Source organism: Schistocerca americana, chromosome 1 (assembly GCF_021461395.2).
Source record: "Schistocerca americana isolate TAMUIC-IGC-003095 chromosome 1, iqSchAmer2.1, whole genome shotgun sequence".
NCBI classification, from domain to species: Eukaryota; Metazoa; Arthropoda; class Insecta; order Orthoptera; family Acrididae; genus Schistocerca; species Schistocerca americana.
In genome coordinates this window covers 217552208-217624296 of record NC_060119.1, presented here as the reverse complement: position 1 = coordinate 217624296, position 72089 = coordinate 217552208, and positions in this window count along the sequence as shown.

Sequence of the window (72089 nt, the reverse complement as noted above, 5' to 3'; positions counted from 1 at the left end):
CTCCCAACGATGAACGGTGTGGAACTATCTGAAGTGATACGCAGTAAAAACTTCCGCCACCTCCTATCCTTCCTGCATTTCCCGCAGCACTCCTTCTTGGCATCCTCGCCTTCTGTAACCTCGTCAGGATATTTCGGTAGTATGCCCACCACACATGGCATTCCGAAAATACACTCAACACTGCCTTTTATCTGCTGTTGCCCCGATCTGGAAGGGAAAAAGGAAAGAACAAGTTTAACGTCTCGTCGACATCTAGGGCATTAGAGACGGAGAGCCTTTTGAGTGGCGATAGTACAAGCATTCTTTGCAGGTCTAATGATGAATTTGCAAAAAATATTACCTGCAAAAAAAGAGCGAAACTTGATCCCGGGTTGCGGAAAAAAATTAACAAATTAAAGAAAAATGCCCATATAAGGCCATTATTATACTATGTTCGGAGAATAAAGACTCTGCTGTGTTTCACTGTAATGTTTATTACTATAGGCCTATTTCGGCTTGATTGCCAGGTTACCTGTGGAAAAATGTACAGTTTGGTGCAATATTTCAAATCTTTAAGCAGATAAAACTTTTATCCATTATGGATGAGGAACACTGCGAATATGATGAGTAATGGTTTCTTGACATTACTGAAACAACTCGCCTTTTGTTTTGTTCTTCATTTTTTTTTTAATTTATTCCATTAACTGTTTCAAGCCGCCTAGCGATTCATCATCAGATTGTACAAATTTATTAAATGTCTGCAGCAGTGTGGGAGACATGTAGCTGTGGCAAGATGTATAAACAAAACATGTAAGCACTGAGTGTGGCGAGAATTATTCACATTATGAGATAGATTTTGTTGCCTTAGTTACAGCGATTAGTATTCGATGGTTGGATTTTGGTGTGCACAGTATCCTGGAAAACATAATGAGTATTTTCCAGTGACGTTAACTGTACTACAAATGTACATTTATTACATTATGCAGAATAATGTGTGCACCAACGTCCAACCAACTGATGCTAATCATTGTAAGTAAAGCAACAAAATTATCTCACAATGTGCATAATTTTCGCCACACTCAGTGCTTACATGTTTCATTTATGCATCTTGCCAAAGCTGCACGACTTCCACACTGTTGCAGACAATTAATAAATATGTCCAATCTGGTGATGGTAGGCGGCTCGAAACCGGTAGTGAAGTATATAAAGAGACTGAAGAACGAAGCAAAAGCGACTGGTTGCAGTAATTTCAAGAAACGATGAAGAAGATAATTCAACTTGTTATGTCACAGCCAAATGGTCCTTCCTTCTGAAGTCACACGTTGCCGACCCCACCCTGGTCTTCAGAATGCAGTTTCAGTCTCTATAAACTTTCGGCACATTAAGCCATCAGGCCACATTGGTTTCCGACTGCTCTACTTCCTTTCTTCCTATGGCCCTCCACAGCAGAGTCTGGTAGGCATGTTTCCTCTGCCATACTGCACTGTCTGTGACACAGTTTACACAGCGATTGTGGATCTGGGGCTACCCGGCAAACACTACCTCTTTCCATAGCTACCCTGACGTCATCGTTGGCATGGTTGTCCGTTGGCCGCAATGCCATCTTTCGTGCAGAAAACGATCTTACGGACAACTGGTTGACAATTTATATGATTATACCGTGAATTAGAAAAAAATTTTAAATGTGTGTAAATTCCTAAGGGACCAAGCTGCAGAGGTCATTGGTCCCCAGACTTACATACTACTTAAACTAACTTACGCTAAGAACAACACACACACCCATGACCGAGGGAGGACTCGAAACTCTGGCGCGTGAATTAGACACAGGAGGAGCCGAGCGACCGCTACGGTCGCAGGTTCGAATCCTGCCTCGGGCATGGATGTGTGTCATGTCCTTAGGTTAGTTAGGTTTAATCAGTTCTAAGTTCTAGGCGAATGATGACCTCAGAAGTTGAGTCGCATAGTGCTCAGAGCCATTTGAACCATTAGACACAGGAAGGGGAAATAGCGGTTTGTTGCTTTAATTTTGGACACCAATGTATGTTTTGTTAATGCTATATGTGGAGGTGTATTACATAACCAAGTCCGAGAAAGATACGTTATAGATAAGTTTACATAGTGCATACATGTAAGAGGGTACCCAAATATTTTCTTCGCTTTGCTTTGCAAATTAGTTTGCTGCATTTGTTCCGGTTGTTAATTTTCGTCAGTAAATGTCTCGCTCCTTTGCCTATCGAGACTACGTAACGCGAATGAAATCCAGGTAAGCCACCGTTCTTTGCATCCTGTGCGGAACGTTGAAAGAAAAGAAAACAGTCTCCACGACAGCGTAATAAATATTCTATGCTAATTAGTCATGCCCCCTGAACTTTAAAGCGTCGCTTCTAAATAAACACAGGTTAATTGTCCTTTACAAACGTGCTGACGAGATGTCCTCTACATGGCAGCTTTATTATGCTGTTTGTATTGCGTTACACATCAGACACATATACTAATGACACATGTAGCAAATTACAGTTCTCCTCATGTGACACTTATTAACGAGTAAGACGTAACTGCTAAAAAGATGCGCAGGATTAAAGAATTCTCAATTCAACATAAAGAAGAAAGCGAGAAACGATCAAAATAGTTAATAGGGACGCAAAACATCAAAGGAAACTGAGAAATCAATTAGAATGCAAAACATTTAGTTTTTGACGATGATGAGGAAACAGCAGTGGAGGAATCTGTGCAAGGCATCTCAATGGTCTGGAATACATACATATTTTTGTTCATACTATTGAGTTTACATTTGTGATAATGTAGGTTATAAACAGTTCTGGCAGTTCGATTTTCTGCTATGTGCTAATAATTTAAAGTTCTACTTACAGGTTTCGTGGGTGCTGTTCTACATGTTGCGTTATTGTTCCATTTTTAGCGCTGTTCTTTTTGTTATAATCGCCATTTGGACTTTAATTGTTATTTGGAACCTTATTTTTCAGACTTCGCAGGAAGGGAGGAGTGTAGGAATTTCTAAGGGAGCAAACTGCTGAGGTCATCGGTCCCTAGTCTTACACACTACTTAAACTAACTTACGCTAAGAACAACACACACACACACACCCATGCCCGAGGGAGGACTCGAAGCTCCTGTGGGAGGGGCCGCACAGTCCGTGACATGGCGCCTAAGACCGCTCGGCCACTCCGCGCGGCCAGGAAGGGAGGAATATACATAATTATCTCTAAAGCTTGGCAAATTAGGATGCAACGTTTTGGTGTGTGTGACTGACAGCGTAGTGGCAAAGCTGTTAAGTATTTATGATAATGATGGAAGCAGAAGAAATGAATTAAATTTTGTGCTACAGCCGGGAGCTGAACCTCAGTCTCCTTGCTTACTAGGTAGATGTGCTAGGAAATACACCATCGTAGCAGTATAGGTAACACAGCTGTACGATCCACACTTCTCCAATGCGCTCCCAAGCACAATCTTCAATTCATGTCTTCAGCTTATTTTTCCCTTCTTAAATCGTCACTACTGCTGAGGCCCTCCGGTAATGCAGAAACACCCCAACTTTGAACGTAATGGGGAAATCCTGCCTGTACCTCAGGCACATGTGATCTATAGATCCGATATAATTAACTTTTTCTTGACACACATGAGTCTCAGATTTATTGTTATTCGTATTGGTGACCTGTATCAGCCTCGATTTACAAAAATTCAAATAGACTGTTCTCCCAGCTCCACTCGATACAGCCAACAACGTCGGTACTAGGGAAAAAAATGAGCCATCTAAGTGCTAGAGTTACCAGTCCAGGGCCTTTAAAACCAGTAGGTTTTCCGCCCTGTTGATGTTTAATGCCGGCCGGGGTGGCCGAGCGGTTCTCGGCGCTACAGTCTGGAACTGCGCGACCACTACGGTCGCAGGTTCGAATCCTGCCTCGGGGCATGGATGTGTGTGATGTTCTTAGGTTAGTTAGGTTTAGGTAGTTCTAAGTTCTAGGGGACTGATGGCCTCAGAAGTTAAGTCCCATAGTGCTCAGAGCCATTTTTTTGATGTTTGGTTCCATTCAAGAACTGCACAGTGAGACAACAAGGAGTATACTGAAAACTGTAACAAGCGGCAAATATTGCATCCAAGGCCACGCGAGTGATTGCTGGAGTTTGACAGATTAGAGTTTTCACAGAACATCGCGAGAAGCAGTAGTTCGTCACTGCCTTTTCCGCCCTGTTGATGTTTAATGCCGGCCGGGGTGGCCGAGCGGTTCTCGGCGCTACAGTCTGGAACTGCGCGACCACTACGGTCGCAGGTTCGAATCCTGCCTCGGGGCATGGATCGAGATGGCCGTGGTACAGGAAAAGTGGTGCGCAAAACAAGAAACGTGAAACTCTCGCCCAAAACATATTGCGTGTGCCCTACAAAATCGATATACAGTATCCAACTACGACAGAAAGAACAAAACGCCCAAATTGAAATTGCGAACTGATTCGCTTCAAATGTACTCTATATTTAGTAGAACTTTTCTTGACTGCACTTTCCGGCAAGTCTGTTTATCTACTGTCCCACTCTCGAATAGCACGTCGCGAAAACTAACCCCTGAATCTTTTCGTGACAGCTCTTAAATTTATCACGATGAAATTTCGCTTCACTTTTGCTCCACATGGTCTTTATTGTAGAAACTCGGGCAAAGGCTTTCATTTGTTATGCACACTCTGAAAATGTATCTAAAAATCAGTACTGGATCGTACATTCTTTATGTTTTTATGAACACTATCGAAATTTGCTGCGAATTGTAGATATAGGTATTTATGAAACTCAGAAACCGATAAAATATTTTAAAACAGTTCTGATAAATGTACTGGAACTGTTTGGGTCATAATACAACTCTAATGGCAGGTTATCGAAAAAGTATTTGTACTGCGTTGCACTAGATAAAACTAAATGGTTAATTTCATTACAAATCAACGAAAAATGCAGATAAAATTGTAAACTAAATTCGAAATTAGCGTAGACTGTGATGGAACCTACCGTACATAACACCCAAATTTATGACGTGAGTGTACGGGTGTTAGGTGTGGGAAGGAGGGATACATTTGTGTACGTAGCCGTTACTGTGATAAGACGTGCCGAGGGTGAAAGTTTAGTCTACTTAAAACGTGGCAATATAAAATGCTCGTAATAGATTTAACTGCATTAAAAGTGAAGTAGCGAAACGCAAGTATTTTTTATTGTTTACATACTGCCGAATTATGACATCGTATTGGTTTTCCAAACTGAACTATTTACTTTTAGTGGCACTGTAAGGAGTCCTCGACGAAGACTTCAGTTACATAGCATGTGTGGAACCTGATATAATAAGAACAAAATAACAGCGCCGCAAACCACCGTCCAGTCGTCAGGAGAATAGGTACCACAATTGTCTGTCATACCAAAAGTACGCAAACATGTGGCTTCAGTTTAGTAATTCAGCAAATATAAACGGCAAAACACTTCCATACCCTAGAAAAATGGCCACACTCGCTGTTATAACAGTGTGAAAACCGCACCAGTACTTACCTACTCGTTATGAAAATAGTTTCTAATGCATAAGGTAACTGCCTCATTCTGTATAATGGCCGGTGACAACTGCAGACGGTAAGGACGTAGTCGTACGTAGACTAAAATAAGGGATTGATTGCTAAAACACTTCTTGAGATATCAAAGAATCGTCTATTTGGCAAAACGCTTAGCGCGGGATTAGCCGAGCGGTCTGGCGCTGCAGTCACGGACTGTGCGGCTGGTCCCGGCGGAGGTTCGAGTCCTCCCTCGGGCATGGGTGTGTGTGTTTGTCCTTAGGATAATTTAGGTTAAGTAGTGTGTAAGCTTAGGGACTGATGACCATAGCAGTGATTTAACACACATCAGAAGATTTTTTTTTTTTTTTTTTTTTTTTTTTTGGCAAAACGCTTGCAGAGGTTTGACTAGCGAGTTGAGATGTAACAAATCAATCGTCGTCCTGAAAACGTCATCACCAACAACAATAAAGTAGCTTTCCAAGTCTCAAACTTCTATACTGCGAATATTCAGACTAAAGCAACGAATGAAAATTTGTACCAAGGTCGGGTTTAGAACCTGGTCTCCTGCCCATTAGGCAGATGCACTAACCACTACACCACCCTGGAACAGTGGTTTTGTACAAGTGCACACACTACGCTAGCTCGACTCCTTCCTCCAAGCAAATTTTCATTCACGTCTCAGGCCACTCTGTATTCTACCCAAAACTCTAACAGCATTGCAGAGGCTCTCCAACTGTTCTGGAGAAATACCTCAGTTTCCAACGGAACGGGGGATACTGACCGAAACCCAGACACAAGTACTTTAATAAAATGAAACTACACGTTTCCGCTGGCCTAGGTGGCCGAGCGGCTCTAGGTGCTACAGTCTGGAACCGCGCGACCGCTACGGTCGCAGGTTCGAATCCTGCCTCGGGCACGGATGTTTGTAACGTCCTTAGGTTAGTTAGGTTTAAGTAGTTCTAAGTTCTAGGGGACTGATGACTTCCGCAGTTAAGTCCCATAGTGCTCAGAGCCATTTGAACCATTTTTGTAAGTCTTCGGGAAGCTTTCCAGGTCTCGAACATCTATAATGTAAACATGCAGACTGGAGCAACGAATGAAAAACTGTAACAAGGCCGGTATTCGACCCCGGATTCGAGCAACAACGAAGGTGTGTGAGAAAGCGTATGCTGCAGCCACTTACGAAATATCATTTACTTTGGTAATAATACGTCAAGCTTCGGATACGTATCCACTTTTCTCGTAAAAGTACTTATTTCTCGTATGGGTTCTATATTCCTTGAAGTTTCCGATACTGCACTGTACTGTAAGCGCCAAATAATCAGTGACGTGATTTATAAACTTCACTCCAAAGTGTGACATGGGCCATAAAATTATTTCACCATCAACCTGAACAGAATAAGCTAAAACAGACGCTTTGGCGTTATCTACCACTCGCCTATGCCCGATAGCAGCTCTGATGAACTGAACGAAAAGCGAAAGCGGTGCAGTGAGCACAACACAGCACAACTTGTTTGATTAGCGGACAGCTTGTTTCTGGGCCGTAGGCAGAGAATCCATTACGCGCGGGTACTTCCGCCGTAATGTGCGGATTTACGTAACATCCTCTGCTGCCGCAACACGCACTGCGCGAGTAGCGCTTTGTTTAATCCGCAACAGGCCACGCACCACTCTCAATAGGAGACAATTTTATTTTTCACTTATCCACACGCAAGGATCCAATTGCACGCGTGAAGAGGTAAATCCGTGTAAAAACTATGGCGCACGAAACTCTACTTAACGATTTCGTCATCCACTCGGACAGTGAGTTTACGTTAAACGGGTTCGATCCACAGCGAAAATTGCAGGCTTTGCACAGATGCCTCTATGCAGAGAACATGCGGGAGTTGCGAATTGTGGTTGACACACTTGGAAACGCGCTTTTGCATTCAACTGGTTGTTTTATTCTGCCAATCACACAGTAAGTAATTTAATGCCATGAGTTTAACGGTGCTGCTGATGGGTACAGCCGAAAGGCAATCAAATGCGAGCAAGAGCTCGCGGCTTGACACATTCATAATCTCTACTGAACGTTTTGCTTTATATGTCTTACGTAAAACAATTCAAACAGCTAAATCGGAGAATACTAGAAATAATTTTGTTGCAGTCTCGTATAAAGATGAAGTTGTCCTCAACTCATTGATTGGTTAGGACACCACAGAGCTTTGCTAGGCATCGTCCTACTGGGGTAACACTCGCTTGCATCCCTTTTGAACTGCCACTACTAAAGGAGACCGGTAGTTTAATGTGGAATCAGAATCACGGTATAGCTTTTGCATTACAAATCGTCTCCATGATACCTTTTTTGAAGGACATCATCTTTCGCCAGTGACTGTTACAAGTTTTTATTACACTATTGCAAGTGCGGCCTTAGGCCATTATCAAGTGCCTAAGGCCGAAATTGCAATAGTGTAATAAAAACTTATAACAGTCACTGGCGAAAGATGATGTCCTTCAAAAATTTTTTTATGAGCGTGAATCCCAGCTACAACAAGTTTATCCATGATACCTGCTGTTGTCCTGTCATTTGAACCTCATAATTTACCTTATTTGCTGGGACTCCCCACAGAAATGTTTCAAAAATGCACTTAATAAATACCCTGTTGAGAGCACCAGTAAAACGTGTTGGGTGAACTTACGGACATATCACACAGTCTTCTACGATTCCAGCCCATTTATTCATCTCCTGTTGGTTTCTATCCTGTGTTGTTTCTTGTCTATCAAATGGTTCAAATGGCTCTGAGCACAATGAGACTTAACACCTGAGATCATCAGTCCCCTAGAACTTAGAACTAATTAAACTTAACTAACCTAAGGACATCACACACATCCATGCCCGAGGCAAAAGTCGAACCTGCGACCGTAGCGGTTGAAGCCCCTAGAACGGCTCGGCCACACAAACCGGCTTCTTGTCTATTATTTCCAGATATTGCTTAATCTATAAATAGACTGAATGTTCAATCCATCGGATGGCATTTTGTGCAACAAAACACATTCAAAAGTTCTACCGTAGACAGTGATCGGTAGGCTGGAGTTCCTGCATTCGTTAGATCGGCTGCTTAAACTGACCTAAAGTCAGCAATCGATCCAGCGCAAATATGTGGGCCATAATTCTGACACTATGGAATTAACATAAACGCGTGCGTAGCAGTTGTTACTCAGTCCTCCGTTCTGTAGCCTCTTAATGTCCTAGAGAGAAGTACTCTACAGTGGAGTGAGAGAGATATTTGTGAAATACTTTTTGAAACCCGTAACATATTTTGTTTATTGTGTGAAAGAACAACGTTTCTGATCTGTAACTAGGTGTCGCAGATCTCCCTTCTTTGAGCATTTTTATGTTGTGAGTCAAAAATGCAGTGTAAATGAATGAAACAGTAGCGTAGTGTTGCGTAATTATTAACATGGCTGTTGTTTGTTAGTTTCTTTGGATTCTACAGCTGGCACTGTTAAAGCGAAGTACATCTGAAAGAGATGCGATATTCTTTAACGTGAAAGGCATACTTCGGTTTAATCATTTTGAGGTATATGTGCAGACTGAAGCAACGAATGAAAATTTATACCAGGGGTGGGATTAGAGCGCACGTTTTCTGCTTACTATGGCTCTGAGCACTATGGGACTCAACTGCTGAGGTCATTAGTCCCCTAGAACTTAGAACTAGTTGAACCTAACTAACCTAAGGACATCACAAACATCCATGCCCGAGGCAGGAGGCGAACCTGCGACCGTAGCGGTCTTGCGGTTCCAGACTGCAGCGCCTTTAACCGCACGGCCACTTCGGCCGGCTTCTGCTTACTAGGCAGATGGTTCAAATGGCTCTGAGCACTATGGGACTCAACTGCTGAGGTCATTAGTCCCCTAGAACTTAGAACTAGTTGAACCTAACTAACCTAAGGACATCACAAACATCCATGCCCGAGGAAGGATTCGAACCTGCGATCGTAGCGGTCTTGCGGTTCCAGACTGCAGCGCCTTTAACCGCACGGCCACTTCGGCCGGCTTCTGCTTACTAGGCAGATGGTTCAAATGGCTCTGAGCACTATGGGACTCAACTGCTGAGGTCATTAGTCCCCTAGAACTTAGAACTAGTTGAACCTAACTAACCTAAGGACATCACAAACATCCATGCCCGAGGCAGGATTCGAACCTGTGACCGTAGCGGTCTTGCGGTTCCAGACTGCAGCGCCAGAACCGCGCGGCCACTTCGGCCGCTAGGCAGATGCCCTAACCACTACGCCACCCTGGCACGCTGGCTTTGCACAACGGCACGAATACTCTAGGACATCTCCCTCCTCAATACAAATTCCCATTTACTCCTTAGCCGACTTGGTCTTGCCCCTAAACTGGAACAATATTGCAGAGGCTCTTCAACTGTATTGGAATAGCATCTCAATACCGGACGAAATGGGAGACCCTGTTTGAATCTCAGGCATAGGTGCCTAAATCTACATAAATAAATGTCAGATGTAAATATTGATCTATGTCACACATCGCAAACGAGAATACAAGTGCATAAGTGATTGATTGATTGATTCGGTGGGGGGGGGGGGGGGCGGGAGGGGGAGGACCAAATTGCGAGGTTATCGGTCCCATCGGATTATGGAAGAATTGGGAAGCAGTCAGCTGTGCCCTTTCAAAGGAACAATCCCAGCATTTGCCTGAAGCGATTAGGGAGATCACGGGAAACCTAAATCAGGATGGCCCGAAGCAGGTCTAAGTCGTCGTCCTCCCGAATCCGTGTCCAGTGAGCTAACCACTGCACCATCACGCTCAGTAAGTGTATTATAGCAGACGACGTATATCGATACCAAACAAAGTAAAGGTTAATCTCTCTCTCTCTCTATCTCTGTCTCTCTATTACGCACAGTTCTCTCTCTCTCTCTCTCTCCCTCTCTCTCACTCTCTCTCTCTTTCATTACTGTGTGCTCCAAAAGATAGGAAACACACCCACACATAGGAGGGCGCCCAGCTACCAAGTGCTCAGGTGCAATAGAGTTAAGGCTGGCTTTCAACACTGAGAGCACAAAGGAAGACCTAGTTCTGTTTCCACATTACGTCAGACAAATAATTCCTAAATGGATATCCATACATACATACGCAGATACAAGCCGAAACACGGCTCCACTCAGGTAGTTAGTATTCCATGGTATCAGTGAAGCATCATCAGTACTTCAAGATAGCATTAAGGCCACGTCTAGAGTCGTTACCATAAAGAGCCGAGTTGGACAGTACTCGCCGTGAGACATTTCCACTGAGTCAATACCGCGACTAGTCGGACCACACAACACAGGGCCCCGTTTCTATGTCGTTTGGCGTACTGGAGAAGTACCGCTGTGGTCAATGGTCTTTCGCAAGGTACCCGATTCCAGTTCAGTTATTTACTTACTGCTTATTTAGCCTGACCGGATTAGGGCCTTAAGGCTCTCTCTCACATCTGACGAGGAACAACACGTACAAAAGTCATTACAAAACTTCCCTACAACAATAATAAAAGTAATGGTAATTATGATAGTAAAGGGCATTTAGAATGATATAGATCAGCCTAGCACACGTCAAGCCATGTTGACTCTTATCAGAAGCGGAATGGATAAAGGAAGAGGAGAAGACTGAAATGACATTGACAGTGACTGTTAGCAAAGTCAGGATATAAATAGAGAACTCTGCCGACAAGGGGTAGGGGCAAGTTCTGCGGGAAGGGGACTGACGAGAATGAGCTGCACTGAATGTGAGAGAGATGGCTATTATGATACAAGGTGAACCATAAGCTGTCTTTTGAAATTTGGAACGAAATTAATTTTTCTAATATTTTCAGGAAAATTGTTCCATAGTCGGGTTTCTGATACAGAAGAATGATGTAGAGAACATGGCGCTGGTATGTGACAATAGAGGGTGAATTTTACTTGGTTGTGAACAAGTATTTCTGCTGTGCTGTTCAGTTGAAAAATACGAGGGAGTGCAACAACTGAGACGAAGAGAGAGCAGGCTCAGGGTATGGTAGGATCTACGCTTATTGGCACGTAGCCATGTTAATTGTTCGTAGTCTGGTGTAATATGATAGAAACAGTGCTCGTAACCCATCTATCGTGCACAAGCAATCATCGCCAGTTCCAGCCCGCGTGAGCTTTCGTACGAAAGCCCTTGGTGAATGGCATCATCATACTCAAGTGAGGGAAGTATTAGTGTCTCTACGAGCTTCTTTTTAAGCTCGATATAAAATGATTTCTTTATATTTCTCGGTCGGCGGGAGTGGCCGAGAGGTTCTAAGCGCTTCAGTCTGGAACCACACAAGACCGCTACGGTCGCAGGTTCTAATCCTGGCTCGGGCATGGACGTTTGTGATGTCCTTAGGTTAGTTAGGTTTAAGTAGTTCTAGGGGACTTATGACCTCAGCTATTAAGTCCCATAGTGCTCAGAGCCATTCATATTTCTCAAGTGACAGACGCGTCGGTGACACATTCTTACAGACTGCACCTGTGTGTCTAGTCCAGTCTAAATTATGGTCCAGAATTATCCTCAAGTTCTTTTCAGAAGAAGAAAAAGTTATGTATGTGACGCATAAGATACCGGCTAAGACCGTTTGCATTTTAGATGGGTTCACTACTACTACTTGCATCAGCGGTAGATGACCACAAGATGATTACAAAGCTGCTGTAAAGCACCCACAGTGCTCCAAGGCTCTCTTAATGGTGTGACGGGTGTTTTGCCCCATGAGCACGGCGTTTGGCTCTAAAAATTCTTATTGAGACAACGCCCTGAAACACAACAGTTGCACAATCATCCATGGATACCTTAACAGTCCTTTCGATCAACGTAAGCAATTGGGCATGACACAAATTGATTCAAAGAAACCAAGGAGTAAATAAACCACAATTACCAGACATTTTTCTTCCACAACAGGCGTTCATTATATAAGGGTGAGGGTGATTTAGTTGCCCCAACCGCTGCGTTTTATGCAACCTTCAAATAACACGCACGAGACTTTGATATTCTCTTGCTCGCTACACCCAAACTGTGAGACCTAAGCAAAATATAAACAGTTTTTGTAGGAAATTTAATGTAGTTAAATTTTGTACTGGGATACGTTTTCGCCAGAGGCCATAGTTTCCGAATTATTCAGAAAAACGTACAAAAGTGACCTTCAAATTCGTTTTTCTTAGATGACTCGAAAACAGTGGTCTCCAGCGCAAACAGACTCCAGTACAAAATTTAACTACATTAAATTTCCCCGCGCGGAGCGGCCGCGTAGTTAGAGGCGCCATGTCACGAATTGCGCGGCCCCTCCCGCCGGGGGTTCGAGTCCTCCCTCGGGCATGGGTATGTGTGTTGTCCTTAGCATAAGTTAGTTTCAGTAGTTTGTAAGTCTAGGGACCGATGACCTCAGCAGTTTGGTCCATTAAGAATCCACACATATTTTTTTGAACATTAAATTTCCAACCAAAGGTCCCGTTCTTTTTTTCTTTGTAGTACGAATAATCTGCATGTGGTGGGTGAGAGGATACGAAAATCTCGTATGTGGATTTAGAGGCGATTGCGGGTTGCATGAATTAGATCGGTAGGGGCAACTGAATCACCACGTATAATATTAGTCCATAGACACCATCGGTGTCCTCAGTGACATAAACAACTGACATAAACAACTGTGGTACTCGTACATAAAGCTCTTCAGCGAACAAGTATTGTATCGCATTGCGATTACCATTCTGCACTACTGCGGTACACGGATTAGTAATTACATTCTCGGACATTGCAAATCTCAGTAATATCCATAAAATGTCGAATGCAGAGACCGTTAAATGCTCCTGAATTGTATCACTGATGTGTGTAGCTGGGAAAACGTGATTAACTGTCCACTTTAACGCACGGGGAAATCAGAACCGGGTAAAAAGATTTAACGGGCAGCCTGCGCTTTACGTAACGCTCACAAATGAATCGGATAACGTTTACTACAGAACTCATGAGAAACGTAATGTTACCAGCAGTTTTCTTTTATAGCAGCACGAAGTGGACCGACTACTTTCACTGCCATTCACCAACTCATTTTTGATACTCAAATTGCTTCATTATTTTGTACTGATCGAAGTTGAAAATCTTAAATTAAATCGTACAATCATCATACACAAAAAATGAAAGGGTATGTCTGAAAAAGAGGGGACATTAATAGCAAAAAACTGTATTATGTTCACATGTAACCATGATTGGCACTAAAAATACGAAAAATTTCTTAAGTGCACTTTTTTCATTACATTGTGTTAAGAAGTCTGGGGCTCTTCGTCACGAACCGTGCATACTTTATGTAATTTATACCTCACAGTAAAGTTCACGCCTCAGTCACTCATACGGCAGGACCTCTGCAAACATCAGTTGTATAAAAGTTTTAGGACTATTTTTATAACTATAAAACATTAGTTATAAATTTCCAGTCGTACAGCAACAAACTCGGATTTCAGTACATCGGCACCATTATTGATGTTCTTCGTTAGTAATGCACATAATTATTTGACATTTTCTGTAGACAAGGTTCCACTGACGGCCTTGGGAGAGCCAGTCCTGACAATACCATCTGGTGAGCAAGATGTGTGAGACAGGCGAAATACCCTCAGACTTCAAGAAGAATATAATAATTCCAATCACAACGATAGCAGGTGAAAATTACCGAACTATCAGTTCAATAAGCCACGGCTGCAAAATATTAACACGAATTCCTTACAGACGAATGGAAAATCTGGTAGAAGCCGACTCGGGGAAGATCAGTTTGGATTCCGTAGAAAGGATAGAACACGGGAGGCAATATTGACCCTACGACTTATCTTACAAAATAGATTAAGGAAAGGCAAACCTAGCATTTGTAGACTTAGAGAAAGCTTTTGACAATGTTGACTGGAATACTCTCTTCCAAATTCTAAAGGTGGCAGGGGTAAAATACAGGGAGCGAAAGGCTATTTACAATTTGTAAGGAACCAGATGGCAGCTATACGAGTCGAGGGGCATGAAAGGGAAGCAGCGGTTGGGAAGGGAGTGAGACAGGGTTGTAGCCTCTCCCCGATGTTATTCAATCTGTATATTGAGCAAGCAATAAAGGAAACAAAAGGAAAATTCGGAGTATGTATTAAAATCCACGGAGAAGAAATAAAAACTTTGAGGTTCGCCGATGACATTGTAATTCTGTCAGAGACAGCAAAGGACCTGGACGAGCAGCTGAACGGAATGGACAGTGTCTTGAAAGGAGGATATAAGATGAACATCAACAAAAGCAAAACGAAGCTAATGAAATGTAGTCGAATTAAGTCGGGTTATGCTGAGGTGTCATACGTGGAGTGGCTACTCGTAGCTATCAAAATGACATCTGTAACGGAGGTGCGTTCGAAGGAAAGATCTGTCATCGTGTTTCTTTTGGTGGAAAATCAGAGCATCGCATGTATTCATAGGCGCTTGCAGAAAGTCTACGGAGAGTCGGCAGTGAACAAAAGCACGGTGAGTGGTTGAGCGAGGCACCTATCATAATCGCTACAAGGTCGCGCAAACCCGTCCAGTCTACTGCATACCGGCCGGCCACACGCAGCTGTGACTCCTGCAATGCGTTTCTCACCGCAGAAATGCAAAGGAACTTCTCCTTCCCGATGACAAAGCAAGGCCTCACGGAAGTCTGCTCACCGGAGAGAAGCTGACAACACTTTTTAGGACTGTTTTTTCTCATTCGCCCTACGGTTCGGATCTCGCACCTTCCAAATTCCACCGGCGTGGGTCAATGAAGGATGCACTCCACGGGAGTCAGTATGTGGATGAGTAATACCCGTAGAGAACTACCAATCGGGCATACAGAACCTGCCAGTAAGGGGGCGTAAGGCCGGCGCATTGAACGATGATTATGTTTAAATTAGGGGTTTGTTGCGAAAAGAGTGGGGAATAATATGGTGTATCGGAATCCTGAATAAATGCAAACTGCTTCCAGAGAAAAAAGTGTTGTGTTACTTATTGAATGACCCTTGGATTTTCGTCGTAGCGTCACCAATCAAACGGCATTTTAATCTGTGACAAGGCCACTGTTAGGCTCTCAAAATAATTAAATTTTTTGTTCTGAAGAAGATTCCATTACTGGAATCGAGACCTAGGTAAACGAGTAAAAATTACCTTGCAACTGAAGGCTGAAAAAATTGTTTATTTTCTATACATATACGGTTGCTGACACGCTGCATTATGTTAAAGATTTGTTCCTCAAACTACTTGCGAACAATTACAGCTCGGTGACGTGGCGCATTGTCATCCATAAAAATTCCTTCGTTGTTTGAGAACATGAAGTTCATGACGGCTGTAAAAGGTTTCCAAATGCCGATCATCATCATTTACAGTCAATGATCGGTTCAGAATGAGATTTTCACTCTGCAGCGGAGTGTGCGCTGCAGAGTGAAAATCTCATTCTGGAAACATACCCGAGGCTGTGGCTAAGCCATGTCTTCGCAATATACTTTCTTCCAGGAGTGCTGCCCGCATCTCGTGGTCGTGCGGTAGCGTTCTCGCTTCCCACGCCCGGGTTCCCGGGTTCGATTCCCGGCGGGGTCAGGGATTTTCTCTGCCTCGTGATGGCTGGGTGTTGTGTGCTGTCCTTAGGTTAGTTGGGTTTAAGTAGTTCTAAGTTCTAGGGGACTTATGACCACAGCAGTTGAGTCCCATAGTGCTCAGAGCCATTTTTGAACCAGGAGTGCTAGTTCTGCAAGGTTCGCAGAAGAGCTTCTGTGAAGTTTGGAAGGTAGGAGGCGAGCTACTGGTAGAATTGAGGCTGTGAGGACGGATGGTGAGTCGTGCTTGGGTAGCTCAGTTGGTAGAGCACTTGCCCGCGGAAGGCAAAGGCCCCGTGTTCGAGTCTCGGTCCGACACACAGTTTTAACCTGCCAGGAAGTTTCAATGATCGGTTCAGTTGGACCAGACGACCCAGTCCATTCCATGTACACATCCCACACAGTGGAGCCAGCTTCAACAGTGCCTTGTTGATAACTTGGGTCCACGCCATCGTGGCGTCTGCGCTACACATGAAACCTACCATCGGCTCTTACCAGCTGAAATCAGGACTCATCTGACCAGGCCACGGTTTCCCAGTCGTCTACGGTCCAACCGAAATGGTCACGAGGCCAGAAGAGGCGCTGCAGACGATGTCGTGCTGTTAGCAAAGGCATTCGCGTCGATGCTACCTGAAATACTCGTAGCCCAATACGGTCTAACTTCGCCACACTGTCAAATGGTTCAAATGGCCCTAAGCACTATGGGAATTAACATCTGAAGTCATCAGTCCCCTAGACTTAGAACTACTTAAACCTAACCAACCTAAGGACATCACACACACCCATGCCCGAGGCAGGATTCGAACCTGCGACCGTAGCAGCAGCGCTGTTCCGGACTGAAGCGCCTAGAACCGCTCGGTCACAGCGGCTGACGCCACTCTGTGCTACCGCATTCGTTCGCCGTACGTCCCACATTGGTTTCTGCGGTTCTTTCACGCAATGTTGCTTGTCTGTTTTGACTGACAGATTCTACACAAATGCCGCTGTTCTCGGTCGTTAAGTGAAGGCCGTCGACCACTTCATTGTCTCTTGTGAGACGTAATGCATGAGATTTGGTATTATGGGCACACCCTTGTCATTCTGGGTCTCGGTATATTGAATTCCGTAACTATTTCCGGAATGGAATGTCCTATGCGTCTAGCTCCAACTCCCATTCCACGTTCAGTGCCTGTTAATTCTAGTCGTGCGGTCACAATCACGTTGAAACCCTTTCAAATGAATCACTTGAATACAAAAGAAAACTTTGCCAATGCACTGCCCCTTTATACCTTGCGCAAGCGAAATTAGCGCCATCTCTATACGTGCATGCTGCTATCCCATGACTTTTCTGACTTCAGTGTATGTCATCCTCACGACCTATACATTCAGTATTATTTAAGAAGACCCTAGTATCGATATTCTGTAGCTATATATATGACCCAAACGCAAAATGATTTTCGATTTACAATATAGTCATGTCAATAACGTTGAAGAATAACATAATGTCTGCAAATCTATGTCACTTTAACGTTTTTAGTGCTATTAATAATGAAACAGCGCTGTCCTCCTTCTTTAGTGAGACACTGATTCGCTTCATTCACTGACGCTGCATTTGTGATTCGAAATACAAAAATGTTCAAGGCAAAGAGATCTCGGGCACAAGCTACACGTCTGACATAGTGAACAAGGCATGTTCCAGTGTTAAAGCAGTATTTCACAAACCTGTTACTCTGCTGTACTACTCGCTCGGGCTTTAAGCGACTGTAGTGGGCAATTGACAAAGACGCGATGCACACGAAATTTAAATTACCGCAACATGAGAATAATATCCAGGGAAATCAGGCTCAAAAGGGCAAGTTTTGCTGGACATGTAGTTAGGATGAGTATGGACAGAATGACGAAGAGAGTGTGGGAAACAACAGGAAGGACAAGGGGGAAGACAGGAACCAAGTGGGTTGTTGAACTTCGGAAGGACTGGTTGGAATTGGGGATCAAGGTCGAAGGAAAGGAAAATTGGAGGAACAAATAGACAAATGTGCCGGAGATCAATGACAGAGAAGAATGCAGGAAAAGATTAGAGTGTCACCAGTGGAGCCGACAGGAGAAACGGAAACTGAAGATCTCGGAGGAAGAGCGGGAGAGAAGAAGAGAAAGAATGAAGATGTTCTGGGAGAAGAAGAGGAAAATGCAGTCCACGAAGGGGCTACCCGTGGTCCTACAGAGGCCTAAACGCAAGAAGAAGAAGAAGAAGTAGATGGTCATAACTGCGTACTATCGGAATTATGGTCCACTTTTCGCGCGAGATGGCTCACTGGAACCAGTGTCTTGCACCTGTACTTTTCCCTACTTGCAATATAAGGTTAAGTTCGTAATGTTTTCTTGTTAGCAGTTTTGATAAGAAACCCATGTTTTGAAATGTATCTGTTGCATAGAAAGTAAGTGTCCGCCCCGGTAGCTGATTGGTCAGCGCGACAGACTGTCAATCCTAAGGGCCCGGGTTCGATTCCCGGCTAGGTCTGAGATTTTCTCCGCTCAGGGACTGGGTATTGTGTTGTCCTAATCATCATCAATTCATCCCCATCGACTCGCAAGTCGTCGAAATGGCGTAAAATCGAAAGACTTGCACCCAGGCGAACGAGCTACCCGACGGGAGGTCCTAGTCACAAGACATTAGAGAAAGTAAGGAAAATTTCATCTTCTCGATCATATAAAATAAATTTGTAGATCGGGTCACTTTCTGATCTTCCGCTTAATGGTACACACGTAGAATGAAAAGAGAATGGTCTTGGTTCTCACTGTTGTAATTAAGGCATTACATACCACTTTTGTGTGACTCAAGAACGGTTGCGAGAAACTGCTGCATTCGCAAATATGAGGGTTGACTGTGGTGCTTTATGGATGCACCTCCCTCGACTTTGAAGACGGCGTCCTTTGTTACGTGGAAGAGAACCTGACGGAGGATAAACATCGCCCATTCCATGGGACCCAACACAGCACGTACGACAGAGCTCATTGTCTCCGCCGTGCGCGTACTGTGAAAGTGATCCGATGTTCAGTCTTGTTATACGTCACAACAGTAGATTTCCGGTCATGCTTTTCATATGAAAACTTTGTTTATTAAGTCCGCTCTACAATCGCTGAAAGCCTGTAATAGGAATTGTTAAACACCATTACTCCACAAGCTACCTAATATTTGTAGAGCACTGTTCGCAAAGAGTGAGGTTAGAAGGGTGTTTGCCGAGCCGGGCGGGAAGTTTTGGTAAGCTTTCCGCTGACGGCGGCCACGCAGAGGGCGTATCCCGATACACGGAGCCCGAGAACGGCAAACTTTCGCAGTGGCCATCTCGTCCCCCGCTGCGGCCCGTTATGAGCAGGGATAATCGATAACGCGCGTAATAAAGATGGAGGGGCTGACAGAGTAAATCAGATTTCGCCCGTTCCGTTTCGTGGCTTTTATTTCCCTTCCTGGTGCGCCCAGCCTGGCTCCCTCGCCCTCTACACCTTCTGCAATCCTCAAAGCTCCCAGCAAGTTCACTTCATCTGCGGCAGAAATTGCTCCCGCGGCTTAATATTTGCGTGCGCGAAATTATCGGCCACGCCGGCCGGCAAAAGAAACCTCTCCAGCTGCGCTTCCCTCCTTCTTCCGGCGGCGTCTGCCGACCCAATTAACGTGAGGCGGATTCATTCTCGCAAGGCTGGCGCGCCCGTAGCGAGCAGGACTTCAAAAGCACAGAGCAGTCTGCGCGTCACGATTTAACGATCTACGAACACCAGGTAGAGGTAGCCAACGCGCCAAGACAGCCTTAAAGCAGATAGTCTGCTCCATGTCATGTTTCTGAGTTCTACGCAGAAACGAATGCAACTGCCACTTTTTTTGTGATCCATTGTTCTACTACGCCACCAACTACCGTAGGCTACGTGAGACCATCCTAAATACGCCTACAGCTACTGTAGTTTTTCTCGTAGCTTTCGGACAGTTAAGGTCATACTCGCCTTAGGTGTGTTGCATATCCGGCGTTACCTCAGAACTGTTGCTTGCTTTACGTACGTGATTAATGTCTTACTACACTGAAGGGCCAAGGAAACTGGCACACCTGCCTAATTTCGTGTAGGGCCCCCGCGAGCACGGAGAGGTTCCAATGGCTCTGAGCACTATGGGACTTAACTGCTGAGGTCATCAGTCCCCTAGAACTTAGAACTACTAAAACCTAACTAACCAAAGGACATCACACATATCCATGCCCGAGGCAGGATTCGAAACTGCGACCGAAGCGGTCGCGCGGCTTCAGACTGTAGCGCCTAGAACCGCTAGGCCACTCCGGCCGGCGCACGAACAGGCGCCGCAACACAATGTGACATGACTAATGTCTGAAGTACTGCTGGAGGAAACTGACACCACGAATCCTGCAGGGCTGTCCATAAATCCGTAAGAGTACGAGGGAGTGGAGATATCTTCTGAACAGCACGTTGCATGGAATCCCAGATATGCCCAATAAAGTTCATGTCTGGGGAGTTTGGTGGCCAGCGGGAGTGTTTAAACTGAGAGAAGTATTCCTAGAGCCACTCTGTACGAATTCTGGACGTGTGGGGTGTCGCACTGTCCCACTGGAGCTCCCCAAGTCGGTCGAAATGCACAGTGGACATGGACATGAACTGATGCAGGTGGTGAAACAGGATGCTTACGTACGTGTCACCTGTCAGAGTAGTATCCAACTGCACACGTCCCAAACTATTACAGAGCCTCCATCAGCTTGAACAGTCCCCTGCTGACATGCAGGGTCCACGGATTCATGAAGTTGTCTCCAAACCCGTACACGTCCATCCGCTCGATATATTTTGAAACATGTTTTCAGTCACCAACGGTGCAATGTTGGTGCTGACGGGCGCATGCGAGGCGTAATGCTCTCTGTCGTGCAGTTCAAATGGTTCCAATGGCTCTGAGCACTATGGCACTTAACTTCTGAGGTCATCAGTCCCCTCGAACTTAGAACTACTTAAACCTAACTAACGTAAGGACATCACACACATCCATGCCCGAGGCAGGATTCGAACCAGCGACCGTAGCGGTCGCGCGGTTCCAGATTGTAGCGCCTAGAACCGCTCGGCCACTCCCGCCGGCTGTCGTGCAGTCAACAAGGCTACACGAGTGGGCCATCGGCTCCGAAAGTCGATACGATGATGTTTCGTTGAATGGTTCGCACGCCGACGTCGATGGCCCAGCATTGAACTCTGAAGCAATTTCCGGAAGGGTTGCTCTTCTGTCTCGTTGAACGGTTCTCTTCTTGCAGGATCTTTTTCCGGCCGCAGCGATGTCGGAGGTTTGAAGTTTTGCCGGATTCCTGATATTCACGGTACAATCGTGAAACGGTCGTACGGGAAAATCTCTACGCCATCGCTACCTCGGAGATCCTGTGTCCCATCGCTCTGGCGCCGATTATAGCGCCACGTTGAAACTCTCTTAAATCTTGATAACGTGTCATAGTAGTAGCAATAACCGATCTAACAACTGCGCCAGACACTTATTGTCTTACACAGGCGTTGCCGACGGCAGCGCCATATTATGGCTGTTTACAAATTTTTGTATTTGAATACCCATGCCTACATAAGTTTCTATGGCGGTTCAATGTAGATTTCCTTATAAATCGGAAGCAGTAAACCGTCTAGAAACTGAATAAGGATGTACAAGGAAGTGACAAAAGTACTAGGATAGCTCCTAATATCGTTTCGAACCTCCATTTGCTCGTCGATTGAGTAACTCGACATGGCATCGACCGATGAAGTCCCCTGCAGAAATATTGAGCCATGCTGCCTCTATAGCCGTCCATATTTGCGAAAAAGTAGCCGGTGCACGATTTTGTGCACGAAATGACCTGTCTATGATGTCCCATAAATGTTCGATGATGTACATGTCGGCCCATCTGTGTGGCCAAATCATTCACTCGAATTGTCCGGAATGATCGTCAAACCAATCGTAACTGTCGTCCAGTGAAAGGAGCATTGATATCCATAAAAATTCTGTATTTGTTTTGGAACACGAAATTGGTGAATTTCTGCAAATGGTCTCCAAGTAGCCGAACATAAACATTTCCAGTCAGTGATCGGCTCAGTTGGACCAGAGGACCCTGCTCATTCAATGTAAACACAGCTCACACCATCATGGAGCCACTACCAGGCTGCACAGTACCGTATTGACAACTTGGGTCGATGGCTTTGTGGGGTCTGCGCCGCACTCGAAACCTACCGGAAGCGCTTACCGACTAAAATCGGGACTCAAATGATCAGGCCACGGCCTTCCAGTCGATCAACCAATATGGTCACGACTCCAGGAGGTTCTTACGTCCCACACTGATTTCTGTCTGTTAGTACTGACAACTCTACGCAAAGGCCGCTGCTCTCTGTCGTTAATTGAAGGCTGCCGTCCTGAATTGTCCATGGTGGGGGTGAAATGTGGTATTCCAGTCACACTCTTGACATTTTGGATTGCGGAATAGTGGATTCTCTGACGATTTCCGAAATGGAATGACCCATGTGTCTACCTTCAACTAGCATTCCGCGTTCAAAATCTGTTAAGTCCCTTCACGCTACCACAATCACGTCGGAAACTGTTTCACATGAATCAGCAGAATACAACAGAATGCTCCGCACAATGGCGGGCACTTCTATGCCCAGTCTACGCAATACTACCGCCATATGCATATGTGCATATCCCTACTCTATGAGTGTAGAGGGTGGCGTACCCAATGCAACATTTTTGTTCTACATAGTCGTCCTCTTGTCTTTTACTGAAACATTATTTACACCACAGCTGAACCTGTGAATGTTTAATTAAGGTTTTAATCGAAAACTGTTGATTTGTGACGTAAATCAGTTAATGTTTTACGAAAATTAAAGGAAACAATACGGATTTATCATATAGACCGGGAAATCGCAGTTTCCTCAACTAAAAGGTACAATAAAAGATGCACAATACGAAAATACGCTACTGGCCAATAAAACTGCTACACCAAGAAGAAATGCAGATGATAAATGGGTATTCATTGGACAAATGTACACTCCTGGAAACTGAAATAAGAACACCGTGAATTCATTGTCCCAGGAAGGGGAAACTTTATTGACACATTCCTGGGGTCAGATACATCACATGATCACACTGACAGAACCACAGGCACATAGACACAGGCAACAGAGCATGCACAATGTCGGCACTAGTACAGTGTATATCCACCTTTCGCAGCAATGCAGGCTGCTATTCTCCCATGGAGACGATCGTAGAGATGCTGGATGTAGTCCTGTGGAACGGCTTGCCATGCCATTTCCACCTGGCGCCTCAGTTGGACCAGCGTTCGTGCTGGACGTGCAGACCGCGTGAGACGACGCTTCATCCAGTCCCAAACATGCTCAATGGGGGACAAATCCGGAGATCTTGCTGGCCAGGGTAGTTGACTTACACCTTCTAGAGCACGTTGGGTGGCACGGGATACATGCGGACGTGCATTGTCCTGTTTGAACAGCACGTTCCCTTGCCGGTCTAGGAATGGTAGAACGATGGGTTCGATGACGGTTTGGATGTACCGTGCACTATTCAGTGTCCCCTCGACGATCACCAGTGGTGTACGGCCAGTGTAGGAGATCGCTCCCCACACCATGATGCCGGGTGTTGGCCCTGTGTGCCTCGGTCGTATGCAGTCCTGATTGTGGCGCTCACCTGCACGGCGCCAAACACGCATACGACCATCATTGGCACCAAGGCAGAAGCGACTCTCATCGCTGAAGACGACACGTCTCCATTCGTCCCTCCATTCACGCCTGTCGCGACACCACTGGAGGCGGGCTGCACGATGTTGGGGCGTGAGCGGAAGACGGCCTAACGGTGTGCGGGACCGTAGCCCAGCTTCATGGAGACGGTTGCGAATGGTCCTCGCCGATACCCCAGGAGCAACAGTGTCCCTAATTTGCTGGGAAGTGGCGGTGCGGTCCCCTACGGCACTGCGTAGGATCCTACGGTCTTGGTGTGCATCCGTGCGTCGCTGCGGTCCGGTCCCAGGTCGACGGGCACGTGCACCTTCCGCCGACCACTGGCGACAACATCGATGTACTGTGGAGACCTCACGCCCCACGTGTTGAGCAATTCGGCGGTACGTCCACCCGGCCTCCCGCATGCCCAATATACGCCCTCGCTCAAAGTCCGTCAACTGCACATACGGTTCACGTCCACGCTGTCGCGGCATGCTACCAGTGTTAAAGACTGCGATGGAGCTCCGTATGCCACGGCAAACTGGCTGACACTGACGGCGGCGGTGCACAAATGCTGCGCAGCTAGCGCCATTCGACGGCCAACACCGCGGTTCCTGGTGTGTCCGCTGTGCCGTGCGTGTGATCATTGCTTGTACAGCCCTCTCGCAGTGTCCGGAGCAAGTATGGTGGGTCTGACACACCGGTGTCAATGTGTTCTTTTTTCCATTTCCAGGAGTGTATTATACTAGAACTGATATGTGATTACATTTTCACGCAATTTGGGTGCCTAGATCCTGAGAAATCAGTACCCAGAACAACCACCTCTGGCCGTAATAACAGCCTTGATACGCCTGGGAATTGAGTCAAACAGAGCTTGGATGGCGTGTACAGGTACAGCTGCCCATGCAGCGTCAACACGATACCACAGTTCATCAAGAGTAGTGACTGGCGTATTGTGACGAGCCAGTTGCTCGGCCAACATTGACCAGACGTTTTCAGTTGTTGAGAGATCTGGAGAATGTGCTGGTCAGGGCAGCAGTCGAACATTTTCTGCATCCAGAAAGGCTCGTACAGTACCTGCAACATGCGGTCGTGCATTATCCTGCTGAAGTGTAGGGTTTCGCAGGGATCGAATGAAGGGTAGAGCCACGGGTCGTAACACATCTGAAATGTAACGTCACTGTTCAAAGTGCCGTCAATGCGAACAAGAGGTGACCCGGAGTGTAACCAATGGCACCCCATACCATCACGCCGGGCAACGCCTGTCAACTGCTGTTTGAGTATGAAAAATCAGTTGGAAACTTTCCTCATGTCAGCAAGTTGCAATTGTCGCAACCAGCGCCAGCCTTGTGTGAATGCTCTGAAAAGCTAATCATTTGCATATCACAGCATCTTCTTCCTGTCGGTTAAATTTCGCGTCTGTAGCACGTCATCTTCGTGGTGTAGTAATTTTAATGGGCAGTAGTGTATATCAAACATCGCTTCGATACTTCTTCGAACTTATATAAAACACATTTCTTTTATTCACAAGCAACTTTCGCATTTGTTAATAATAACTGTAAACTCTTGCCTTTCATTATGGTGAAGAACGTTTATTGAATACAAAATGTATTTGCATCAACAGTAATTGCTTCGGTGACATAAAGGAGCAAAAGCTATACGTTCAGTTAAATCTTATTAATTATAAAATGCAATTTTTGTTCTGTACGGATATAAAATACACAATGGACTAATACTGAATGAGGTGTGTCCATAGCTCGTGGTCACGGGGTTCGGGTTTGATTCCCGGTCGGATTTAGGGTTTTCTCTGCCCGGGGTCTGGGTATTTGTATTGTCCTCATCATTTCATCATCATTCGTGACAGTAACTAAATCGGACTGTGTAAAAATTGGGACTTTCTACAGGCGCTGATGACCGCAGAGTTGAGTGCCTCACACACCAAACATCATCGCTGAATAACATGCGGCTCTAATTATGTGCAAAACGAAGAAACAAAAACACAGAGAAATCATCAGCTCCCAGTTTCTCTCTTACAAATTCATTTAAGTTTCTTTTCCTACCAATGCCGCCAATAGTACTGGTAATCCTACCATTTACGACGACATTTATGTAGCGTACCAAAACTACCGAAACACGGTTGTGGTAGACCGTACGTCTGGTGAAGTATCATCGGAAGTCAAGATCTTCTCAATTTCTTTTGAAAGAGACTTTGGCTGTGATTGGTGATGTTGCCAGATTCCTTACTGACTGCTTGGGTGATGGCAGGTATGATAGCTTGAGAGTTGGGCTGCAACCCCTAAAAGATAACATAAATAATGAAAGATAAGCGAACTGCTATGTGCTCCAGGAGGGTACCACTCAGGTGCAACAGACTCTATGTGATCAAAAACATCCGGCAACCTCAAAACATACGTTTTTCATATTAGGTGCACTGTACCGCCACCTACTGCCAGGTACTCCATATCAGCGATCTCAGTAATTATCGTGAAAGAGAAGAATAGGACGTTGCGCGGAACTCAGGGACTTCGAACGTGGTCAGGTGATTGGTTGTCACTTGTGTCATACGTCCACAAGGTCTGCTTTTTCCGATGTGATAGTGAAGTGGAAACGTGGAGGGACACGTACAGCGCAAAAGCTTACAGGCCGACGTCGCCCGTTGACTGACAGAGACCGTCGACAGTTGAGGAGGATCGTAATGTGTAATACGCAGACATCTATCCAGATAATCGCATAGGAATTGCAAACTGCATCAGTATCCATTGCAAGTACTTTGACAGTTAGGCGGGGGTTGAGAAAACTTAGATTTCATGGTTGAGCGGCTGCTCATAAGCCACAAATCACGTCGGTAAATGTCAAACGACGCCTCGCTTGGTGTAAGGAGCGTAAACATTAGGAATGGTACTGTGGAAAAACGTTATGGGGAGTTACACCGGTAATATGGTCTACCTGTAACAATTACATGCTATCTACAACGTTTGTGTGCGTTTTACTCTTGTTTCTCAAACACCCTTTTCCGATTCCAGTTTTATCAACTGATTGTAATCGCAAATCCACGTTTCTTGTTCGGCCATATAATGAATACAAAAATTTCATAACGGTGTAGAGTTCTATTCTAGAAAAGGAAACGTCTAATAACATCCCAAACAAGCCTTGAGATCAGAGGAACGTTCATGAAAAACTGTCTCTTCCAGTTCGATACATGGACACTAATGAAGATATAAATGAAACGATATTAAGGACTTGAAATGCCATTTTACAGGGGTTCTTGAAGATCAACGTAATTTATCAAGTAAGGAAAGAACACATCGTGTAATAACTCAACAGAAAGCCAAGTGTTTATTAAAGAATTGATGGCTCGAGGAAACATGCAAAGTCATAAGACTGTTGTTGGTAACTGTAGCTGACGTTCGAAAAAAAGGATAATAGGCCAGGTTTAATTATCGGTATACAAAATATATCTTTGACGTTGAGGATCATGGTGTTAGGCTGCATCAAGTCTGTTAGATGCCTGAAAAAAATTTAAAAACTGGACAAAACTGATTTCTAGTTTAGAGATGTTTCTCTACACTAAGCCTTCAGCTACAACTTACTTAAACTGTCAAGACTATAAAATACGAAATGTGTCCTACCGTACACAGCTTCTCCATAGCCGTAGGTTCTTACCTGAAAAAAATTACAAAATGTTACGTTAGTTGTGGTGGAGTAATAAATAATAAAAATATTTATTTATATTGCATTCGAAAATATTAGATACTTACAATTATAAATTTACTCTTCCAAAAAATCCTATTAACCGATCATTAGCTCTGTTCTCTCACATTTCCGCACTGTGTACGTATTCTAGGCACCATAAATGTGTGGTATAAGACACATAAAATTCGGTGGCTGTCATTGAAACACAAGTTAAAAATGACATTAGCACTAACTGAAAGCCCGCCAACAGACAGAAGTTATTAGCTGCGGTTTTACGTACAAATACGAAGCAGTAAATGAAAGGCAGCACGTTATTTGGTATACCCGGAACACAATAGGTTATTATGCACTAACACGTAATAAATACAAAAAACTTATGAAAAGAGCCATGTCATGGAAATTTACGGTTCTGATGATCTTTCTTTTAAGTTTTTCCTGCAAGTCAAGAACTACATTCTACATTGACAAAGATGGAGCTATTGTAACGACATTACTCGGCAGAAACAAGAAAAACTAAATAAATAAACAAACGCTGTGGAAATATGTTCTTGAAAATTCGGGAAGTAATTCTAGGTTTTACGGATTATCCCAGGTTTCGGAGGAACCGCTGTCACAAACTGCCTAATGATGCATACAGAATAAGTGTACCGTTAAAAAAATTCGAGGTTTTCTCCTAGAAATAAATTCGAAACAGAGCGAATCCGAAAGTTGGTACTCGAGCTAGAATTTTTGAAGTGAGAAAATGATGATATCCTTATAGAATATCTGGGTGCCGTTTCTTTAGAGCGATTGTCACAGACCAAGGGCTCCCTGCATTTCAATTTCGAACTGTAGTATAGGAGCGTAACAGTTTCTACAAGCCAGTCCTGTGGATTACGTGTTGCATACGCAGGAACTGAGCGAGTAAGTAGGTTTTCGATATACGATGTACATTTCTGATGCTCGGGAGATAACATGAAGCTTGACAAATGTATATGTGATGGCGATATACTGAGATGACGGAGGAAGATGTTGACCGCTATTATCTGACATAAAATCACCACAGTAACGCTGAAAGAGGAAGACAGAGATAGATAGATGGATAGATAGATAGATAGAGAGAGAGAGAGAGAGAGAGAGAGAGAGAGAGAATGACGTCGGTCAGTCACTGAACTCTTCAAAAATGAGGCGACCAAAAGAATCTGTGAAGTGCAGCTTTCAAGAATTTCTTTTTGAACTTTCTGACTGTCAGTAATTCGAGGAAATCACAGCAAAATTTCTTTCCTTGTAATAGTATTTCTTTCCCATCATAATAAATCAAAATTAACATGAAACTTTTCTGGATATAGTACCGTGTCATAACGTAAAAAATAAAGTTCCGACTACCGTTACAATGGCCGTCTTCTGGGTCTACTCGTCAATCGTTGAGTAACTGTTGGGTTCATCAGTTTTCGTGGTAACCGATTGTGGCGGGGTAAGCCTACACATTTATTTGTAAACCAAATTAGTTATTTCGACGAAATGTAAAGACAAACTTTCTTCAGCAATACTACTTGCACTGAAGTTTATTCCATTTCGCTTCACCAATTTTACCAGACAGTATTTATTACTCAGAGCCGTTATAGTCAGGACACAGGATTTTACTAGCTGCACAATATATTTTTACAAAAATTACAGTGTTATTTTTTTATGCATGATTAACAATGCAGTGCGTATGAATGCGTATCTGAATGCTTTTCTGTTGATATGTAAATTAGATCTCTTGTTACGTAAATGCAGTGATGGAGAATAGTAAATCGCTGAACATACCTGTGCCAAGCTTGAAGTTATTGCATGAACAAAATAATTTTTTTTGCTAATTTGAATTTCAAAATTCTGCACACTAAGTACAGTTTTACCACTGAGACTTATCGCGTGGCGCGCGGATGTGCGAATTATGAAAGATGCTCACGTCTTACAGAGGGCACCTTTCGGTTCGTATGGCATACAGTTGAGAAGTGAAGTAATGGGAAAAGTGTTGTCCAAAAATACTGAAACACCGACCGACATTTATTTGCTAGGGAAAATATCTACGTCACTGCGGAACATGTTTTTTCTTTCTAAGAGCCAACTGTATTTTCCTCGTTCAACAGCGTCTAATTGACGTTCTTATTTATGCAGGGTGAAAGGGGTTCTTTGACTCGTTATTCTTAATCGTAACCGATTCCTACGTTGAAGATATTTTGCCTCTTTGTTGGAAGAACTCACACAGGAAAATTATCATGGACCTTTCGAAGAGTGGTCCTGAAACAAAGCGTACAATAAACTAAAGATTAAGAAGACACTGGATCAGCGTGGCAAAAGTGGGTTAACTTCTACTGTTATCATACGACGTCTGTCTTTCTCTACCAGTATCAACGTAAAAACTTCCTAACCGAGAATCCTTGACTGACCTACGGTGCAGCTCCATTATCGGCCTGTCTGGATACTGCCACTGAAATGCGTTATGGAATGTTTTAGCGATTCGGTCCATCCCGTGACGTAGCAGTAGTAGTAGTAGTAGTGGTGGTAGTGGCAGTACAGGGGTTGAAAGAATATATGGAAACACCTCACGAAATGCATGCGTGAACATACATGCAGATGACACCCAAGCCTGCAGGTTGAGGTATTGTCGCTATGTCAGAAGGTGGACGAAAGCGTACGTTGAGTGTTCGTGACGTACGGTCACTGAAGAGGACTGTAACGAAAAATAAGAGGACAACAACTGCAACAAAATGGTTCAAATGGGTCTGAGCACTATAGGACTTAACAGCTGAGGTCATCAGTCCCCTAGAACTTAGAACTACTTAAACCTAACTAACCTAAGGACACCACACACATCCATGCCCGAGGCAGGATTCGAACCTGCGACCGTAGCGGTCGCGCGGTTCCAGACTGTAGCGCCTCGAACCGCTCGGCCACACTGGCCGGCACAACTGCAACAGTCACTGCAGAATTTTATTTATTTATCGTATGGCAACAACACCAAACATTGACAAGTACATAAAGTTTAATTTTACATGTATATCTAGTTAAGTATTTACATATAGTTCAGTTTTACTTTATGGCACAATTTCGTAAACATTTCCAAATTTTGAAAATTATTACCTTAATATTAATGACGACTTTAAGTGATATAATAGCAAGTAAAAGAAAAGACAGATACCTTTAACTATAGTACAAAACGTAATGATTGAAGCCAACAAACAGCAGAGGGAGTAGTATTAATAAAGTCACTGTATGGTCCAGGATACTTCCTCTGAGGACAGTCTCTAACAATATGTTGAACAGTTTGGGCCCGACAATCACAGGCTGGAGAATCTCGGAGTCCCCACTTGTACACCATAGCGTTGCACCTGGCGTGTTCGGTTCTTATTCTGTTCAGCCTTGTCCACTTATTTCTCTGCAGATGAAATCCTGGTAGGCTGGCAGTTGGGTCTTTGACGTCTTGATGTGCTGTTGTTGCAGCATTCCACCTCTTGCGCCATTCTTCTTTAATGTTGAACTCCTTATCATTCCTTCCATTATGCCACAGTGAATTGCGAGATTTTAAGCGGTCTGGGGGAGGATTGTTTAAGACTGTATGAATTGGGAGGTCTTGTGGGTAGTCGGTGTGGTGTAGTTTCCTCCATTCTCGATTGATTGCTTCTTGGCGTCGTAATTCAGGTGCTGGGGTGTTGCTTATGGTGTGCAGCCAGGGGATCGGGGTGGATTTTAATGTGCCCGTAATAATCGTCATTGACTCGTTCAGGTGTACGTCCAGCTTCCTCGTGTGGGCACTATGTTGCCACACTGGAGCTCAGTAGTCGGCAACTGGGTACACCAGCGTTAAGTACTGTAGTACGCAGAGTCGATGCGTCGGCACCCCATGTCGTACCAGCTAGTTTCTTTACGATGTTGTTTCGGGTCTTTAATTTTTGGCTTGTTTTCTCCAAGTGTTTCTTATACGCCAGAGACCGATCTAGTGTGAAACCAAGGTATTTAGGCTGGAAATTATGTCTAACATTTTGTTGGCAGAAGCTCACATTCAACTCCTGATTTGCAAAAAAATCGCTCTGAGCACTATGGGACTTAACTTCTAAGGTCATCAGCCCCCTAGAACTTAGAACTACTTAAACCTAACTAAACTAAGGACATCACACACATCCATGTCGAGGCAGGATTCGAACCTGCGACCGTAGCAGTCGCGCGGTTCCAGACTGTAGCACCTAGAACCGCTCGGCCACCCCGGCCGGCGCTGATTCGCAATTCTGTTGTTTAGACAGAATGCGCAGACTTCTGTCTTTGCCCGTGATGAGAGTTTTTAAGTCTCTAGATAACATAGCTTCTCTTTCCTCAAGTGTGCTGGTTTGTACGGCTGTGGCAAGGTCGTCGGCATTGCAAAACTGTTCGCTAGCAGTGTTTGGCATTTCACTGGTATACAGGTTGAAAAGTAGGGGTGCTAGGGCGTACCCTTGGGGGAGCCCATTTTTCACGGTAAATGACTTGCCTGTTTTTGTCCAGCGCTAACCTTGAAGTAACGGTTGGCTAACATATTTACCACATGTGTCGTCAGTTTCTTACTTGAGACTTGCTTTTTTAACTTAAGCAGTTCATCTATCCACGCAGTGTCATATGACGCTGGCAGATCATCAAAGGCCACTGATGTCTTTAGTTTCTTTTGGAATCCAGCCTCAACGTAGGATGTCAAGGCTAGGACCTGCTCACAGGAGTTCCGCTTGCTTCTGAAGCCAGCCTGATATGTTGGGGCTATGTTGTTTATTATTCCTTGTATTCTGTTATGGATGAGTCGTTCCAGTAGTTTGAAGCACACACTCAGCAGTGCAATTGGCCGGTAACTTGAGGGGTCATGTACTGGCTTTCCAGATCTGAGGATTGCTAATGTGTGTGCGATCTTGAACTGTTGAGGCACCCTTCCGGTCTTGAGTATCATTGTAGAACTGCTTCAGCCGAGATCTTCCCTGTACCCATTCGTGTTTTATAAATTCAGGGAATATGCCATACAGTCCTGCGGCGTTTCTCATTTTCAATGTTTGATGGCCTCATTTATATATTTTTCAGGAAAGGGGTCTGACAGTGTGGTGTTATCATGGAGGTGCCTATTGACTTCATTCAGTTCGTTCATTGCTTTTTCTTTCATGGTTGTGTCTATAGGGACCTTCTCAGCTCTTGATTTTGTGTGTAGTGCCAGTCCTGATGGCATTATCTTCGGTTGCTGATTGCCAACGTTGTTTGCAGTGCCAAGTTTTCTTGATAATCCCCAAGTCTTCCTTGCTTCATTAAGCTGCTCTAGTATTATTTTACCAGTATTACGGTTTTCAGTTTTCTATTGTGTCGTTCCAGCAAGGGATGTATTGTTTCCTGAGCCCTCTGGGTACATTACAGTTGGCTGCACCAATTATGACTCCCACGAATCTTTTCTAGTTTACAGTTGTCACAAGATGGCACTCGTGTCTAAGACTAACATCGCTGTTCATACAACGACTCATATGTCAACTCTCCGTTAGTCTTTCGTGCACTTGTGTGAACTGTTGACAATTGAAGTAGAACTGCGGTTTGTTTGCAAGGAAAGGGAAGGTAAAACATAAAGGACAAAGAAAAGTGAAGATAATGCTCAACCTGAGAAACCAACAAGGCTGTCTGTGTTCGAACTTCTGAAAGATTTAGACGTCTCACTACGCACACAACAGCAAGAAACAGATTTTTACGACTGTAAGTTAGATTCTGAAGAATGTATCAACTTCACCAGTTTGCATATTTCAAAAGCGTAGTGGGTCAGACTGCTGAACAGCTAGGGCTAGTGCAAGTTCGGTTAACTCTCAATGCGGTTGAAGAGTTCAATGAACATTAAACCGTGAAGAGAAACATGGACCTATCTGATCTTCGACTGGTGCAACTAGAGGCACTATACGGTGAACCAAGGTTCTCTGAAAAGAAAGAGAAAGGACTTAACTAAAATGATCCCACTTGTAAAAGAGGAGAAAAGTGGTTTTACAAGACCTTGTGAAATGAGTGAAGATGGGTATGATGGCACTTGTATCATTCATGTTAAAACCATGGTATACAGAACGTTTTATTTTCTCCAAATTTTGTATCATTTGTTCTGAAACCTACTAACTTTTAACGAAGACACATCCACTATGTGATCAAATGTATCCGGACATCTGGCTGAAAATGACTTACACGTTCGTGGCGCCCTCCATCGGTAATGCTCGAATATGGTGCTAGCCCACCCTTAGCCTAGATGACAGCTTCCACTCTCGCACGCATAAGTTCAGTCAGGTGCTGGAAGGTTGCTTGGGGAATGGCAGCCCATTCTTCACGGAGTGCTGCACTGAGGAGAGGTGTCGATGTCGGTCAGAGAGGCCTGGCACGAAGCTGGCGTTCCAAAACATCCCAAAGGTGTTCTATAGAATTCAGGTCAGCACTTTGTGCAGGCCAGTCCATTAAAGGGATGTTGCTGCCATGTAACCACTCCGCCACAGGCCGTGCATAATGAACAGGTGCTCGATTCTGGTGAAAGATGCAATCGCCATCCCCGAATTGCTCTTCAACAGTGGAAACAGGAAGGTGCTTAAAACATTAATGTACACCTGTACTGTAACAGTGCCACGCAAAATAACAAGGGGTGCAAACCCCATCCATAAAAAACACGACCACATCATAATAGTACAGCTCCGAATTTTACTGTTGACACTACACACGCTGGCAAATGACGTTCACCAGGCATTAGCCATACGCACTCCCTGCCATCGGATCGTCACATTGTGTACTGTGACTCGTCACTCCATGCAATGGTTTTCCACTGTTCAACGGTTCAATGATTACGCTCTTTACACGAAGCGATGCGTCGTTTGGCATTTACCGGCGTGATGTGTGGCTTATGAGCAGCCGCTCGACCACGATATCCAAGTATTCTCACCTCCCACTTAACTGACATATTACTTGCAGGGGTCCTGATGCAGTTTGGAATTCCTCTGAGATGGTCTGGATAGATGCTTGCCTATTACAGATTACTACCCTCTTCAATTGTCGGCGGTCTCTGTCAGTCAACAGACGAAATCGGCCTGTACGTTTTTGTGCTGTATGTGTCCCTTCACGTTTCCACTTCACTATCACTTCGGAAAACATTGGACCTAGGGATTTTTAGGCGTGTGGTAATCTCGCGTACATACGTACGACACAAGTGACACACAATCACCTGACTACGTTCGAAGTCCGTGAGTTCCGCGGAGCGCCCCATTCTGCTCTCTCACAATGTCGAATGACTAATGAGGTCGCTGGTATGGAATACCTGTCAGAAGGTGGCAGCACAATTCACCTAATATGAAAAACGTATATTTTTGGGGGTGTCCCGATACTTTTGATCACATAGTACATATGACAAGAAACCTATATAATTTTCCTATTTGTGTCGTGATCCCCAACTTCTATACTGCTTTTATGTAAGTGCTATACATATTTCATTGTTATTATTTATTATTATTATTATTATTTATTTTATGGCCTTCATTGGACCACTCTAGTCAAAAATACAAAGTTGTAAACAAGTTACACAGGAATACAATTCGGCTCAACAATAGCTCAATATGGTATTTAGGTAATATAATTATTAGAGTCTATTCTTATATGAAAGGTGTTTTGCTCTTCTGTCTGCCCAATATTTCGTCATTCTTTCAGATATTTTCTTTCTTTCTTCATCTGAGACCACTCTTTCCTGCACTCCTTTTATTGATTTTCATTTGTAGTCTGGTTTGCGGGTCTTGCAGTATTCTGGTTTTCTCTGTCTTGTTTTTTAGGTCATCTACTGTAATTTGGAGTTACTTTATATCTTCCTTAATTTCTGTGATCCATTTAATGTCGCTCTTGCTATTCCACAATTTTTGGATTATTTTTTTTACTAATTCTGTTCTCTGGAATTCTCCTCAGATGCCCAATGAATGAGATGCGTTTCTTCCTGATCGTGCTCATGACTGGTTCTATTTTGTTATATACTGTTTCACTGGATGCTATTCTCCAATGTCCATTTATTTTATACTGTTTATTTATACGTGTTCTAATTATTCTTCTTTCTCTTTTTAGTATTCTGTCAATTTCTGCTGTATTAGTTGTTTTGAAGATAGTTTCAGCTGCATACGTTATTTCTGGTTGTGTAACTGTTTTATGGTGTTTTAATTTTGCATCTATAGTTTTGGTAATGTAATTTGCGTAGTTCAGTCTTTTTATTCTATTCTCCCATGATGACTTCTCATTTAGATTTTATGTAATTATTTCGGCTAAATATTTAAATTTATCAACAATTTTGATTTCCTGTTCTCCTATTGTAAATTTGTTTGCAAGTTTATCTCTAAATCAAATTTTTGGTGCTGGACCTCGTATTTGTTTACATGCCACTTCGTCATAGTAACAACTCAAATATAAAAATTTATGAGTTGTCTCCCTTTTGTAGCAAAGGAACGTGTATCTTTCACTTGTCTCAGCGCTAATGCAAGGCGGGATATGGTCTGGCTCATCCCAAAAAATGGTCAACACACCTCGTCACCGAGGCAAGACGAAGCTAACGCCGAGTGTTCTCCTAGCAAGCAGCTGAGCCGATGGTAAGTGCGGTACTAGTGGGGAGTGTGAAGCTTCGTTTACGGCTCGAAGTTCTGGCAGGCGGAGTGCCGGCGTGTCGTGGCAACTCGGCGACGAGCACTTTTATTGTCCTCACGCTGCGAGCTCTCAGGGCCGCGCGCGCGCCCTTTTAAGGATGCAAACAGCTTGCAGGCGTTTTCCAACTTGGAAAGCCGTTTCCATGGTGACGCACGATGGTGGCGAGGCCATCGCGGCAGCGATACGGCCAGCCGGGATCTGCGTCGGCGTGGAGGGGGGCGGGGTCCGGCGAAGGGGTGGTCGAACGGAGGAGCAACGACGGTGGACTGGGGCCAGGGGGGGGGGGGAGGGGTGGAAAGCGGTTTTCCCGATATTTCCGCACAGATAAACGCTGCACTGGGGCGTGGGCCAGCGCGGATGCGTGCAGCCAGTAGGTGTGTGTGTGTGTGTGTGTGTGTGTGTGTGTGTGTGTGTGTTGAAGAGGGGGAGAGATGGGAGAGGGAGGGTGTTTCCATCGGAGTGAGCAGATTGAACTCGCCGCGGTCCGCAGGGCGGGGTTGCTCTAGACTTGGCGATGAGCGGGCCAGCCGGCGGCTGCGGTTCGCTCCAGCGCGGCTGGCTCTGGTCGCCATTTGAACGTCGCCGAAGGCATCACTCTGCTTCCCCGGCCGCCGCTCCTCACGCTCTCTGGAAGACTGGTTGGCTCCGGCAGGTGAAGGCCACGTACATTTCTCGTAAGAACAGTTGAAGAACTCACAATACACTGCACGCTATCATGGACGACATTTTCGTCCTTTATGAATTTTCTGCCATGGGCAGTAGTCCACGGTCCAAGGTATAGTTCCGTGTCGAAGTCGGGAGACCGTAAACCATAGGCTCACCCGATTCGTTTCCCTGGATATACACCGGGTGATCAAAAAGTCAGTAGAAATTTGAAAACTGAATAAATCACGGAATAATGTAGATAGAGAGGTACAAATTGACACACATGCTTGGAATGACATGGGGTTTTATTAGGACCAAAAAATATAAACGTTCAAAAAATGTTCGACAGATGGCGCTTCATCTGATCAGAATAGCAACAATTAGCATAACAAATGGTTCAAAGCACTATAGGACTTAACATCTATGGTCATCAGTCCCCTAGAACTTAGAACTACTTAAACTTAACTAACCTAAGGCCAGCACACAACACCCAGTCATCACGAGGCAGAGAAAAATCCCTGACCCCACCGGGAATCGAACCCGGGTACCCGGGCGTGGAAAGCGAGAACGCTACCGCACGACCACGAGCTGCGGACAATTAGCATCACAAAGTAAGACAAAGCAAAGATGATGTTCTTCACGGGAAATGCTCAATATGTCCATCATTCGTCAACAATAGCTGTAGTCGAGGAATAATGTTGTGAACAGCACTGTAAAAAAGCATGTCCGGAGTTACGTGAGGCATTGCCGTCGGATGTTGTCTTTCAGCATCTGTAGAGATGTCGGTCGATCACGATACACTTGCGACTTCAGGTAACCCCAAAGCCAATAATCGCACGGACTGAGGTCTGGGAACCTGGGTGGCCAAGCGTGACGAAAGTGGCGGCTGAGCATACGATCATCACCAAACGGACGCGCGCAAGAGATCTTTCACGTGTCTAACAATATGGGGTGGAGCGCCATCCTGCATAAACATCGTACGTTCCAGCAGGTGTTTATCAGCCAGGCTGGGGATGATGCGATTCTGTAACATATCGGCGTACCTCTCACCCCTCACGGTAGCAGTTGTTCTGTCCAGCGCCATCTGTCGAACATTTTGTGAACTTTGTTTTTTTTTTGTTCTAATAAAACCCCATGTCATTCCAAGCATGTGTGTCAATTTTTACCTCTCTACCTACATTATTCCGTGGTTTATTAAGTTTTCAAATTTATACTGACCTTTTGATCACCCTATATATATATATATATATATATATATATATATATATATATATAATTTTTGGTAGGAGAAGGCTCGAAGAGCTTTTATTCCGAGGATACTGTACACAAGTAGTAATGTATTATTCGTCTTATTATGTGTAGGCAGACGTACTCACATGAAAATAGTTTTGCATCCCACCGGTTCCCAGAATTCCTGAAGATAGACGACCAGTGTGGATATTGTATCACAGACATATTATCTTTGTTCAGAGACGTCACTAAAGCCGGCCAAAGATGTAATCAACCATGCATGAGCGGCGCCCATTTGACGGAGGGGGTCCGACAGCCGATCAGTTCCAGTCGTCCCACCAGGAAGGAGCTACACGGCTGGTGTTGTCTGTAGTTCTGAGTGTGTTGTCAGATGTGTCTGCTCGGATCACATTTCGCCCTATTTTGTGGAAGTGTATGTGAGGTGGAGTAGTGGGCGGAAATTTGAGAAGAACTGAGTGAAAACAATGCACTAAATAGCAGTTGATTGAGGCACCAACCAGGGACACGAAATAATGCGAAAAATGTAAGTACAGAAACGTACATAACCTCTACCCTCGAAACAGCTTTCCACAAATACACAAGAATTTTCTTCATGGCTGGTTTTCAGATGACATGCTGTCGGAAAAAAAAGAAAAAAGAAACAAAAAAAAAGACGAAGACAAGCAGTAAAATCGATCTATAATAATACAGTTCAGTTAGCGATGTAATTTTAAGGTGAGTGTCTAAACCAAATTAAGCAAATATTGTATTTCTTTGGCCTACAGCAGTTAAATTATTACAAATGTAATGATGTACTTCACAGAAATAAAAACTTGACCCACAGAAGATGACACATTGGTGTCGAAACATGTCTGGGTAAATATAAAAATAAACTAATTGTGTTTGTATAAGGCTGATTTCGAAAACAACCCAGTTTTTCTCGTATTTAGACTTCTCTCTGCATTGTCACAGTTGAATCTTGTCACTAACAGCAAGCGCTCCGCAAGCTATCAGCTTTAAAGTCTATCACGCGAACCATTCAAAGAACGATGCCTACAGACAAATAGACAATTTGACATAAAAATCAATCAACATTATAGATCCCATTTCACTAAAATAAATTTAAACAGATAACTTTCAAGTCGTGGGGCTCAGAGTTACATATAGGCAGCAAACAAAAAGTTTCTGTTTGGGGGCTTTGCTGCTACGCATATGTAACCTAACGCGATTCGAATATGAATATATTAGGTTGTTTTACAAGTTCATAGCATTTTTGTTTTGAGTGTTGGTATACCGATTGCTGTTTTTTATTTATAGTTCATTGTTGCTATTTGAGTTTACATATTTTCAATTGGAGAAAGGTAAGGGGAGCTGTGGTCGCTAGAAAATTTAGTGCTAAGTGGAGACATCGGAATGTTTCCAACCTATTCTTCTGCATGAGTTCAATAGAGGGATGACAGCAATAGAGTCCAGAAACATTTGCGCCATGTATATGGATAATACCACTGGACGGAGCACGGCAAGAAAATGGTTTTCTCGTTTTAAGGAGTTGACATCTCCGTACCTCCCACGTTCAGGAAGACTTACGCAGTTTCATGAAGATCTTAGAAACGCATTAATCAAATGATCCACGTTAGTATAGTCGAGAATTGGCAAATGTGATGAACTGTCATCATTCCACAATCGTGTGACGTTTGCATGCAATGAGGAAGCTTCAGAAATGTGGTATATGGGTACCACATGCTCTAAGCCAGGATCGCAAAAAATCTGCGGGTGGCCATATATGCATCTCTGCTAGCTCGTCATCAACTGGCTCGTGAACACCACCGGCCATTCCTACCTTGTATCGTTACTGCTGACGAGAAATGGCTTCTTTATGCTACCGTAAGGAGGACAGGAGCAGTTGACCACAGAGAGAGGTGGCGCAGTGGTTAGCACACTGGACTCGCATCCGGGAGGACGACGGTTCAGACCCACGTCCGGCCATCCTGATGTAGGACTTTCATAACTTTCCTAAGTCGCCTCAGGCAAATGCCGGGATGGTTCCTGTGTAAGGGCACGGCCGACTTTCTTCTCCATCCTTCCCCAATTCGATGGGACCGATGACATCGCTGTTCGGTCCCCTCCCCCAAATGAACCAACCAACGAGTAGATGAACCCAAACTAAGCAGCAACTTCCCGTACAGAGAAGTGCGCGCATTCAGAAAAGATAAAGTTCGGCATCTGGTGGAACAGCGACGGTGAGGTGTGCTACGAATTGCTTCCTCGAGCTGTAACAAGCACTACTGACATTTATTGTTAATAACTGAAACGACTTTCAGACGCAGTTCAAGAACGACGACCAGGAAGACTGCGTGAAGTGATACTCCGCCACTATAACGACCGTCAGCATTCTGCTAGACTGATAAACACTACACAGGAGGTGGGCTGCGAAGTCATTTCGCATCCACCTTATTCACCTGATGTTGCGCCCTCAGATTTTCACCTTTTCTTCTGTCTATCGAACAGTCTTCAAGGAACTTCCTTCCCGGAGGAGAATGCGCTCCGAACATGGTTCGATGTGTTCTTCACCCAAAAATCACGTAATTTCTACAGCCGTGGAATCTAGAAGTTACCCAGCTGTTGGCACGCTGTTGTAAATCGTAAAGGAGAACATATAACCGATGACTAAAGCCTCTGTTATGTGTCTCTGCCGCGTTTATTAAGCTTATGGAGCAACACTACGCACTTATGGGTTGGGTTGGGTTGTTTGGGGGAGGAGACCAGACAGCGAGGTCATCGGTCTCATCTGCTTAGGGAAGGACGGGGAAGGAAGTCGGCCGTGCCCTTTCAAAGGAACCACCCCGGCATTTGCCTGGAGCGTTTTAGGGAAATCACGGAAAACCTAAATCAGGATGGCCGGATTCAACCGTCGCCCTCCCGAATGCGAGTCCAGTGTGCTAGCCACTGCGCCACCTCGCTCGGTTTGCGAACTTATGCATCAGTGAAAGCAGCGACATGTCCGCCACAGGTTAGTGTGGGATTCGTGTCTTTCCGACTTCCATGCGGTAAATGCAGAAACATAAACTATGGCGACGATATTACAAAATGCGTCCAAACAGGATCATAGTGCCGTTATTTTTTCTTGGCTGCCTAAGGATAAACGGCGCCGCGCGAAGTGGCCGCGTGGTGCGAGGCACCTTGTCACGGATTGCGCGGCCCCTCCAGCCGGAGGTTCGAGTCCTCCCTCGGGCGTGTGTGTGTGTGTGTGTGTGTGTGTGTGTGTGTGTGTGTGTGTGTGTGTGTGTGTGTGTGTTGTTCTTAGCATGTTAGTTTAAGCAGTATGTAAGTCTAGGAACCGATGACTTCAGCAGCTTGGGCCCTTAGGAATACACACACATTTGAACAATTGATAAACAGCGGTAGACATTCATCGTAGACTGAAGAATGTGTGTTACATATCATATCTGTCGGAAACCACCGTTGTAGAATCGTACGATCCATGATAAAGCAAGTCCTCATATCATAAATGTCCTTACGCAAAAGTTACGCCAAGTGGTAGTCACTCGAACACAGTCCATACAGTCCTGTTCTCTCGTGCGGTCTGAGGCGCCTTGCAACGGTTCGCGCGGCTCCCCCGTCTGTGGTTCGAGCCCTCCCTCTGGCATCCAAATGTTTGTTGTCCTTAGCGTAAGTTAGTTTAAGCTATATAAAGTAGTGTGTGAACCTAGGGACCGATGACCTCAGCAGTTTGGTTCCATAGAACTTACCACGAATTTCCAATTTCCTGATCGATCACCGTGCGATTACCACGTCTTCTGTCGCTTAATTAAAAACCTTGAAAGGTCGACTATTCTTGTCGGATGAGGATGTGGAGCAGGCAGTTCTTCACGAGAGGGACTCGTTGGTTTTCTAACCGGCTGTCTCGAACGTGGTGCGTCAGTGGAATGACTGCCTCAATGCTCACGGTGACTTTGCCTGATTGGAATACCGATTCTGGACTGTGTGATCTTCGAACGGAAACTTTTTGGTTGCCCTTTACAGAAAGCAGAACTCATCCCCAATAGCAGCTCTACACCGCTCGTCGGCGCCAAACCGCGAAGGCAGCGCAGCGGTTTAATGACGTCATGACCCGACCGTTGCGTGTACAAATATAACAGCTCAGTTTGCTGAACTTGTTTCAGTTTGGAAGTATCTGAGGCTTTACAACCTTGGATAGGGTCTCCATAATTAGGAAAGGAAACAATAGGCACAAGAATATGCCTCGGAACACTGTCCAATGCCCATGAAACGAAATTCACCAACAACTGAAGAATTATCCCAGCAACAGCCAGGCAGTAAACATTTTTCGGGTAACTCCTTAAGCGTCTTTTACACCGACAACTTTCTTCTGTCAGTCGACTACTCGTTGCAAGTGAGTGTACTGAAGCGTCCCTAGCTTGTTATTTCTGTACTCTTGTCTCTCGCGAGTTGTCGTTTATATTTTACACGTCGGTGTGAAAATTCAGTGTGTCGTGAGACCCATCTGATGTGCAACATGACCCTCGAACAGAAATAAAGTTGTCAGGGACTGCCGTCGCCGGCCTGTATGGCAGAGCGGTTCTAGGCGCTTCAGTCTGGAACCGCGCGACCACTACGGTAGCAGATTCGAATCCTGCCTCAGCATGGATGTGTGTGATGTCCTTAGGTTAGTTAGATTTAAGTAGTTCTAAGTTCTAGGGGACTGATGAGCTCAGATGTTAAGTCACATAGTGCTCAGAGCTATTTGAACCATTTTTTGACTGTCGTCCTGACAGAAAGTCGAGTTGTTGTAACAGAGTTAAGGAACTTGCAATCAAAATGGATATATCAATGGCCAAAGCGAAATTTACAGTGCGGTTTCTTAAAGAAACTGAAACACTGGGAAAGTGTCGTGCAAACGTTTCAAAACAATAACATTCATTCTCTCAAGAATGTATATACAGAAACATAGGCAAGAATATACAGAAGGCAAAAAATAGTTCTTTTTTGAATATCGAATTCTTTCAAACTACCTAATAGTATTAATATTTATTTCTCTCATTCAATAGATCTAATTTTTTCACTATAGAAACAATGTTAATTAAAAAATTGTCTATTTACCTCCATATTATTTTGTTATTACGAGAACAGTGCGCTGAACAAGTTTGTATAAGTTTTAGTCTTTGCTGTATTCTGTTACAGCTTTCGTTCTTTCCGCACAGGTTATAATGTTGTATTTTTTACATCCTTGTCCGCGTAGCACACATTGATACTATTCAGTCTGTTCCAGTAATTTGCGTGTGGTACATATTTTATGATGTGCCTGTTTATTGCGAGTCTAGTTGTACATGTCTGTGGCTCCTACATTCTCTGGTCCAGCTATCATCGAGCATGGCTGGTATGTTATAGAAATCAAGATCTGTCCACTTGTTCTTCAGGTCTATAATGTTAATCAGTTTGTGGTATGGTTCTGTGTAAGGTCGTCGTTGGTGTAATGTGATGCGTTCTGTGAAATAAGTATGTTTCATGGGTTCATATGAGAGTCGGTATGAAGCTATTTTTGCCATCCCTTCTTATTTACGCAGAGTATTGACTTCTTCTTCGTCCAGGTATTGTAAGACTTAAATACGTCTCGGCTTACACGTAATTAGTCTCTCTTGTGGGAGAACAGTGGTAGGAGAAATATCAAGTCGTTATCTTACACTGTGGTACGATATAGGCGCACAGTACGAGCAGCTGATTTCCACCAGGAAGTCTCTCGTGTAAAACGAGCTTTAGGCATTCGTTATCGCCGTACAGCAGTAACAGACAGTCGTCTTCAATTCATCTCCATAAGTATGCATAGGAGTGTTTTTAATGATTTTACACAGCCGTACGTACTGGCAGCTGGATGTGCGTGTGGATTGATGTTTCTTGCTATGTCCAGAAGTAAGCAGCTTCATGAACTGTTTTCAGTACAATTTCCAAGAAGTTTGAGCCTGTCTACACTGCATGCTGTATTGAAAACACAGTCCATACGTGGTTGTCTCAATACTTGGACCACTCTAGGTGATATTTTTATTTACTACTGACTTACGAGTATTTTTAAATGTTAGGTTTCTTTTTTATTTCAATCAAAGATTTGAAGCTGGTTTGCACCCAGCATTATGCTACTACCAGTAATGATGTAACTTCCCGGATCCTCCCGAAATCATCTGAAGATGAACCTGAAAGGGTTCGAAAACCGGTTCATGTAATAAAGCATTATTATTGAAAAAAGTGACTGGTTGCAGTCGTGTATAACTTATTTACATACGTAAAATTGTTTTCTTCTTTTATAAATATCTCATATAAAATATTCTCTTTGTTCAGCATATAATTTAATAATATTTTAAAATTTAAAATTTTCAAAAACTGTTGTTGCAGTCAATAATATTCTTTCGTAATGCATCTTCTCGTTACATACACAAGCATCAGCTGTAACTTAAAAGATTTACTCAGTTTAAGCATGTTCAGTTTCCTCTGTTGTTTCTCCCAAAACTCTGAACAGAAATACCTATTACAAGTAATATTGTCATGTAAATGTGGCAGAGTTTTCTCGCTGATAATAAGAAAGTCGTCGGCGGTGTATTTACTTGCAATTTATCAAAGACTATACACGATTTATGTGACGTTTTAATTAGAGTAACGAATGAATTACTTGGTACAGTCTGCGAAACAGCAAATAAATCAGCCTTCGAGATTTTAATTTTAGATAACTTCAGAGAAAATAAACAAGTTGCTCTAATATCGAGGTCTCCATGTCTTACTAAACGTTTTGACCAGAACGAAGTAAAGGAGTTTCATTACAGAACGACATTATAAATAATGTGGTGAAAACAAACACTGGCAAATCTTTGGTACTCGTGCATGTTACAACTAGACGGATGACCAACACTACACGAAGTCATGATTTTCGACTCTCGTACGAGGAGACTTCATATCACTGCTGCTGCGATTAATTGGTGAGTAACAACTTAGTTAGGGAATGTGTTTTAGGGTGGTGACCAGATATTGCAGATGTATTTCGTTGCTCAATATTTTGACTGGTGTTAGCGCCCGGGTAGCGAAAACACATGAGAATACCATTTCTAACACTTCATGCGAAGAGTAACAGACAGAACTACTGTGAACCAGGCCGGACATCCGGATTACCATGGTCGGTCCATTATAAATCGTTCCTAACGCTGGTCTTTAAATCTATCACGGATACGTGACTATATTCAGTAATTCACCGCCAGTCATATAACGGAATAACATAGCGTTTTTCCTACTCTTTGTGTGCAATGTACTACCCATACTTGCGCTGATAGCCAATTGCCAGTCCTTGAACTAATTGTAGAATCCTCTGCACGGAATTCTTGAATTTCTACATAAATTTCTGGCGTTGCAACTTTTTTATACGCAAGTGCTTTGTTCCCGCCAGTCGCGGTACTCAGTGGTAGTCTCAGAGAGCGTCACGTAACGGCGAGTCCGCAGAAATACTACGGACACTCACCTCCTTCCTAAATGACGCTGATGCCAGGAACTATCTTTTGCTTCCACACAAGGCATTCAAATAAGCTCTTCATCCGTCTTATGTCTGCCACCACAGGGAGCACTGAAACCCGGAACTACTTGATACATCCGCCAAATAGACCACAGGATAACACTGACACGCCGAGATTCCCAAAGAAACTTTAGCGTCTCCCTCTCCCACTCTGTCCCGAACTTACCCATCCTACGCAACTTTAGGTCCACCCCACTCATTCCACCTCATCAGGGATCCCTCGCTCTCCCCTCACCTCCCTATATTCCCCTTCTTCTCCCCTTCCGCCTTTCTCTCCCTACGCCCCTTTTCGACGTCATCTTCTATCCTCACCATACCTGCCCTGTACCTCCCAACAACACCCCTACGTCATCAATACTACGCACTATTCTCGCATCACCACTCCCACTCTGATCAACGACCAACCTTTTTCCTACCCCACAGCAGGTCCTTCCGCGAAGTCCGTGACATGGCGCCTTAAACCGCTCCGCCACTCTGCGCGGCCCCATGGAAGACTTATCTGCGCGGCCCCATGGAAGACTTATGGTACGTAATCGAAAGGCAGTTCACGTTCACAGCGTCCTGCATTGTCAACACTTTCGCAAACATTGGCGGCTATAGAGGCAGCATGGCTCAATATCTCTTCAGGGGACTTCAAACGGCTTGTTGAACCTATGTCACGTCGAGTTGCCTCATTACCTCCTTACACCGGGGGGCAAAAAAAAAAAAAAAAAAAAAAAAAAATCCGACAGGATGTCAAGAGGTAACCCGTGACCTTTTTCACATCAGTGAACGCTGCGAAGAACTAGAAACCATACGTCCATTACATAGAGATCCCTTCGCATCGTTCGCTCTGAAACTAGTCGAGATGGCTCTACTCACTAACAGCATTGCAACTAATCGCAGTGTCTACGGAATCTGACGAGCAGATCTATCACATTCGGTAACAGAGACCACACAGAGCGATTGCTTCACGAGACCCTTTGTTGAGACACCGAGGCGCAACATTCCGGCGCAGTTGGCCACGTTTATCGTCGTGCGGCTGGACTAACGGGCGCCGTCGACCGAGGCGTCGGGAAGCGGCGCGACGCCCCAGCGTCCCACCCCTCCACGGGCCATGGCGGGCCTCCATTTTCATTTGCCGCCTCATTGCACCGATTACCGGCAAGCACGCCCGCCTTGGCAGGCGCAACCTGCTGCGGCCTCGCCACCTCTCGCTCATCTATTTCCCTCCCACCTCTCCTATTCCCCTTCTGGCGATGCACCTTGAGGACACCGGGAGACAGACGACTTGCTGGTTCGTCCTTTCTTTTAGTTTCATAATTTCATTTGGAGTTGTGCTTAATCTGCCTCCCATCCCATCATGGCAATTGTTATAGGTTGGACTAGCTACGCGCCCCAGCACGGGTATCACAGGTTGAACCTATGTCACGTTGAGTTGCTTCATTACACCGGTCAAAAAAAAAAAAAAAAAAAAAAAAAAAAAAAAAAAAAAAAAAAAAAAAAAAAGAGATCCGACACGATGTCAAGAGGTAACCCGTGACCTTTTTCACATCAGTGTACGCTGCAAAGAACTAAAAACCATACGTCCATTACATAGAGATGACCAATACTACCTAGCTACGGCTAGGTAAAATGTCTGCCACAGCCGTTACAGAGTATAAACACAAATTGTCCTCATCAGTCGGTCTATTCGTGAAACCCATATCAAAATCCCTACAGCAGCTCCTGAGATTAGCGTAGCGTATTGTCATATCGCTGGCTTAGTTGTGGAGTATCTTTGCGGGCAGTCGCGTCTGCAGAGTCGAGCGCGGGACGCGGAACTGTTTTGCTGTGTAGTGTGTAGCTCTGCATGTGAGAGGCATTGTTAGCATGGAAGTTGAAGTGTTACTACAAGTGCTATTACAGTAAAGCGATAAAATAAGTAAGTGATTCAGAGGAAAGTGCGTCAAGAAGTAATTTAAAAATGAGCAGTGCTGCTGATAACGTATTTGTGTATCCTCTCGTTGCGTGTCGTACCGTACTGTATCATTCATCCGCGTCGTGCTCGGTCTCCCAAAATGAACTGATGTGAATCAGTAGAAATTAGTTACCATAAAAGAGTGCAGTCAAGTGCCAGTGTTTTGTAGCGAGCGTGAGGACGTGTGTTCGATCACCGCGTTTCCGCATTTATCAACAATCTACCGCGCCGCGGGCGTTACGCGCACGCTCGTACAACTGAGAACTGTAAACTGTAAATTTAACCTTGTGAACAGTGTTACAATATCATTACTAGTGTTAAGGAGGACTGGTGCCAAATATCAGTGTATGTGTGACGAGCGTAAGAACTTTCGTTCGATCATTCGACTTCCGCATCATCGACAATCACCCGCGTCGTGTCGGTTACGCGTACACTCATCTGAGTGATATCGTGGACAGATAATCATCAAGATTGTATATTTGGATAAACACTTATGAATTAGAATGTAAACAGTGCAATCTGTGATTTCCTTTAATCGTCTCAGAATATAGTTGTTCACACCAGACGTCGAACAGTGTTGTGTTATGATGTTGAGTGGCTCCCCTGAACCCGCTTGTATATTTCGATAGATAATTTCTGGCAAGCCAGCAGCAGTGTGGAGCAGAACAGAACGACCGCCGCGGGATTATCAGGTACGTGGTGTGGACAGGGCGCACGGTCAAAAAAGTAGGAACGACAACCAGTATACTATACCCCCACTCGTAAGTACTCCCGGGCGTGTTACAAACACGCAGCCATAAATACTTGTCAGGGAATTTTGATTTAGTAATACCTACAGATGAAGGCAAAAGTTAGTAAATCCATCAACGGTGCAATCCGATTTCATCGCAAGCCAGCAATGTTGGCTGTAGAGATTAATCATTCATGAAGGGACGGTTGTAAACAAATGGTTCACCAAAATGAACGGAGGGCCTTAGGATCAACTTCTAACAAGGGAACCTCCCCATCGCACCCCCCTCGGATTTAGTTATAAGTTGGCACAGTGGATAGGCCTTGAAAAACTGAACACAGATCAATCGAGAAAAGAGGAAGAAGTTGTGTGGAACTATGAAAAAAATAAGCAAAATATACAAACTGAGCAGACTATGCTCAAGATAGGCAACATCAAGGTTAGTTTCAGCTCAGGAGCGCCGTGGTCCCGTGGTTAGCTTGAGCAGCTGCGGAGCGAGAGATCCTTCGTTCAAATTTTCCCTCGAGTGAAAAGTTTACTTTCTTTATTTTCGCGAAGTTATGATCTGTCTGTTCGTTCATTGACGTCTCTGTTCACTGTAATAAGTTTAGTGTCTGTGTTTTGTGACCGCACCGCAAAACCGTGCGATTAGTAAAAGAAAGGACGTGCCTCTCTAATGGGAACCGAAAACATTTGATCGGAAGGTCAAACCGATTCCTCCACAGGAAAACACGTCTGATATATTCTATACGACACTGGTGACGGCATGTGCGTCACATGACAGGAATATGTTGTCGACCCACTTAACTTGTACACTTGGCGAATGGGTAAAAAGATTCTTCTACCTTGCCAGATTTAGGTTTTCTTGTGGATGTGATAATCACTCCCAAAAAAGTGATCGCATCGGACGGACAGATAATAATTGTCTGAAAATAAAAAATTAAACTTTTCACTCGAGAGAAGACTTGAACCAAGGATCTCTCGATCCGCAGCTGCTTACGCTAACCACGGGACCACGACGCTCCTGACCTCAGACGCTCCTTGATGTCGCCTATCTTCCACATGGACTACTCAGTTTGTATATTTTGCTTATTTTTTTCGTAGTTCCACACAACTTCTTCCTGTTTTCTCGATTGATCTGTGTTCAGTTTTTCAAGGCCTATCCACTGTGCCAACTTATAACTAAATCTGAGGGGGGTGCGATGGGGAGGTTCCCTTGTAAGGATCAAATACGCTGTTGCCTTCAGGTCTTGTTTCTGCATCCATCGTGTTCACCTGCTCTTGTTCTTTCGGTCCCATTTGCTTGATCCCGTTCGCTCGGTTCGGTTCTTTCGGTTCCGCTTGCTCGGTCCCGTTCGTCCTCGCTTGCTCGGTCCCATATTCTTGGCCTCATCTGCTCGATCTCATTAGCTCACTCTTTCAGTTGGTATCTTCCAGTCAGTCTGATTCAGTCAATCTCATTACTTTTCTGATGGTCACTAGTTCTTCCTTTCAATTCCGCTGTTCCTCATTTCTGCTGTAGTCAGTCCCACCTTTCTTTATTCAGTATTGTGATTACTTTTGTTCATTGCATTTGCCTACCTCTGTTCATTTTCAGACCATTCTCGAAATCTTGAACCATCCATCTTTGCATACACCTTTCAGCACTCCCAAACAGTAATTTATAACTTCATTACAATTAAATGTTAAAATTAAAAGAAGTAATACTGATTCACCAATAATCTACACTTCAGATTTTTACAAATTATATTTATCAATGGCATTGTTTAAATCTATGAGTTTTGATTTTTTAAAACATGTAGTTAAATCAATGTATTACAACAGTTCCCTACACCAGTTTTCACTTTCCATCCGCTGAGACTCATCTTGCAATGCTTTGAAGGGAATGAAGGCCAGATTATTTAGAATCGATTCTAATTGCAGATACCTTCGCTCAAGTCACCAACTTCTTTAATTCAAATTTCACAAATTTCTCATCCCTCTTGAGTTTGGCATGTATACGATATTCATCCAAAAATTTCAATTCTTAAAATGAAATATTTCCAGTTTCGTAGCGTTTACACACTATCTCGGATCATTGTTGCATTGACATGATTTTAAATGTTCCGAAGAAATATTTCATATCGGTTCTGTCTGATCCGAAATCTTCAGAAGCTTTGTTATAACAGACTATACATCTCAGTTCTACGTACTTCATTTCTCGTTTTCGGTACAGGAATGTTCACCTCGTCTCCAATATCTGTTTGTTCCGTTATACACGAATTTCTTGCTATTCTTAATGCAATTTTGAAACTTGGTCGCAGTGCAGATGTACTGCTATTGTCATTCTAGAAAATTGAAAACAGTACGTTGTACACTAAAGTAGATACGAATGTAACACAAGAAACGATGAGTCCAAAAGATATCAATTGTTATGACTTACATTAAAAACCTGTTGATGTGCCTCATCCATTTTCTTAAGCGTATCTAATTTGTGTTACTTTCTTCACTATTCAGTACACTACAGTCGTCTCTATGAAATGAGTTGTTCTGTCTATCAAACGTGAACTTGCGCTGGCCGCCTATTATTTGCGCAAAGCAAACACTGAGTTTTCACCTACTGCTGTGAAGAAGAATTGCAGTTCATAGTCGTATTTAAATGAGGGAGAACACAGACCTCCTGGCCTTTGCTTTATTGCAATACTCGCCATTTCTCATTGCTTATCACGTAAGGCTACAGTCGCCAGAGGGGAGCTAGACTGGGTGTCCTTCTTGTGCCACGTAAACAAGGAAGCGGAACCATCGCCGCTCACTTGGTACGCGTCTAGCCACAGATGTCGCTGTTCTGCTTTGCCCGCTGGCTAAGATGTGCGCACCTGTGACGCACTGCAGCACATTTGCACAGCGTGCAGCATTTCGCCGGCCCTCAAACAATCTTTTCAACATTCCTGAACAGCTGTCATCTTCCACACAGTGGGTGTCATATTTTATTTCACACGTGTCTCAAATGATGCGCGCAGTCTATGAGTGTACAATTCTGTTCCGGCATAAAAGTCAAGCGCCGACACGACGATCAGGAACAGAAGAGCAGAGAGGGCTGTGATATGACGTCAGCCGATAGTACGCTGACGAACCTCTCTCTAGGACGACACCGAGACAGGCGCGGCATCTAGGCGGAGAGAACATAAGCGCCGCGCCGCCTAGCCACGGCACAGTTGAAGATTTACCGTCCTACCAGCTTTAGAGCAGCGACTTAGGAGCTGTACTGCTTCACTTGTATTAGGAGTTGTGTATACTGAAGAGATTTTCTTATTTTGCCTGTCGCCCATTGCTTGCGATACACCATCGTAAATACACACAGTTAAGTACTGTCACTTATCTTATTTCAATGGAAAATTAAATGAATGTTTGGCGTCATTTGCCGGAAGGCCCCTTACAGGACAGGTCCGGCCGCCTTGGTACAGGTCTTATTACATTCGACGCCACATTCGGCGATCTTCGGGCCGGATGGCGATGAAATGATGACGAAGACAATACCCAGTCCCTCAGCGGAGAAAATCCCCGACCCAGCCGGGAATCGAACCCGGGCCCCTTAGGACGGCAGTCGGTGACGCTGACCACTCAGCTATCGGGGCGGACTGTCTTACTATAATAATAACATATTAATACTATTTGCTTGAATTGTCGTCTATCGATCCGAGAAAGCAGGTTTCTTAGGCACCCCGCGTTCGACGAGTAGGGAAGACACAACAATTTCACCTTACAGAAGAAATTCCTGATCTTTTCCAGATACTATGATCCTACAAAAATTATTTCTTACATTTCCATCTAAAATAAATAAATAAATACAAAACTGAGGCCCAACAACACCACACACTCTTGATAATGACAAAAGAAAATGACCGACATGAAGAGAGGTTAAGTAACTAACTTGCCTCTGGACGATCAGTTTTAGTGTTTAGACATTGCAACTGCGCTCTCGTGTGAACTGAAAGCTTGTAATCAATCCACAGTGGAATTAAAATATGAAGAAAAGGAACGCAGACATTAACAAATTTATCACTTGATTAATTGATTGATTACATTTGTTTGTATTTTTTTCCTTATTTTCTTACAGATTTGAAACTATTCCCTAGAAGAAGAATGAACGGTACTTTTATCATTGTTGAGACTCGTTTTTTATGTATAGTGCCACGTAAGACCGTCCAGAAATGCGTACCAGTTTAATAAAAAGAATTCTGTTGTCATCGCTAAATAGCTCGTCTTTCACGATCATTATCAGTATCATTTCACGCGTGCGAGAAACCTGAATTCTAAACGGTGACGTCAACCCTTTACAGTGTTGCTTCAAATGTCTAATTGTGATGTTGTAATAGGGTACACGCCCTTCAATGTTTCGCTAATTCGATAGCGTGCTGTAATAGCGCTCTCCGAGAGTGCACTTAAGTCACAGGATCCCAATTTGCTGTAAGCAGAAAATGTAGTTTGCTAATAGAACTACACTGTTTTCACGAGTAACATCATCGTGGTGATACCAAAGCTATGAAGCGGTGACGTAGGAAGTTCGATGAAAGCTTGAATCATCCCAGCTTATTTAATATGTATTAAACCCTCCAACTAGATACTCGATTACATCTTGCGCATAAATACAAAGGTGCGAAACATTCAATTACGTGGACACTGATTTCGAATTTTGTCATAATATTGCTTAGAGATTACAGCATGTTTACACAAAATCGCTTGGATACTGAATATGTCACAGAGTTGCAGTTATTGAAATTTACATAACTCATCGTTCTGCGTAGCAACATAAAAACTTAACACTGAAATTAGTACATTTCTGTTGTATCGGCAGTCTTCAGTATTTAGCAGAAAATGGAAATGAATCAATCGCTGATTTTATCACGTAAATAGGACTAGGTGGAAGTCAAAAGATACCCAATATAATGTGTAAACTTTACGCTTCAACAATAGGTACTTTCAAGACCGTATCAGTAAACTGATAAAAAACGACTGTTTTTGTTTTGCGACACTCAACATATCGCTCTGCTTGGCGGTTTATTCTTGGAGTGAAACAGTGCAACAACATCTTATCCACAGCAAGAAAATCGTCGCATAGAAACAGCTGCATCCTTTTTAAGGCAGTCCATAAATCTCGGTAAAATTCTGCGCTGGGATTTGTACTCCCATTTACTGGCGTTTCGTTCTCGCATGCGGATGATACCTTCAGCTGTAAAACGCTCGAGGATCCTCGACTGTACAGAACATTACGAGCTGTTGAAATGGCTCCACTATTCATCATGTGACGCCAAATGCTTACGACAATCTCATTTTCGTTTACAAAGAATCGATCATATGAATTACTTTCTTTGTGCAAAGTCGACAATCATGCTTGATTTAATTCAGATCCATCCTCCTTCGTTACAATTAGAATGGTGTTCATACACTTCTTTACCTCTCAATAAACGTTTTCTGTCTTGGCTAAAACGATAGACTCACGGAATTTTATTTCGCGATGTCCACAAAGCAAAGCAGTTTTCTCTGTGGCCCACTTACCAGTTTGTGCAGAGTGACTGCTTCGCTACACGAGTATAAACTGAAAGGCGACACACTCCTGTTCAGAAAAAAAAAACAGAACGCGTTGAACGATTAGAGATAGGACGTTCATATTCTCAGGACACGTACGTTAATACGATCTGCAGAAATGATTAGCATTTGAACCATGTCGGCAGGCGGGTTCAAGGTCAACATTCTTATCTCGGCGCAACACCACCTACCGGTAAAATGTGGTTGCGGGTCTCGTATTTGCTATAAACCGAAGATAATGGATCAGTGTGACTTGAGCAAATGTGCAGGATGCCTCGCAGACGCATTCGCAAACCGTGCCGTCAAACCAGGGAGTTTGAAAGAGGGTGCATTATTCGCATGAGAGAATGTGAAGCACCCATTCGGGAAACTGCTCCTCGTACGGGGCGAAGTGTTTAGGCAGTGCAGCAGGTGTGTTCAGAATGGTTCACGGAAGGCCGTAGAATACGACGAGATGGCTCAGATACCATATTCTAATGGAAAAAAAAGTAGCTGTAACCCTAGGTAAATATATAACTTAAAATAATCAATTTATATTAATAAAATAAATTTATGGCTATATATATTGTGTTAAATGTGTGCATGTCCAGGGCAGTGTGACCTAAGTGAATGACATTCTGCGGTCCGCAGCTGTACCCTTTCAGCACAACACCCAAGACGCCATTTTCCAGCAAGCCAATGCACGACCACATGTAACTGCACGAACATGTGCCTTGTTGGTGTCACAGATTGTCAGCTTTTTGCCCTAGCCTGCAAGATCACCAGACTTGTCGCCAATTCAAAATATGTGATATGTGGTGAAACAACTGGTGCAGCACATGCCAACCACCACAGATGAACTTTGCAACAAGGTGAATGCAGCATGGATGGCTACACCACAGGCCGCTATTCGCTCCTTATACGAGTCGAAGCCATCACACATGGAACAAGTTAGTAGGGTCCATGCCGGACCCTGTGCCTACTAGGCAACAGGACACATGCTGGACAGAGGTGACTGAAATGGTAATCATTTATGCAGGACATAGTAAGATACATGTACTGTGAATATAAACATCCTGTCTCCAGTCGTCCAACGTGCTGATTTTTTTCTGAACATGAGCATAATTTTAAAAGTAAGTATGAGAATGACAAAAAAGATAAAATGTGGATGCTAATTTTGATAAAAATATATGGAGTAATTATAACTATCGATTACTTGTAATTGAGGATCGCTTATCGGACATTCTAATATGGATTAAGGATCGCGTGACGAATTGTGGTGACATCTATATAGCTCATAACATACATATAAATTGACCTGACATGGATTACGGTTCTCCTAGCATATACGTTAATAGTGACTTCAGACCTTTCGTAGATGATATAGTTGTCGACGCTGAAGTATTTTCTGAAAGAAATTCCCGAAATATTCAGTCGGATCTTGATAAAAGATTTGAAATTCCTTTAAATATACAAAAGTCTAAGTTCATGCGCTTCACAAAACGAAAACACGTAGTACCCTACGACAATAATATCAAGGACTCACAACTGGAATCGGACAACTCATACAAATACTTGCATGTTACAATTTGTAGGGATATGGAGTGGGACGATCACGTAGTCTCAGACGTAGTTAAAGCAGGTGGAAGAATTTGTTTCAGTGGTTGAACACTGGGGAAAAGATCAGTTTACAAATGTGATTGCTTACAAAACACTCGTGCAATCCACCTCATAATATCGCTCATATTATGACGTCATGTCTCCTGAACTATGAAACATAGGTGGTTGTTACCCCCCCCCTCCTCCCCTCCCCCCCCAACAATTGTTGCTTGACGGTAAGCGATATGTGTACCAAGTCTGATTGAAATCGGTGCAGTAGTTTAGGAAATGTGGAACATACGCATGCCTATACACTCACTCACACTCACACAAACACAAACACACACACACACACACACACACACACACGTACGTAGTTTGTTATAATATTTGTGGATTCCAAGACAGTTTTATTTTGCCCACTCTGTATACACCGAACCGACACACCTCTTCACATATTTCAAATTTATTCTAATTCCAAACACAATTACCTTGCGTACAATTTTGTTTTCATGTGCAATTCATCGTGTTAGGCGCCCTTTTGGCCTTTTTATTCGTGAGTAAATACGAGTACACAGTCTTCGAATAAATTAAACGAAAAAAAATATGAAACCAGCTACAGAAATACTGAATTATTTCGCAGCTAAGCATCTCCAATTATTTCGCTTTCTAATTTGAAAAGCTGTAGTGCTGCTCCCCAGTCCAATATATAATCCCAACCGAGAAACAAAAGTGGGATTTGATTGCTGTTGTACGGTAGACCGTGACGCAAGGAAACTCTGCGCGTGGAGAAACTAAGAAAGCGAGGAAGGAGAAGTGAAAAGGTCGCGCCTGAAGCAAGAGGGTGGACGAGTCCCGGAATTAAAAATTCAGGCCTTATCTGCGCAGTGCAGCGCAGAGGGCGCCAACGTGGCAACACGGCTCGGTGCTGTACTATATAGCAGGCAAATTAACGCCTGTCCTGGGCTGCTACCGAGGTATTACCACCAACTCAGAGGGCTTGTACACTCAAGCGTAGTAAGCCTTCTACTGCACTGATCATTTCACGCTTCTGCTGTCGGCTCTTCATTTGCAAAAGATCAAGTGCTGTTTTGGATTATGTATAGTCCTACAATTATCATGGACACTCTCTGTTAGACAGAATCCTTTGGTTCTGGACCACATTCACCTCAAAGGGCTCTCGGAGGTATTTGGTACACCATTCTTAAATGTTTGTTCTTATTTAGAAACTAAGTGATGCGTAGAAGAATTACCAATTTGTCTTATTCACAACGACAGTTTTACATGAGCACTACTGAAGAATGAAATTTGACGACTGGTAAAGTTCTGTTATCCTATTTTTTTTAAGTTCTGACATATTACACGGTTTATCCTTTAATTTGAGTCCTGCTATAGAAGAAACTTCGAAAATCAAAGGCGAGTATCGCGTATATACATGAGGTGGTATAAAAAGTTCACAAAAACTGAATTTTTCACGCAAATGATTTCAAGTAAACAGAAATGCCGCCGTCAGGTACCTCCCCACACACCCTTCTTGAATTAGTGTGGCAAGGGGCTGGTTGGTTTGGTTACTTGCTGGTGGCTATATTTCCATTGCCGTGCTTTCGCAAATTTGCGTTTTTGCGATGGCTGGCCTGAAGGAGCAGAGTGTTTGTATAGAGTTTTGTTTTAAACTTGGGAAAACTGCTGCATAAACACATCAAGTGTTGAAGCAAGCTCTTTGGAACAACACTTTAGGTCAGCCAGACACGTTACTGGTATGAGTTTCAAAACTGGCAGATATCTATTGATAATGAGGACCGATCTGATCGGTAGTCAAATGGAAAATGATCAGAAAGTGAGACACGTGAATCTACAATATCACCTACGACCTCTGAAGCACCTTGGGAATAAGTTGTGATACGTGAGAACGTGTTCTGTCAGAACACTTGAGGATTAAATGGATTGCGGCGAAGTTTGTGCCATTACTGTTTCAAGACGATTAGAAGCGATATCGAATTAAAGTCTGCAGCGAATTTAAACAATTGCTTCAAGGCGATCCATATTTCCCCTCGAAGGCTAGCGCTGATGAGTTTGTGGCTATAGGCCTGAAACTAAGGAGGAATCGTCGGAATGGAAGAACCCTGTTTCAGCTCGAGACAGAAAAACTCGAAAGGTCAAGCGTAAACCCCTTTTGTACTGTTTTTAGTGGATGGGGTTGTCCATGGAGATGGTCACTTAAGAGTTCCAGAGCGTAGTTCGTAGGCTTTTGAGGGAGGACAAACGTCCACAGAAGAGATGTATGAAAGACTGGGTACTCCATCATGAAAATTCACAACTATATATGCCTAAATTGTTCAGGGAGTTGTAATTAAAAACAAGATGACAGGTGTAAAAACCAATCAAAAGCGAAAATAGCATAGAATTTTTTTTTTGTGCAAGACAACCGGTTTCAACAGTCTTAGTGTCATCTTCAGGCCTTAAACATTTTTTGTCGTAAAACATGTTCATTTTAAGCTAAACCTCGTGCACAAGATGCAACTCGGCACATTATAAACGTTTGTCACCGCTAAAATAATTAAAAAATTTAAAAACATGCAGTACCTTGTCCAAAAGGATACGTCCATATACATATTGCTTGTAGGTGCTTGTTACGTGATACAAATACGGTACACAGTAGCACATCTGTTTACATATGCTGGACACATACTAAACAGTGCTTGTCGATTCGTGTTTTTAATTAATAAATGTTTGAAATTGTTATTCTGCACTTTATTCATCCAGACCTTGCTCCAAATACCCTACTGAGACACATACTGCTGTGTATCGCTCTTAACATTCATATAACACTGGTGTAAAAAATAAACGCAAGACGGAACTGAGCCGTACTGAAAGCAAGCGTGAGGGCGAAGAGTAAAGTGGGCATTATTCTTGCCAACAGCAACAAATTTGTTTCCACGCAAGACAAACAACGCATATTGCCAACATTAGCACTGTTGTACAGATATTTTCAGTGCAATACATCTACATCTACATCTAAATCTACATCTACATCCATACTCCGCAAGCCACCTGACTGTGTGTGGCGAAGGGTACTTTGTGTACCTCTATCAGTTCACCCTTCTATTCCAGTCTCGTATTGTTCGTGGAAAGAAAGATTGTCGGTATGCCTCTGTGTGGGCTCTAATCTTTCTGATTTTATCCTCATGGTCTCTTCGCGAGATATGCGTAGGTGGGAGCAATATACTGCTTGACTCCTCGGTGAAGGTATGTTCTCGAAACTTCAACAAAGGCCTGTACCGAGCTACTGAGCGTCTCTCCTGCAGAGTCTACCACTGGAGTTTATCATTTCAGTAACGCTTCCGCGATTACTAAATAATCCTGTAACGAAGCGCAGTGCTCTCAGTTGGATCTACTCTATCTCTATCTCTTCTATCAACCATATCTGGTACGGGTCCCAAACTGGTGATCAATATTCAAGCACTGGGCGAACAAATGTACTGTAACCTAGTTCCTTTGTTTTCGGATTGCATTTCCTTAGGATTCTTCCAACGAATCTCAGTCTGGCATCTGCTTTACCGACGATCAACTTTATATGATCATTCCATTTTAAATCACTCTTAATGCCTACTCCCAGATAATTTATGGAATTGCTTCCAGTTGCTGACTTGCTATATTGTAGCTAAATGATAAAGGATCCTACTTTCTGTCTATTCGCAGCACATTACACTTGTCTACATTCAGATCCAATTGCCATTCCCTGCACCATACGTCAATTCGTTGCAGATCATCCTGCATTTCAGTAGAATTTTCCATTGTTACAACCTCTAGATATACCACATCATCATCCGCAAAAAGCCTCAGTGAACTTCCGGTATTGTCTACAAGGTCATTTATGTGTGTTGTGAATAGGAACGGTCCTATGACACTTCCCTGCGGCACACCTGAAATCACTCTTACTTCGGAAAACTTCTCTCCATTGAGAATGACATGCTGCGTTCAGTTATCTAGGAACTCTTCAATCTAATCACACAATTGATCTGATAGTCCATATGCTCTTACTTTGTTAATTAAACGACTGTGGGGAACTGTATACAGGTGCAAACTTATTGGGAATAAGAAATCAAACGAAATGCGGTTCCTCTGTGATGAGTCTTTGGCGACCACGAGTCCGTAATACCAAAATCCTGAGAAAATATCCTAGAACAAATTGGGAAATTACGTCGGTAGATTTCGGTTTCTCTCCATAAAGCCTGTAGGGCTTTCAACCACGTACGTGAACTGAGCCAAAAATACCAGCTTTTTTTCTCTGCTCCTCGCATTGTACATTACGAAGAAATTCTGTTTCAAGTTTTATTACTAAGTTATACGATAAATAAGTCATAATTACAGTAATTAACTGCAACTGGCTTTCAAAAGTAGAGAAATAGAAGAAGACAGGCTGAAAATTGTGTACCTTTATTACGAAGCTACAGTAAGGGCGGCGATAATTATAAGCAATAACAAACACCGTAAGCAAGCAAAGTAGAGAGAAAAAAAGAGAAGAGATGGAAAGTAAGAGGCGCGGAGAACGATGTTGCAGTCTGGAAGTAAACAGCCGGCGATGAGCTGCTTCTTCTCCGGCCTGAAAGTTTGAGCAGAGATCCCGAAGCCAAACACGCCGACTGCTGAGTGGCCACGCCCTTCCTGAGTGGATCTTAACGTCGCTTTCTCGTGACGATAAAAGGCGGGGCGTGTGCGCCGGCAAAAGACCGGCAAACGGCGAACACTGCCGGTGGCGTGCCTGTCATGCAAATCATAGCGAAACGGCCGGGGGGTCCGTCGGGCTTCGGATGGAAGGACATTAATTTGGTAAGAAAGGTGCGATTCCGATAACAGATTATAAATTGAAGGGGAGTCTACCAAGTGTACCGGTATGAAATGAGCGTTTAGATACAAATGTGTCGATAGGGATCATTTGTTGTGAACGAGCCTCAATTTTTTTTGTTTGGTTGGTATGACATCTGTCAAAGATATTTAGTATACATCAAGTCATGGAATAAACATCATATGTTTTCATCGTGTTAACAGCGTCGAATTTTGTACCAGAAAGTGATGATTTGCGGAAAGCAGTGCTGCAGAGTCGCATCGAATGCTTGTCGAAGCATATGGTGATCATGCTCTATCAGAAGCAACACGCAAAAGATGGTTCCAACGGTTCAGAAATAATGATTTTAGTGTAAGAAATGAAGTACGTGGAAGACCACCAAAAAAGTTCGAAGGCGCCGAATTTCAAGCAATATTTGATGAAGATGATACTTTGAATCAGAAGCAAATGGCAGCAATGCTAAACGTTGCACAACAAACAATTTGTGACCGTTTGAAAGCTATGGGAAAGATCCAAAAGTGTGTAAAATGGGTGCCACATGAATTGAGTGAAAGACAGATGGGAAACCGGAAAACCATTTATCAAATTTTGGTTCAAATGGCTCTGAGCACTATGGGACTTAACATCTATGGTCATCAGTCCCCTAGAACTTAGAATTACTTAAACCTAACTAACCTAAGGACATCACACAACATCCAGTCAAATTTCGCTTCGAAGACATGAAAGATACTCAATTTTGCATCCAATTGTTACTGGCGATGAAAAATGGATTTATTTTAAGGATTCTAAACGGGAACAATCATGGGTGAATCCGGGACAACCATCAGCACCGACTGCAAAACGAGATCGATCCAGCAAGAAGACAATGCTCTGTGTTTGGTGGGATCAGAAAGGTGTGGTGTATCATGAGCTTCTAAAACCCGGTGAAACTGTGAATACTAATCGCTACAGACAACAAATGATCAATATGAACCATGCATTGATCGGAAAAATACCAGAATGGGCCAGAAGACATGGCAAAGTAATTTTTTTACATTACAATGCACCTGCACATAAAGCAAAACTCGTTCAGGATACAATCAAAACACTTGGCTGGGAGCTGCTACCCCACCCGCCGTATTCACCAGACTTGGCCCCTTCCGACTACCATTTGCATTCATGAATGGGACACGCACTGGGTGAGGAACACTTCGATTCCTACCAAGAAGTCGAAAATTGGGTGTCTGATTGGTTTGCTTCAAAAGACGAACATTTCTTTGGCGTGGTGTCTACAAATTGCAAGAAAGGTGGTTAAAATGTACAGAAAGCAATGGCCAGTACTTTGAATAAAATGTTTTTACTTTTTAATTCAAAATTAGTGTTTCATTTTCACAAAAAAACGCTCATTTCATACCGGTACACCTGGTATATTTACATCTATATACACAGCGTATCAGAAAAAGCATTCCCTATTTTGAGGGATGGTAGTATGCACCAAAACAATAAAAAAAAGCACCTAGTAAACGTGAGCCCTAAAATGGTGGATACTTGTGCGTTAAGTTTTAACAAGTAAAGCACTGAACCGATTTTGATGCAATCGATCTGGCATGCAGATCGCTTGAACCCTGAGGAACAATTCAGTGTACGTAAAAAGATCGATCCCAAAGGCGCGGCCGGCCTTTGTGGCCGAGCGGTTCTAGGCGCTACAGTCTGGAACCACGCGACCGCTACGGTTGCAGGTTAGAATCCTGCCTCGGGCATGGATGTGTGTGATGTCCTTAGGCTAGTTAGGTTTAAGTAGTTCTAAGTTCTAGGGGAGTCCCATAGTGCTCAGAGCCATTTCAACCACTTGAACCAAAGGCGGGAAAACGGGACAAGCAACTTTTTTTTTTTAACATTAGTGAAAATAAACAGCTTAAAAATTGCTAAATTTGTTGTATAATTTACAAACTGAGTCCGCCTCTGTAGCCGAGGTGTGGGGTAGCGTCTTTTTTTCTATTCTTTTTCTTTTGTGGGAAGACTGGAACGGGGTGCATTCAGCGTCGTGATGCCAATTAGGGAGCTCCTTGGCTGAACATTATTGACTGACCAATTCATACTGTATAACGTTTGTAGACATATATGCATTAATACTACTGCAATATAAGACTGAAAGAAAAGTCCAACAGTCCGCTGTAGCTGTACAAATTTCAGTCGATTAGAGAGTCAAGCAACTGGTTTCGTAACTTTAAAGGGGGGTAGAACGTCAAACGGGCCGTCTTGGAGCAGGAGAGACACCACAGGACATTTTATTTTCCACTGTCTATAATTTTACGAATAAATTCATAAAACTTTGTCACCATGACCAGAAAGGATTCAGGATTCACAATAATAGCAGTGGAAGTTCAAAAAAATATTTAAATAATTTTTTTTTACATGTGAAAGTTCATCATTTTTTCACTTCTATTGGCTGCGTTTGTTGCTATCGGTACATGTTTCTTCATAAGTAAGAGAGATTCTTCGATGAATTTTGCACAACATACACCATACTTACAGGTGCATGAAACTAGAAATTATTTAATTTTTTAAAAAAATGAATGTGCTGTTACATTTTAAACTTCTTGTTTAGAAAAAGTCAAATTTTATAGTTAATTATCTCAATTTGTACGATGGTTTTTAATAGATTTGGAAAATTCTAGAGTTTCATACACCCGTAAGTATGGTTTGTATGCTGTGCAAAATTCATTGAAAAATCTCGCTTACTTATGAAGAAAAGTGTACCTATAGCAACAAATGCACCCAGTGGTAAGTGAAAAAAAGGTGAAATACAAATGTAAAAAAATATATTATTTTCTTATATTTTTCAAGTTCCACCACTGCAAGTGTAAATACTGAATCCATTCTGGTCATTCTGACAAAGTTTTACGAATTTATTTTTAAAAGTATAGACAGCGGAAATTAAAAATTCCTGTGGTGTCTCTCCTGCTCCAAGTCGTCTCATTTGACGTCCTACCCCCCGTAAGTTGTGACTTCTGGTGTTTATAATGCTGTCTCGTATGCTATAGGGAGCTGTAACAGAATGCTCCAGAGTAACAGGTTGCGTGGCTAGGCAAACTTCTGAGCTTTCTCCAACTGATAAAAACCATCATCATTGGTGAACGTCCAGTCTGTGTTGAAATCACTATTTTTCGTCATGTTACCAATAAAAATAAAAGATAATATCGTCCAGGAAAATATTGTGTCCAGTATCCAACGAGCTTCTGTGTGTTTGTCACCAACATAATAGTAATCGAAGCAGCTGAAAACTCAAGCTACGTGGTGTCGAGTGTATTGCCGAAGCGTGCGCCGTAGCTGCTGTCCGGCTCTCGGATTGCTTCCATTACTGCGGTATTATGTTGGTGACAAACATATATAAGCCTGTCTGCTTCCGGTCCCAACGTTTTCCTGGATAACATTTGCGAGGGACATCGTCCGTTGCTTGACATAGGACCACAGGAAAATATTTCAATCGGTGACCCGATGACAATTCGTGATTTTAAAACGTACCGGACGTTCATCATGTATGATAGTTTTTATCAGTTGAAGAAACCTCAGAACTTTGCCTAGCTACGCGAACTGTTACTCTGCGGTATTCTCACAATATGATATGACGTAACATTATAAACACCAGAAATCAAAACTTAGAAATTGCTAAAGGAGTAGTGCAGCTCTCTAATACATTTAAATAAATACATCTACAGCGGACTATAGGACTTTTCATTCAGTTTCATACACTCCTGGAAATTGAAATAAGAACACCGTGAATTCATTGTCCCAGGAAGGGGAAACTTTATTGACACATTCCTGGGGTCAGATACATCACATGATCACACTGACAGAACCACAGGCACATAGACACAGACAACAGAGCATGCACAATGTCGGCACTAGTACAGTGTATATCCACCTTTCGCAGCAATGCAGGCTGCTATTCTCCCTTGGAGACGATCGTAGAGATGCTGGATGTAGTCCTGTGGAACGGCTTGCCATGCCATTTCCACCTGGCGCCTCAGTTGGACCAGCGTTCGTGCTGGACGTGCAGACCGCGTGAGACGACGCTTCATCCAGTCCCAAACATGCTCAATGGGGGACAGATCCGGAGATCTTGCTGGCCAGGGTAGTTGACTTACACCTTCTAGAGCACGTTGGGTGGCACGGGATACATGCGGACGTGCATTGTCCTGTTGGAACAGCAAGTTCCCTTGCCGATCTAGGAATGGTAGAACGATGGGTTCGATGACGGTTTGGATGTACCGTGCACTATTCAGTGTCCCCTCGACGATCACCAGTGGTGTACGGCCAGTGTAGGAGATCGCTCCCCACACCATGATGCCGGGTGTTGGCCCTGTGTACCTCGGTCGTATGCAGTCCTGATTGTGGCGCTCACCTGCACGGCGCCAAACACGCATACGACCATCATTGGCACCAAGGCAGAAGCGACTCTCATCGCTGAAGACGACACGTCTCCATTCGTCCCTCAATTCACGCCTGTCGCGACACCACTGGAGGCGGGCTGCACGATGTTGGGGCGTGAGCGGAAGACGGCCTAACGGTGTGCGGGACCGTAGCCCAGCTTTATGGAGACGGTTGCGAATGGTCCTCGCCGATACCCCAGGAGCAACAGTGTCCCTAATTTGCTGGGAAGTAGCGGTGCGGTCCCCTACGGCACTGCGTAGGATCCTACGGTCTTGGCGTGCATCCGTGCGTCGCTGCGGTCCGGTCCCAGGTCGACGGGCACGTGCACCTTCCGCCGACCACTGGCGACAACATCGATGTACTGAGGAGACCTCACGCCCCACGTGTTGAGCGATGGAGCTCCGTATGCCACGGCCAACTGGCTGACACTGACGGCGGCGGTGCACAAATGCTGCGCAGCTAGCGCCATTCGACTGCCAACACCGCGGTTCCTGGTGTGTCCGCTGTGCCGTGCGTGTGATCATTGCTTGTACAGCCCTTTTGCAGTGTCCGGAGCAAGTATGGTTGGTCTGACACACCGGTGTCAATGTGTTCTTTTTTCCATTTCCAGGAGTGTATTTTAATAGTTTTAACAGATATTGTAAGCACCTGTGATTCTGTACGAGTTGGTCAATCAATTATGAGTAATTACTTTAGCTGTGGCTGCCAAAGTTTTAAAGGTATCTGTACCTGACTGGGAGAAAGCGGCTCCAAGATCGGAATGTCGATAATGGCAGGGAGAGCGATGTGCTGACCCATGCCCCTCCATATCGCAGCCAATGATGAATAATTGAGGATGACAAGGCTGTCGGTCGATAAGAGCGTGGTCTTCAGGGCCTAATCGTGGGATTCGTTTTTTTCATGTACACGTTGTACAGCGTAAATCAACTTCAAAAGCACAAAAGCATTAACGCTGCGTGTGCGGGGGGGGGGGGGGGGGGGGGGGCCGTCTTTACTAGCTATGGTGAACTGAAAGAGGCATACATGTGAGAGTAGCTGACGCTGCTGTAACTATAAATAATATAAAATCTGCGCTACACCGAACTACAAAATTACATATTTTCTTTCTCTGTCAGTTTAAACTTTTTTATTAATTTTTGAAAGCTCGTGTTTTTTTCTAGTGCCCAAATTGTCTTCTCGAAACAGTGATCCACTTTGTACTAGATACAATGGTCATTCGATAAAAACCGTAAATTCTTTATAAGGAATGTGTTATGAGGATGGAATAGGACACTTATTTATCTTTCAACTTAATGCCTCTCAAGTTCTATGCATTTGTGCTAGTGCTGGACGAGTTTCTGAATTACATTTAGAAAGAATTCATGGAGGGGTGGGGGGGCGGTGCAAGAGGACGAAATTCAGGTCACCCTCCACACATCCATGTCCCTTTCTTTCATTTCTGATGTCAAATGGTTTGGAACGTTTCGCACCCACTTTCTAGAACATCAGTATGCCACGGGCCACAATATGTTGGGCTTATCCGAAGCTAATGCTGCAACATCACGCACCGTAATAAGTCTGTTTTCCCATATGAGGTTTGGCAATGCTGTTCTCCGTGACTACACAGACAGGGCGTTCTGAATGTGGCAAATCTTCGACACATGTTAAGCCCCAAATGAACTTACCTGGCCGCTCGTACACTTGCGTTCGACTCAAACAGCTTTCATCGTATTGCTCTACAGTCTGACGGTGAATTTCGATTCTTTTCAGCACTTCACCTAACAGGAATCTCATGACTCTCCGCTGCTTCAAGTAGGTGCAAACCTGTGAGGTTGCTGCCATGTGGTTTCACTGATTCCCAACATCTCGTTCGCGAAGTAGGCGTGCCAGCCCCATCTGATAATAGTTCTAGGATACCACCAAAAGATAACGAAAAAGCACAAACTTTGTCGAAGGTTTGTACTTTTTATACATATTTTACTTATTGGCTAGACCTTCTAATAGGTATTTCGTAATTTTCATTGTCATATATAGTTTTGATAACTATCACAATGTAATCAGTTGTTTAGCAACAATTTATTGTTTTTCCTTCACGATTCTTTCGGCTATGATTATTGTTCGCCGATTTTAAGTCGTTAATAAAATTGGTAATCGAAGTTATTTTTTCTTACAATTTTACAGAAGTACTATCAGAATGAGTAGTTGCTCAGCTTATAGTTGTTTGTTTCTATGAGAACTTTTACTTTTTTTCAATTTCTAAAAGGCTTTAAGTCTTTTCAGTTTCTAAAATAATCTTTCTATCTTTTTTTAAAATTGGATGGTTGTATTGTCTTTTTGAATATTACCAATATTTTTAAGCATGGAGTACGTGAGTGGAATGCATTCGACGCCTGCGCGGAGGTTTGCAGAATCGGAGTGTTTATACATTATTTCGTGGCAGTGTGAATCTATTACTCAGCGTAACAAAAATATTGACACGCTGGCGCAGCCGCGGGTAAGAGCTAGCCGACATATAAAGCTGATTGGCTACTACGTTATTCGACCAGTCAAGAAGGAAATTTACCACGCGCTTTATTATTGGCAGAAAAATTCCGAGTTTGAATCGAGGAGGAGTCCGTGGTCAGCTCTTGTGACGGGGTTTTACGTATAAGGCAACTCTTATGAATTTTTCATTAAGACTATATATATGTATATATATATATGTTGTTTTTTGGAGAATTTAATTAAAAATGTTCAAAAGGCTCTGAGCACTATGCGACTTAACTTCTGAGGTCATCAGTCCCCTAGACGTAGAACTACTTAAACCTAACTAACCTAAGGACATCACACTCATCCATGCCCGAGGCAGGATTCGAACCGGCGACCGTAGCAGCAGCACGGTTCCAGACTGAAGCTCCTAGAACCGCTCGGCCACAGCGGCCGGCAGAATTTAATCAACCGATAGAAATTAATGATCGTTTGTGGACGAAAGTTTTCGGCTTGTTACTGGAATTTAAGACTCTTTGTGTCCTTTCACACGTGTCCAAGGTTGTTTCGACCGTGCTGCAGAAGTTATGCCGGGAAACTCTTACACGTACCCCATACAGTCCCAGTCTATCCCCAGGCGATTTCCACGTTTTGAAATCCCAAAGAAAGCCATTCGTGGCCGTTGATTTGGTTCTGACGTAGAGGTGCACCCCTGGATACAACCATGGTTCCTTAGGCAGCCACACATATTTTTCTACGACGCCATTCGACTTTGTTGTCTCACTGTTGGATAAATGTATTAACACTTACGGCGATTACTTTCGAAAGTAGGGACAGTTTGCTTATTTTTTCACCACCTGCCTCGTTTTCTTTTTGAGTCCTGCTTATCCATGCAGTCTAACAGTCGCAGTCTCCAAACAAGTGACAAACAGCATATTACGGTTCGCCAGTGGACTTAACCTATAACTAGCAACACTGTTATTCCGTCAGGTCCTATGACGCGGAGCTCGGGTATTGCATGTTATTCCTCGAGCCGGCCGTGGTGGTCTAGCGGTTCTAGGCGCTCAGTCAGGAACCGCGCGACTGCTACGGTCGCAGGTAAGAATCATGCCTCGGGCAAGGATGTGTGTGATGTCCTTAGGTTAGTTAGGTTTAAGTAGTTCTAAGTTCTAGGGGACTTATGACCACAGATGTTGAGTCCCATAGTGCTCAGAGCCATTTTTTTTTTTTTTTTTTTTTTTTTTTTTTTTTTGTTATTCCTCGATATTGGAGAGTTTGCAGAACGACGTTGTGGGTGCCATGGTACGGCACTGTTTGCAGTCTTTGCTACCGCTCTGCTCTCTGTGTTACAATGAGGTACGGGCGTTGCCCCGGTTTTGCAGTACTGGTACTCTTCGCGTATTCTAGGTTATGATTGTGACACACGGCCTGAATGACACACGGTCTGAATCGGTCTTAGGTCTTTTACCATTCGTGCTTTTGTTTTTTTGTTTTTTTTTGTCGGCCTGTGCCAACCTCTTCATCTCAGAACACCACTTGCAACCTACGTCCTCAATTACTTGCTGGATGTATTCCAATCTCTGTCTTCCTCTACAGTTTTTGCCCTCTGCAGCTCCCTCTAGTACCACGTTGCCATGGAAGTCATTCCCTCATGACTTAAAAGATGTCCTATCATCCTGTCCTTTCTTCTTATCAGTGTTTTCCAGATATCCTTACCTTATCAGTCCACCTAATTTCCAACATTTGTCTGTAGTACAGCATCTCAAATGCTTCGATTCTCTTCTGTGCCGGCTTTCCCACAGTCCATGTTTCACTACCATACAATGCTGTACTCCAGACGTATATTCTCAGAAACGTTATCCTCAAATTAAGGCCTATATTTGATACTAGGAGACTTCTCTTGGCCAGGAAGGCCCTTATTGCCTTTGCTAGCCTGCTTTTGATGTCCTCCTTGCTCCGTCCGTCATTGGTTATTTTACTGCCAAAGGAGCAGAAAATTCATCTACTTCCTGCCCATCAATCCTGATGTTGTTTATCGCTGTTCTCATTTCTGCCACTGCTCATTAGTTTCATCTTTCTTCGATTTATCTTCAATCGATAATCTGTACTAATTAGATTGCTCATTCCATTTAGCAGATGACGTGATTCTTAATTTTCACTCAAGGGAGCAATATCATTAGCGAATCGTATCATTGATATCCTTCCATTTTGACTTTTAATTCCACTTCTGAACCTTTTTTTTATTTCCATATACAACCGATAACATTTTTCCACAAAGCGATTGACCGTCTTACCCTATAGTGGGATGAATCTGTCAACAGTTATGGCGACTGCTGTAGAAATAATAAACAATTTACTTACATTTTGTTCCAGATGCCTTCGACTGACCCTTATACAATACCTTCAGATTTTCCAGTTTTAGGAAGGCGGATGTCACTTCAGACTTACCTGCAAAGAAGGAAACAGGGATATTACAACGTATATCTGGAAAAGTGTAGCAAAATTTTTCTCCTGTCCAAATACTAGCATTAAAGTGGTATAATAATTAATTTGAAGAATGCATATAAATTATATTATCTCGTACTATTATACGCTGATTTTTTCAAGTTCATAAGTTAGTGCAGAGCAGCATTGTTTTGAGAAAGGGCGCTACATGTAGTGCTGTAACAATAAACATTCTTTTTCTAACGACTGTTAAAAAGTGTAACATTTTCGAAGTTAATATAGTGTACCTTGTGTGGGCTTGTAAATGGTAGCGTTTACCTTGCACCGGTATTGTAGTTAACTAAAAGGGGGGAAGTACCACAAATATTATGGTTTTGTCAGCAGCTCGTGGTCGTGCGGTAGCGTTCTCGCTTCCCGCGCCCGGGTTACCGGGTTCGATTCCCGGCGGGATCAGGGATTTTCTCTGCCTCGTGATGACTGGGTGTTGTGTGATGTCCTTAGGTTAGTTAGGTTTAAGTAGTTCTAAGTTCTAGGGGACTGATGACCATAGATGTTAAGTGCCATAGTGCTCAGAGCCATTTGAACCATTTATTATGGTTTTGAAACTCCCTGGCTGATGAAAATGTATGCCATACCGGGATTCGAGCCCAGAGCCTTTGCCTTTTGCAGACACATGCTTTGCCAACTCAATCATCTTGGTACCACTCATAGCCTTACTTCCGTGAGTACCTCTAGCTTGGTTTCTTCATTGAAATTTGTATCAGCGCACTCGTGTTTTTCGGGCTGTGTTAGCCCATGACTAGGTTCATGGGATGATAAAAACGACTGTCACATCGATTCCGGTGTAGCTGCTGAAAGATTTGATGCGCGAATGTCATTATAGTAAACTATTGTGAGGTAACGGCGAGTTGTGGCGCCCTGAAAATATTGTAAGTTCAGAGTGGGCCGCTCGGAAAGCTGGGGACCGGCAGCAAACACGTGGTGCCAAATGTTAGCCTACAAGAGGGGTAGCTCCAGTGCATGGTCCGGGCCGAGCACGTGGCGGGAATTCCTTGGTGACGCGGTGTCGATGAAAGAGACTTGTATGCCGAGAGTGCCAAAGATGGCGGACCTCGTGAAACCATCGTGGCAGACATTTCACAGTTCGTATAGAAATTAATAGTAAGCAAATGAATCATGACCCCTCAAAAAGAAACATGTACATTACAATTATTTGCACGACGATTCTGATGGTGTTGTTAGATTTTCAATATCCTTGTTAGTTTAAAGTTTACTATCTGACGATAAATTATACAAGTAACATCCAGCAACGAATTTCCAAAATCTAAATGGTTCATCCGATTTTGTCGATCGACGTGTCTATAGATAGCTATTAGTGTAAACCAATATTGGTATAAATTACAGGCATGAATAGCACATGCGTTACACGAGTTATTGGAGGTCATAGTGGCCAATTACTATCGATCGCGTCAGGTCATTAGTACTCCACAGTTACACGAAAAACCGGTTACAGCACGCTTATAAATATATTTATTGATTTATGTCTTTATTTATATCCGATATATACTATTCATGAAGAAACTGGTCAATTATTTACTGTGTTTGGAAAGCACAGAGACATTAGGCTACAGGCCTACTTTGTTTTTATTATTCTGATATAGGTTTATTTAATTTGTTAATGGTCCAGCCGTAGGAATATTCATTTAATTTCAAGTTATATAAATGTAAATCCAGTATTTCGAATGTGTTTCATTATGTTTTTGAATGTGCGTTGACTTGAAGACATGGCGGGAGCGCTCTAGCCAATCACAGCGCTCGTGAATGAGGAGACTTGATGGAAGTGGAAGGACACTACGGGAGAGGACACGGGAGAGTTGGATAATGGCTCTGAGCACAATGAGACTTAACTTTTGAGATCATCAGTCCTTTAGAACTTAGAACTATTTAAACCTCACTAACCTAAGGACATCACACACATCCATGCCCGAGGCAGGATTCGAACCTGCGACCGTAGCAGTCGCGCGGTTCCGGACTGAAGCTCCTAGAACCGTTCGTCCACCGCGGCCGGCCACGGGCGAATCCAGGAGAGGACAGCGCGACGGACGCAGAGTCGCAGCAAAGACTTGGAGAGTGTGGAGTAGTTTGCGCGTCGTCTCGGTAGATAGAAATACTTCGGACTGCCGACTTGTGCACTTGTGAGATTTCGTGGCTTCTACAGCGAAGACGTAGTGTGCGTTTAGAAGTGAATACCTCGCGAGCTATGTTGTCGTTCATGACTAATTGCGTACAGTAGGAATCCATTGTTCCCCTGTTATTTAACTTATATTTTATTTAATTGCTGGACCATCGACGCCAATAAGTGTTTTGCAGAAATATACCGCAGTCTCAAAAGTACTTCTTCTATTGTACTTATCATTTAAAGTCGTTAAGGTGGTACTTGCAGATTTTATTTAATTGTAATCTTTCATTTACAAATCACTATGTTGCATTAAAAATTCGCAATTGCCGAGTGATAGGAACCTTCGACCATTCGATTCATGTGTCTGTTCAT